Raw genomic sequence first — 72089 nt, forward strand, 5'->3', positions numbered from 1 at the left:
GATAAAGGGGGAAAATAATGCCTTCTCTACATGATTTGTCAAGGAGACTAGACCAAGGAAAGAAAAAAAAAAAAAAAGGTACCCAGGAGGAAACACAATTCCAAGATCAACTTCTTCATGAACAGCTTGAAGAACCACAGTGACCATGAAGGGGTCCTTTGTCTTCCCATGTGACCCGTTGGCCTACATTGTGAAGAGCATGAAGGACCACTGTGGCCATGAAGGGGATCCTTTGTCTCCCCAATTTGACCCACTGACCCACAATGTGAAGAGCTTGAGGAACCACACTGACCATGAAAAGGGTCCTTCGTCTCCCCATGTGACCCACTGACCTAATAGATTCTCTCCATCCTGCAGAGGGAGAAGCTTGCTCCAGCACATGGCCTGCTCTCTGTTTTGTTAACATGAATAAGGAGTTCCAAGGCCATAAACTTGGAGTGATGATTGATCTATATGTTTCCCTAGATTGTTTGAAAAAGTCAGCCCAACATTAAAAACTAGGGCAACTTGTTAAGAATCAGGTTGTAGGATCTTCTTTCTCTTAAGAATGTTAACTAGGCTGGCTGCACTGCATTCACATGTCCCTACTTCCACATATATCAAAGAACTGATTGGGGACAGGCTCCTGGGTTCAGCTATGACAAGAAGTACCCAGTTTATCACAGTTTCTACCATTCCTCAGGGTCTCCCCAGCACGGAATAAAAGTGTCACACTTAGTACAACTTCAGAGTTTTATTTGTTTTAACAACACTATAAATGATTAGCCTCGTACTGGAAACAAGCTCAATGTTCCTGTCAATAGAATAGCCGTCACTGACAGATAAATGCTTTGACGTGTTCCTAGGATGGTTGCTACCCAACTGAGAAAATAAAGGGCTGCTCCGTTCCCAAAACTGCTAGACAATAAAAGTCAGGCTGTAGGATTTCATTTTCATGAGTGCCAAGAACAGGCAGGAAAGATGAACAGAAATACAAATTGTTTCTGATGCAACCTACAGTTGTTGTATACAATTATCTTTAAACTTTATGACTAATCCTTTGCTTGATTTTATTTCTTATTTTCTTTGCTGTCTAGAGTGTTTCTTAGGTTGTCATTTAAAGAATTATAATCGTCAGACATTGGTCGCTCCATGCCTTCCAATGCATGCTCAGAGTGATCAGGGTGCACAGCTGGTTATGGGACATTAGGCAGTTAAGTAGCCATTTATAGTTTATTGGTCTTGTTTCTTTCAGTAGGTGTTAATGGAGTCAGCTGCTCCACATTTTGATCAACCTTTTGTGCATGGTTAAATCCTCAGGGTCAACCAAATTAACCAAGGAAAGACTCCATGGGGGTCATTTTTTATTGTTTGAAAAAAAAGTCAATAGTATACATTTTTATCTTCTGGTCTTTATTGAACAAGATCATTGTTTAAAGATGAGGTATATTTTGACTTTAATATCTGAAAAAGATATCCCCACTGTCCTTAAGAAAAATGGTGTAGGGAGATTAACCATGGTCAATCGTGTCTTGAAAGGGCTCATTATGATGAATGTGGAGGTGTACTAGGCACGGCACCATTATTTCTCAGGGTACTTGTATGTAACTCAGGGACTCATGTGTAATAAGCAGGCACTCTCCACTGAGCTACACTCCCAGTCTAGAGAATACTATTTCTGAAAATGATAAAATAATTTGTATACCATTGTGCAAATTCTTCTTATGCTTAATATATCACAGGAATTACTTGATACAATTAAACATATTTACAATTGATAGCTGGATTCTACCTCAAGTACAAGATAACAGTTATCTAATCATGACTCTATTGATCTTATGGTTGCCTAATTTATAGCAATACATTCCTAAACTAGAGTGATTTTCACCCATCCCTCTCTTGCTAGCTATAAAGAGAAATCTTTAGGTTTAGGCAGGCCTAATTTCCCTTCCTCTTCCTTCAACACAAAACCAAGCCTCTGGTTGCAGGTGATCAATTAGAAGCTGATGCACCTCCCAATTGGGTGCAGGGGCAATAAAAGATTTCATTGGTATCCATCCAGCAGGTCTCCTTTCTTTCTATCACATGCTTTGCAGATGGAGTCCAGCAGGACTTACACATGAGTGACCGTGGAGGAGCACCAAGTGTCATCCATGTTAGAAAGGCAGAACACATGGATGCTGAAGCCCATCTAACCCTCCATCTCTCCCAGGTATGAGACAAAATTTCCATGGTGTGTGTCTCTGTGTGTGTGTGTGTGTGTATGTATACATCCATGCACACATGTGTTTGTACATGTGTGTCTATGGATGTATCCATGCATGGACTCATGCATGTAGAGGCCAGAGACAGCTGTTGGGTGTCTTGTTCTATCACTTTCCACATTATATTTTCCAGACAGGGTCCTTCACTGAACCCAACACTTACTGATTGGCTCAACCAACTGGCCAATGAGATCCAAGGATTCACTTGTCTGTTCTTCCTTGCCTAGTGATTCAGCATTAGATGTGTGTGAGCAAGTCAGGCTTTGTTATGTGAGGATCTGAACTCAGGTCCTCATGCTTTCATTGCAGATGCTTTACCCACTAAGCCATCTCTCCTAATCCCAAATCTCCTTTTTTAAAGCCAGGGTCAAATAGGTTTCTATACCAGTAGCTAAGAGTGCACATTAACACTGAAATTGGGAGCAGTAAAAAGAAATGGAAATGTTTAGTTTGTAGAAGAGGCAATGAGAGGTGGATGAGAACCATTTTCCTACATTAAAACATGTATTTTAGGGAATACTAGTAGTATCTTTGCTCGGAATAGCTTAGCCCGGAATTAGACTTTAATTTACAGGCAGGTAGATTTTACAGACGCTTTCCACACTGTAGGATATAGAAGGCTATGTCCTCAAGGTACCTTATGAGTGGGGCTCAGTCACTAGTACTCAAGTAACTTAAGCATACTGAGGGGAAAGTATTCACATCAGAAAATGAAGGTCCCCCAGCTTGGGGCACAGATTCCCTAATAAGCCTAGTGTATTGATATCTCTAAGAGAAAAAAAGATCTCTAAGAGAGAGACTGGGCTGAAGAGACTGGAGAGTTTCTGATCACTGAAGAAGTGTGTGTGTGTGTGTGTGTGTGTGTGTGTGTGTGTGTGTGTGTGTGTGTATTTTATGAGACTGGGTGTGTTTGGAATGAAAATGGGTGCATAGGCCCACAGGGTGTGGCACTATTAGAAGGTGTGGCCTTCTTGGAGAAGGTGAAGACTTGGAGGGAGTGTATCACTAGGAGTTGGCTTTGAGGTTTTAGATGCTAGAGGCAGTCCCAGTGTCACTCTCTCTTCCTCTGGCTTCCAATCCAGATATAAAACTCTTCCCCAGCACCATGTGTGCCTGCACACTGCCATGCTTCCTGCCATGACAATGAACTAAACATCTAAATGATAAGTCAGCCCCAGTTCAATGCTTTCCTTGTCAGAGTTGCCATGGTCATGGTATCTCTTCACAGCAATAGAAACCCTAACTAAGATATTGGGTTTCAGAATGTAGTCTAACCCAGAACCTGTCATTCTCCTGCCTCAGCATTAAAATTTAACATAAATTGTGAATTATAGATGTTTTCAAAGAAGGGACAGCAGCACTTGGCATTTTTTGACCGTCTGTTGTTGACATTGTTCCGACTTCCTTCTTTTTTCCCCATAGATTCCACACCACTGGTCCATGTGTCGTTCCCTTTTGAACTTCAGGAATTTAGCTTGGAAATTTTTTGTTGGCCTGCCCTTGACTTTCCAAATTCTGTCTTTGACCTCTCGTATACTGTCAATCTTATCTGATGGGTCTTAAGGTTAAATATTATTTCTATTGTACTTACGGAATTTATGTTTTTATGTGAATTCTAATTCCATGTTAAAACTTTTTCTCTCTTATTTATTTTGTTTTTGATTTGTGATGTCATATACATTATATGTTCTTGCCTTTTCCTGTTTAGGCAGCTTGGTCGGAGGGCTTACGACCTGTCTGGTATGTGTTTGTATGTACCTGCCTAAATTTAGTCTACCTCTTTTGTCAGATATCTGAAAGATAGTATGTTTATTACAAAATACTCCCTCTAGTGGCATTTTGAATAAGAGACTAGAAAAAAATCTCATTGTCTTTTTAGACTTCCCTTGTCTCCCATAGACTTGGAATTCGGCAATGCTTTTTGGGAAAAATGAGTCAGGTTTCGAGACTGTCTCAGATAGTTTCCTATCAGCCTCCCATGAGTTAGAGTCATTTAGGAAGTGGGAACCTCAATTGAGAAAATCTTCCTATCATTTTCTTGGTTGGTGATTGATGTGGGAGGGTCCAGCTCACTGTGTGTGGTATCAAACCCTGAGCTGGTAATCCTGGGAGCTATAAGCAAAGCAGGGTGAGCTAGCAAAGGAAACAAGTCAGTAAGCAGCCTTTCCTTCCAGTGCTGCTTTTGGTCATGGTATTCTATGACAGCAATAGATGCCCTAATTAAGACAGGGTCTCTCTAGGGTCATCTGTCCTATCAGCCTACTTTGTCACCAGATGCTATACTCTTATCTCCTGTCCCAGCGGTGTCTCTCTACCTGTTATGCTAGTCCCCAGCTTACATTAGATTTAGCCTGTGTCTTCAGAAAACAAAGTAGCAGTTTCGGTTCACATAGGAAAGACTCTGTGCCTTGTTTCCTTTCATTTGTTTGTTACTGATGTTGCCATTGGACTACTAGATTACTGTTATCTGATAGTGTCCCCTACTTGCACGGAGAGACTATTGTGGTTCAAGTAATTTGTTGTAGTTTTGCTCCGATGAATAGGAATCATGTTGAAATACTGTGAATTCATTCTGATCTGACATGTTTTCAACTTGGTAGGTGACTTCAACAAATGGAGATGCCTGCAACTTTTTGATGGTTTTAACTGCCCCTTAGAACCCTGGAAAAGGTAGATTACAAAAACAAGGGGTAGGGGGTGAGAGGGCTGGCGAGGGATCAGGAGTTAAGAAAGTACACTGCCCTTGTAGAGAACAGAATTTGGTTCCCAACACCCACATCAGCCAACTTTCCAAGACTTCTAACTCCAGGGGATCCGATGCCCTATGTTGGTGACAAAGGGGACTGGTACTGTGTTCACACACCCAGATGTGCACACACATACATATACAAACAAAACTAATAAACAAACAAACCCAAGCCAAAAATAAGCCTTAAAATATCCTAAAAGCACTTTATTTAGCATGTTCTATAATTTAGGCAGTATCCCTCAGTAAACCCAAGATGGAAACAGTATTGTTTTTTACTATGTAGATACAGATGTTTCAAAATATCAAGTACATAGTTTAAGCAATCAGTGACGGAGGTGTAGCCTAATATGTTTACCTGACTTCCAGTGCTCGAAGTCATTGTACTGCAAGCATGTGTCAAAAGGAGACTAGGAGTGGACAGTCAGGCTGTGTAAAGGTGGTTCCTGCCCTGTGCATAACAACCTGTTCCCTCTGAGATTTATATAAATGTTAATGACGATGTAATATCACACAGCCCCTCATTCAAAGATATACAATGGGAGCCATGTGAATACTGTCACAGTTGTTAGGACTTTATGATATTTCTTCTTCCAAGCTATTAGACTTCACAGGGTTGAAACCCAGTGTGTTAACATCAAGATAATTTTCCGTGCTTTCTCACCAACCGATCTGTTTTGGGGGATGATTTTTATTTCTATTGTTGTTGTTTTCATTGTTTTGTTTTGACACGGGGCTTCTCTGTGTTGCCCTGGCTGTCCTGGAACTCTCTCTGTAGACCAGGCTATCCCCAAATTCAGAGATCCACCTGCCTCTGCCTCCCGAGCGCTGGTACTAAAGGTGTGCACCACCACACCTGGCTTTGCTTTTTGAGTTTTACAGGGAAATTTAAGGAGACATTTTAGGTCAGGGCATCCTTAGAGTTAAGCTAACTTTGCTAAATCTTGCATTGTTTTAAAATGATTTCTTCCTGATGTGTGTGTGGCACAGTGATTAGATGAACGGAGATGTTTCTTCTCTTTCTTGCTACGCATTTTCCCTAGGTTCTGCAATGAGGTTTGATTTCACTGCTTATCAGCCACACGTATCTAATTAGGAGGCCCACGATGCTGCTATGAGTTACTGATTATCTATCTGTGTGTTTTCCTTCTTATTTAATTTTAGCTCCAGGAAGGTCTTAACTCCCATGATACTTTCTTCTTCCCAGTGGCCTCTACTTACATCAGAATTAGTCCCAAGAGTTCCCTACACACGAGGCAAAAGAAACTCACAGAAAATGCAGAGATGACAGGAGCTGCTGACCCTTGTACAAGCTTCTGAGGGATGGGGTGGGGTTGGGTGGGGATACATCTTTTAGACCCTGTCAGAAAATTTAAAAAAACAAACAAAAAGACAAACCAAAACCAAACCAAAACAAAAGAACTATAAGGCAGATAAGGAGCCACCATTCCAAAACCTTCAGTTTTCAGTTACAGACCACAGTCCAGAAGAATTAAATGATTTGACCAAGATTATTTCTCTTTTAGTGAGCCTAAGACTGGAATAGCCTGGTGTATAAATCCAGAAATCTTACCTTTTGTTTCAATGTTGTTCCCAAAGCCCTTTCTAAAGTCCATCCTAGAAGCCTTCTCTGTCACCACTCCAAGAGAGGCTAAGGAGAGGAACAACACTGTCCCTTTATGGACAAATACTTCTTCAGGAACCCTCATTTTCACCTCCCTGAAGCAAAGGTGAGACCCCCGAGACCTTATAACCATTATGTGTGACGTTGGAGCCCTGAGTGGCAATGTTTGTACAAGATGCAAATGTTTACAAAGAATTTTATATCATGTGGTAGTGTAAAGGAATTATTTATTCTAGTTAGCCTGTATACAAGACACAAAATCCTGGTATTTTATTTACAAGCTGTAAACCCAGATTGGACAGGTTGTGAACTATTGTAAGTCACATCCCAGATATATGTCACTTGTTACTTTCTGTCTGATTCAAAAGATTATCTCTTCTCCATCAGTCTGTCCTGGGGGTGTTATGGTAAAATAAAAAGAGGTGGAACCAATTCCCTGGAGTACCCTGGAGGTCAAGCTCTCTCCCTAGTTCTGGCTCCAGTGGGCCAATGGAACTAGCGCTAATTTATCTCAGCGGCTCCACACTGCCCCCATCTACTTTCTGACCCACTGTCTGTGATCCATTCCAACACAGCACCCTGTCAGGTCACCCCACCCTCACTCACAGCTCTCTTGGCTGGTTTCTACCCGGTCAGGCATACACACCCCAATTCCATGGTGGGCCTGGTGCATTCAGCCACCATACATGCTCTTGAACTCAATTAAGTCACCACATGAAAGAACACATCACACAATATCCTCTGATCCAATTGATAAAATATAATTTGCCCATCTAGACAACACAGACATCTATACACATTCTATACACATCCATCCCTTAAGAATAGTCATAACAATCTATAATATGTGCAGAGAGGAATTTTAACATCCGCTGCCATGTTCTCTCAGCTCCCTCCTCCTCTCTCCAGCCTCTTCTCCTCTCTAAAATGTTTCTCCTTCCCATCTTTCCTTCTCATCCAATGACAGGCCTCATTCCATCCTGTACCTGCCTTCATCTGCATAATGACATCAACTTACACAGGGGGTGGGGGGGAGCATTTCACTCTGACACCTGCTCCTAGTACTTCATGTCTAATGGAGACATCCTGTTCTCTCCATCTTCCTCTGATTTCTTCTTCCTCTTCTTTCTCTCCTTGCGACCTTCAGCTTGAAACTCCAACTCTCTCTATTTTCCCCAGTAATTGGCTGTAGCCACTTTTATTTAACCAATAGCTTTAAGTTGGGGAGCAAAGTTTATACAACAAAGGCTGGCGTACGTGGGAATTTGCTTGTCTGGGGCAACCAGATCTTGGGATATCGAATTCAGCCTTTGAATACACAGCATCAGACCAACTTTCAACAAGGAAGTTTGAGCAAAAGAGGCCTTTGTAATCTGACCTTGGGACTGCTGTTGTAGTCTCCAGTCTTGAGTGAGTCACTGGTACCTGCTGGGAGACACAGTGAATAAACTACAATCCCAGACAAAGAGGAGTGAATGATTTACAAAGACAACAAGGTACGCTAACAAGAACAGGAATTCTAATTGAACTCTAACAATAGTAAGAAAAAAGAAGTTCAGAGAAAAGTAAAATTACCTCTCTAGAGGTGGCCAGACAGCGTTCTGATAAATATTTCACAGCCAGAAGAGCCCAGATTTCTGTTTATGGGTTTTCATGTTTGTGTGAACATTTCCATAATGGCTGACCTTGACCTGCTGATGTAATGTTACAGAAAACTGATGTGAGCAGAGGGGTGTGTCACTGGCTGTCTGTTGCTTGTGCAAGCTGACTGTAATACTTGCATGAGGGTCAACAGAGAACGTTCTATAGGCAAAATGAGAATTGCATGTGGAATGGAAACACACACACACACGCACAGGCACACATTCATACACCCCAGAAGTTTACCAGGCAGTCTAAATGTAGTAGGACATTCTAGAAGAAAAATCACAGTGGCAGGGAAATAGCTCTTAAATAATAAAATATGAAAGACATGTTCCTATATTTTAAGCTTACCTTCAAGACTACTGAATTTACATAATGTTAATCAAGCATTTAAGTAATAACATTTCATAAAGACCTTTTATATAGTTAAGGTTCTTTTTCTTAATCAACATTCAGTGCAAATGTATGTGGTAGTTAATAAAATGTTGATTACTTCCTGCAGGCACTTATTGAGTATATAAAAGCATCTTCTGGAGGAGGAGAAATTGATAGAATATTTTCAGCCTTATCTGTTGATTGACTAATAACTTTAATTTTTTTGTGTGATGATGTTTTCAATTTTCAATTTCCTCTTATTATGAACAAAAGAAAGTATTTATGTAGCACATACTTTGAAGATTATTATAATAGCAAATTTTGGGAAAAGAATATGAGATGGTTAAGTGAACTCTCTATATACACATTTGAATATATTACATTGCACTAAATGGCCATGTAGTAATATGGAAGATGTTTGTTATATGACATTTAATGGGAAATAATAGGTCATAAGTTTGCTTATACTTTGAATAGTTGGAAAGGAGCAAATTATTTGCTTAATTGTCACCATGCTTCCATTTGAGTAGATGGTTAATAAATTTATGTTATTGAGATCTTAAACTCAGAAGAAATTATTTAAAAGTGAGAAATGACCAAGACCAACTTGAAGATGTGATTTGTGTGTGTGTGTGTGTGTGTGTGTGTGTGTGTGTGTGTGTGTGTGTATCTGGAGAGCATTTTAATGAGCATTTAAAATCAGATCAGATTAGGAAAGCATGTTTCCAGATATGGAAAGATTTGACAGATCTCAACTTTGTCTTATTGAAAATGAGAAATTAATTTTGCACAGCGAGTTTTTCTATGGTCTTAGGATGGAGAAGAGAAATACAGAAGACCATTCATCAGCATAGGAGCAGCTCTCCACCATGGAGAGATGTGTGTGGGCACAACAAATGAGGCCTAAAGAGTACCAGCCCCAGATTTTGCCTCTCCATTTCCTTGAAGAAGTTCTTTATGATGTGACCAGAGAGAATCAAAGGGTAAGAAAGAGGTTCCCTTTGGTTTGCTTCAGGAAATGCCAATGAGACAGATAGCACAACTGTTAAAAAATACTGGAATGTAGAAAGGTCAGCCTATATACATGATAACTTCAGAATGGAAGGAAGGGCATGTTTTGCATTGGGGAGAGGTTTTGTCTTTGTTTCAATGGAAGAAGAAAAACTATGGATTCCAATCAAAATCAGACTGACTGGGTGACACCTCCTGAAGATCTTGATCACGGACATGAAGGAAGAAACCAAGAAGAACAAAACAGATAAAGCATATGGTGACCCCTCTGCATGGGAGCAGGTCTGAGACTGACTGAGATGTGAATGTCTCCAGGACTTGAGCTATGCATAGCCAATAACTCTTGTTAGCTACTGAGGACTCAAGACTGATCATGCCATCCTTTAAAATGACATGGATGAGAATTTATATTACAGTTTGGCTACAGAGTCCAAGCAGTCTTATAAAGTAGATGCCTTTTACCTACTTGAATGTAGATCAAAGAATCAAAGGTCCATTGTGCACACCGCACATTCCATACATGTGACAATGCAAAATGTATATTACCTTGGAAAGTTTATATGTTTTCAGAGCAAAAGGACCAGACACTAAAGAAGAGAAGACAAATAACCCAGCTGATTTGGCATCACAGACTGCCTCGATGCTGTTTCCTCACAAATCTGCATCTAAAATAGCTTCTATACAGCTAGCTAGATTGTCCAGCATCACTAATGGTTCCAGCCAGAACCTCAGTTAAGGTCTGTACCTTCCCATCACCCAGAGACTTGGACAGCAAATATTACAGCTGGCTTTCTTAGGACTTGGCCAATATCCCAATTTTCTTAGGGTCCCAAAAGGGGAACATTGCCCCCAGATATCAGGAAGGTATTTTAAGAGAATGACACACTATTCCTGAAAACATGAGGTGGATAGTTTTGAATGTTTGGTGGGTGAGGGATGTCAGTGTGAAGGTCATCATTTTAGGGGGGTTGCTTATAAGCTGTTGATGGTCTCTATCAGGCAGGAAACAAAATGAAGAGGTTAGATTCAGAGATTTCTTTTTTTCTGCCTTTTTTCTTTCCTCTGTCCTTCTTTTTCTCCTATCTAGTGTTAGAGGAAGAGGAGGAGAAGGTATAAAAGAAAAAGAGGGTAGATATAGGAATGATAGGATAAAAAGGTAGATTATTGAATCTATTTTTAAAATTAAGATCAACAAGCCAAATATATTTACCTAGGTATGAACCTTTGTACATTGATACAAATTTAAGGTTATTTTTGTTATAATATATGCATATGTTTGTTGTGGTTTGTCCTGAAGTTATCTGTATTTTGATGCTAATTCCACTGCCCCAAGGACAGCTGCCTAGTCACTTACTCAGAACTCAGGTGACTTCACCAGAACCACCTCCCCATTGAATTTGTAAAGTACAGGTGAGGGGCAGGTACAGAATAGAAGGAGGCCTGTCATTGGAGGAGAAGGAAGGATGGGCGGGAGAGAAGTCTGAAGGAAGAGGAGGAGATGAGAGAGAAAGGAAGAGACCGGAGGGAGAGAGGGGCTGAGAAGCGGTGGCAGGACAAGATGGCAGGTAATGTTAAGATTCTGCTCTGTGTATTTACACATTGTTATTAATGTTCTCAAGGGATGGATAGTACCGGGCTTTGCATGTTTAAGTGGGCAATTATATCTTATCAATTGGGTCAAAGATTATTGTGTTGTGTGTTCTTTTATGTGAGGGTTTGAGTGTAGGAAAGCATGCAGCTGGGATGTGTTTTCGCCCAGATATCTAGCAGATATCTTGGGCACCGTGGTGCAGGATCTGGCGAGGTAAAAGACAACTACTCTTTTTTATTTTTATGTTTTTACAACAACATATGTTTATATTTCAACTTTATTTAAAGTATTGTATCCATACAAATCCTTTAAAATGCAATGTGAAGTTTAGTTAATTACAGAAATACATTTCCCAGATTGAACAGATAGTAGATAGCTCGAAACAAGCACACACACACACACACACACACACACACACACACACACACACACACAGATAGATAGATAGACAGACAGATAGATAGATAGATAGATAGATAGATAGATAGATAAATGGTCTTCAAAAGCCTCAGAGACCTACAATATATCACATTTAAAGATATTTTATTAGCACAAGGCTTTTCATATCAGTGAGCTATGTCTGTTCCTAGCATCACCTCTATTCTACTTCAAAGAAGATGATGAACATCAAAGAATCTCCCTATGGAGTTTGTTCAAATGTGGTAAAGGTGCTACTAGATAAGAAACTGCCCTTGCATTGACTAGAGAAGTTGACTGCCGAGCTTTGCAAAGACAAGGTAGTCAAGTCCTTCATAATTCCTGCTTCGCAGAAAAGCCTGTCATATCTTGAGCCAGAAAGCTGAAGATCGTTGCTCCAACTATGCAGAGAAACCATCGGTGACTGTCCAGATAGCCAGCTGTCACTGTATTTCTATAGTTTTGGAAGCTGCTTGCTCTATGCTTCCTGTTTATTCAGGTAATATTTATCCTTGACAGGAATTGGAGACTAGAAAGTTATAGTCTCACAATTAAGCTTAAGTTGTTTAGAATTTAAGAAAATATTTTAACAAACAAGAATACGTTTTTCAGGTTGGTAATGCAAATCATGATAAAAATTATTTAGGAAAAGAACTTTGGGCTCATCAAGATAGGATAGATGGTGGAGTACTGTCTTCAAAGTTTCTAAATACAATTGGACTAGACACTTCGAATGTAATTCTTACATGATTTTCATTGTTCTTATTATATATAGTTTATTGACGTTAGAGAAAGAGTCTTTTATGGACTAAAAAGGGGAGATATAGGGATAATCTCTTGTGTATTGTGTGGAAGAATCACTTGTCAATAAAAAGCTAATGGCCAGTAAGCTGAGGCAAGAGTAGAAGGCGGGACATCTGGCAGAGAGAGAGGAACTGTGGAAGATAGAGAAGAGATTCCCTGCCCAAAGAAGTTGGACATATGAAACTGAGGAGAGGTAACTAGCTATGTGGCAGACAGATTAATATAAATGGGTTAATGTATGTTACAAGCTAGTCAGAAAACGATCCTAGCTTATGGCCTAGACTCTTATTCATCAATAATGAGCTTCCAAGTTGTTATTCAGGAACTGGAGTATGGGTGGAAAAGCCCATGATTATAATAGCCCATGGTGTAAAAAACAGAATTGTTTTCTATGTAAACTGGCTAACTTTTACGGAGACCTGATCCTTCATTCACTCTCTGGCCTCATTTCAAGGCAGTGTAGCAGAGTGCTTGAAATTGAGTTGGGTTTAATTGTAAGCTTATTAACTGGGTAACTGACCTCACAAAACATTTTTTTCTAATCTATAAGGTGGGAGTGATCCTTGCGATAGCCTCCTAGGATTGATCTGAATCAGGCTCCATCTGTAACCAACCATGTCAAGGGTTTAGCCTTTCTTGCTTTGGCCATGCTGAAGATGGGCATGACCATGGGGAACACTTTCCTCTTATATTCTTGAGGAAGGAATGTGATCTGCTGCAATCTCATGAAGGGAAAGACAGAGAAGAATCTTTTGTGTTCCCTTTCACTATGCTGGAGTAAAAGAAAGGGCCTCTGTCTTAGTCACTATTCTACTCCATGAAGAGTCACTATGACTGTCCTAGTTATTGTTCTACTGCTATGAAGTGACACCAAGATAAAGGGAACCAAAAAAAGAGTCACTTAATTGGGGTTGACTGACACTTTCACAGGTTTAGTCCATTATCATCACAGCAGGGAACATGGGGGCATGCAGGTAGTTGTGGTGCTAGAGAAGTAGTTGAGAGTTCTACATCTGGATCCATAGGGAGCAGGAGAAGGGAGCTACTGGGCCTGGGCTGGGCTTCTGAATCATCAAAGCTCACTCCTAGGAACACAGTTCCTCTAACAAGGCTGTACCTCCTAATCCTTCAAATGCAGTGCCATTTCCCAATGACTAAGCATTCAAATAAAGGGACCTATAGGGGCCACTATTATTCAACCAATTTACTGATTCATTCAACCAAAGTGACCAAGGCAACTTTTACAGAAGAAAGCATTTAACTGGGGACTTGCTTACAGTTTCAGAGGTTTAGTTTATTACCATCACAGTGGGGAATATGGCAGCAAGCATGGATAGACAGAGAGAGAGAGAGAGAGAGAGAGAGAGAGAGAGAGAGAGAGAGAGAGAGAGAGCGGAAGAAAGAGGAGGAGGAGGAGGGGTGGGGTGGGTGAGAAGTTGACCTAGCATGGGCTTTTGAAAACCTCAGATCCCACCCCCTGTGACACACTTCTTCAAATAAGACCACACATCCTAATCTTTCTAATCTTCAAACAGTTCCATCCCTTAGTGACTTAAGCATTCAAATATCTGAGCTATGGCAACCATTTTTATTCACACCTCTACAGCATCTTTGGCTGTGGTTGAGGTGGGAAGCTGGGCATGCTTAGTTCTTCCATCTGGTTCCACAGAGGAGGTATGTACCCTGCACTAAACTGAAAGTCCCTACCAGCGTCAGAATTTAGGGGTATCAGTTCCTCATGGACAGAAACGTTCAGGAATCTCAATGTGGTCATACTCTCTGATCCAGCTACGATCAATAAAACGGTTTAGACATCTCTCTGCCTGCCTGTTTCATTGCTTTCCTATAGGCAGAAGCACTGTTGTCTCTCCTCTCTAACCCCACAGTTGTCATTGCTCCTGTTCCGGCAGTGGTGCATTTGATGAAGATACAGTTGTGGAAGACATCAGTGTATATGCATTGCACAAGGCTAAATGCTTCTGTGTCTCTGGAGGCTTCTGGCCAGATTTTCAGACTGACTTTTTCAGTGCTATATTTGTCTATTTCCTGTTTGGAGTGTCCAGAATGGGACTCCCTAATCGAGACAGTGTCCCCTCTGGCTTAAGCTGTACCCAACAGAGTTGCTCTCCACTGAAGAAGTGTGAAATATCTGTCCATTGCTGACAGGAATGCCAGTAGGAGGCTGTGCTGGGAAGGTGTTCAGAAGGCATTTCATTGTCCTTCTTATTTTCTGAAACAGAATCTTTCTGTGTAGCACAGGCTTTTCTTAAATACATAATACTCTTGCCTGTTGGGATTACAGGTGTACACCATTGCACCTGGCTTCAAGAAGGATTTTAGTGGGTTGAAGTTATGGTTCACATGGTAGAGTATTTATTTACTCTGTGTACATGAAGCCCTGGGTTTGATTCCCAACATTGGATAAAACTAGGCATACAATCATAATCCCTACATTTGAAATGTGAAGGCAGGAGGATTAGAGAACTCCACTCATCTCATAGTCATCCTTGGCTGTATAGTGAGTTCAAGGCCAGCATGGGCCACATGAAGGCCTGCTTCACCACACACATACACACACACACACACACACACACACACACACACACACATGCACACACACAAACACAAACATGTATACATATGCACACACATGCACATAGGCATACATGTGTGCACAAATACACACACACATATGCACACACACATGCACACACAAACACAAACACGTACACATATGCACACACATGCACATAGGCATACATGTGTGCACAATTACACACACACACACACACACACAAATAAAAAGAGCAAAGGGTGAGATGTTAGTACCTGGAAATTGAATCCTTCAGCTTCCAGTTTGCCAAATAGGAGTCTTTTATGCACTGATTCATTTTCATCCATCATCTCTGGACAAGCCATCATTTTCTCTCATATTTGGGGGGAAATATTTTCTAAAATTAGCCATCCCAGTTGGTTATGCCTACGATTGTAGCATCCACCTAAAAGGCATGCCTGACAGGCATGGAGGATGTCACATTGACCTCCTGATAGCTTTAGACCACCCCTTCCTATCTTTCCAAAGTAAAGTAAAAACAGGAAGAAAAATAAACAGAGCAAAATGAACTAAGAGATTAAGAGTTGCAGTAGACGGCTCCACCACATCTTGCGAAAACAAGATACAATTCATTTTTGCTTCCCCTCCAAGAGATCCATGAAATTCAGAGTGATGTTTAGAGGATACAATGATAGAAAAATCTACACACTGCCTAGACTCCCACTGTGGCTTCCGGTGATGGCCAAGACACTCAACTGGAAGATCTTGTATGTTTGTACTACATGGGAACAGAGACTACATCCCATGCACTGCAAGGAGCAGAGTCTGTTGCTGGTTGTAGGAGAACCTACGGACAGGCCTGTTCTGAAGAAGCGCATATAGGGATCTATTCCATACTCACACACTCCTGGACAGCCAGTCTTAGCTTCTGTCTGAGTGGCGTTCCTCAAAATGGTATCCCAGAGGATGGAATTTGGGGGTCATATAGAGGGGTGGTAGAAGAAAATTCTAAGGCATCCCTTGTCCCATAAAGTTTGAGAAAACCTACATCTGCTCGATTTCATAGAGCCTCTCAGTGCATGTCCAGTATTTATAGTCTGAGGAGACCCATGGGAAAGAAGCTCGTTCGCTTTGTGCAGCCCTAGTTCCCCCAACACCCGAGCACTTACTTCCCATTCACTGCTTTGCTACCAGAAAGACCCACGCAGAGGCTGCCTAGGATCTTCCTATCTATCGGCTCTCAGCGCCTCTCAGGATGAAGTAAAATCCCCACCTAAAGGGCCATCTCCATGTTCAGGCTTATGAGCTACTGCACTCATCTCTGATTTCTGCTCTTCCTTTGATATCCTTGAATGCACCAGGGTCTTCCTCACCTCCGATCTTTGACACCACTCCTCCCTCAGTGAGACTCCATGTCTGATCTCCATTGTGTCCAGCCCTCTCTTCACCCTTGCCTGCTAACCTTGGGCTTGCTCTTGGAGGCTTCACATTCTGTTGGTTTCACTGAGCATGGTCAGCTGTTATCCAAAAATAGTAAGTGGAAAATTCCAGAAATGAGCAATTCAAAAGTTTTAAGTTGAAGTCCTGTTCTGACAGTGTGATAAAAATCTCGCTATTGTATATATACAGGAATGTATATTGTTGAGTGAATTCACTCTGTGGCTCTTACCCAGTCCAAACTGTACCCAGTCATGTGAACATATATAGGGCTTGGTACTATCTGTGTTTCAAGTGTCCAGTTGTGGGGGGTGTGCTATCTATCTCCTGTAGATAAGTGGGACATTACATTCTATAATTTGAGTTCTTTTTTGTTTTATTCATTGTTATGAAAGCAATTTTTCCCAAAGAGTTTAAATATTTACCAACTCCTTTCTTCCTTCTCCCTCAGTCTTTGCAAACCTGTGGGAGGAAATGTGGTGCGATGAATTCAACCTTAAACATTTGCCCACCTTCCATTTCTCCACAGCAGTTGCAGGGTCTGACTGAAGAACAAACTGACAGTCTAGTGAAGGGTCCCTGGTTGTCTTCCTCATGACTTTGTGGTTGAGATTTCCTGCCCAGATTTCCTCAGGCTCTTGGGTCCTAGCCAGTGCTTACAGCAGCAGTGTCCTTGTGAGACTGGTGTTACAAGCTCTCCGGGGCCTTCTTAGGGTTTTGCTTTTGCAGAAGAGTCAGGATCTCACCTGCAGTGATAATTCATCGGGGTAAGAAATTTCTGGCCCAACTGCTCCAAGCTAGAGAGAAGAGTGACGATTCTCAAACTGTGGGTCCCAACCCCTTTGGCAAACCTCTATCTCCAAAAATATTTACATCATGATTTATAACAGTAAGAAAAATTACAGTTATGAAGTAGCAACAAAAATGATTTTACGGCCGAGGGTTACTACAACTTGAAGAACTCTATTTAAAGGGTTGTGTCACTAGGAAGTTTGAGAATCACTAGACCAGACTGTTTCGTGTGTTTCCCAAGACTCTGGGCCTCTGAATCATGGCAGATGTCCCATTACAAAGAGCCCTCAGGAGGAAGGCTCTTCAAGTTCAAAGTCAAAGCTAATTTTGTAAAAGAAATCTATTTCTAGGACTTATTTATTATATTCTAGATTTTAAAATTTTATTACCTTTATTTCCCCCTTTCTACATTTGCATTTCATTAATCTAAGAACTGCAGGGACCATATCGACAAGTCAGAAGATCACAGAGCCTTCAAAGGCTTTAGAGGGCTCTAAACCCACTTCCTCATCCAAAATCTGTCAGCCCTCTGCAAGTAATTTGTTCCACAGAAATGCAAATGAGTTTTCAAATGTCTGCTTGCCCCAATCATTTTGCTTCTTAGCTAAGACTGAGACAAAGACCTGCTCCTTATTTGACAAGGACACTCACAAATCTGTGTTCTCACTCTCTCTGTGGTCAACAGAAATAAAGCGGAAGGGCTCAGCTCCTTCTGTCATTAGAGTTCAGAGTCCTTACTGGGAAAACCCAGATGCTAACTGGAGCAGAGATGGGTTGGTTTGGGAGCTTGGAGGGACAGAAGCCTGTGGCGCCATTGCGACCCTTCTTTTTGCAGCTCTCATCCATCCGCGTGCGCTGTAAACCGTGTTCTGGTTGGGAGGTAATTTCATCCTTGCTGCACTTTCTAAAAGCTATCAATTCTTTTGACAGTTAATAATGTCAGGAGGGGATGACATCCACGGTCCAGGCTCACCGATATCCTAAAATATACTACCGGGGAGGGGGGAATCATTAATAATAATGAAAATAATAATAGAAAAAGGATTAAAATATTCACAAATCTTTAGCCTGGTTTCTTTTAGACTCTTAATATCTTTCATAATTTAAGACCCATTAGTTTATGTTAATCTCAATATAAATTCGAAGCTTATTTCCTTTGCAGGACACTTGGAAGTCAAACCTAAGGATCGAATTCTAATCACAGTATGACTGTAGGTCATGCATTTACTACCATATAAATGACTTCCCTCAGCAATACAAGGCAGTAAGTCATTTTTCATATACATTGCCCAGAGTATTGACGATAAGTGTACTTAGACAGGTGCGAAAAACCACTTACAACATGTCCGCGTGACTGTCATCCTTCCTTGTCTTATCCTGAGAATGCTTTTAATCTAAAACATTCACTGTGATTTCAAACATACAAATCAAATGGGATTTTTTTTCCTTTTTTTAAAATTGCAGGTTGAGCAAGGGGAGCACACGCAATGTGTAGGTCTCTCTTCCCAGTCTGGGAGAAGAGATGATGGACTTGTGGGAGGGGCCTCTGCTGATTGATAATGATGACTGGGGAGCAATCAGAGAGAGAGGCCCCTTGAGTGTAGCCCTTTCTACAACACTTTCTTCATAGCCTCTCCTGTTGCGACATTTAATCTATCTTCGTCCTCCTGCCAGCACATTTGCATGTTTGGTTAAGACATTTTGAGAATGTGTACATGTGGAGATGGGACTTTAGTAAATGGTCCATCCTTCTTCTGTGAACTAGCTCTTCCCTACCTTCCTTACGACGGTCTTATCCCTGCCCTGTCATGTGTACAAGAACAGCGGCTGGCAAATGGACACATAGAAAGAGGCCGTGACTCACTCACAACTCAGGAGGCCTGTACACCCTTGCAACTCAAAAGCTTCCAACAGCTAAGTGGTCCCATGGGCCAGGTCCGTGTGAGGAGGAGGAGGGGGGAGGAGGAGGAGGAGGAGGAGGAGGAGGAGGAGGAGGAGGAAGAACCAGGAATGGGGAGTAGAGGGGACTGGGGTTGAAGATCGAGCTCTAGGAGGAAGAGGTGGAGGGACAGTTGCTCAAGCCTTTCAGCCTCAGGTGGAATCACTTCTGTGGCTAGGGTTGAGGGAGGCAGTGATCTTTGAGAAGGCAAGCCAGAGGGAAGGTTTTATTTTTAGTATCCTCATATTTGATATTTTGGCCAGGTTTAATGAACAAAGAAAAATAATATTCAGAATTTTATAACTGATTACCGAAACCAAAAGCAAATAGCCTGCAAACCACCATTCAAGCCACCAAGTACAGGTGCTCTGCTGGTATTATGAGTGTCTGATTTAAAAAAAAAAATGAGATTTTTTTTCAAACCCCTGTATTGCCCAGTCATGTTATCTTCCCACTATAATTAAGACAACTCGTCTCTGGGCAGAGCATAGTTATGTTGACTTCATTTTCCCCATCCCTATTTTGTATTCTTTAGTGGAAAGACAGTGAATGAACGTTTTCATAACTGTAAAGGATACAACTTTACAAGTTACCACAATACCCTCATTTATAAAACCATGTATATAATCAAGAGAAGTTAGAGGAAACAAGAAGAACTAGATACTGTTGTGCAGATAGTAAGCTTCTAGTTACAAAGATATATCATTACCGTTAGTCTGGGTTCTAACATGTATTTATGTGCTAGGTCACTCAACCAAAGAGCATGAATTGTTTTCTTGATTTCCACATAATTATCTCAATTACACACTGTTAATTTTCAGGACTTTATGGGATATAGTTTAGTTATTTTGGCTCTATTCTTGTGTGCAACACGAATAAGGATGAAAGATATGAAAATTGGTCCATAAAACAAGTAAGCCATTATGTGATTCCCACATCTGAAGAACAAACCCGCATCCAAGCTGACCCCAAATCTCTGCAGACTGGAGTAAAAGGAGAGGCCAGAGGCCACTAAGGGTAGCAGTGAGAGTGACCCCTACTATCTGGATTAGTAACTTCTCCTCTTGTGACAAAGTATCTGACAGCAGACAGCTAAAAAGCAAAGGGTTTGTGTTGGCTCACGTTTTCCATGATACAGTTCACCCTGGTGTTAAAGCATCATAGGGTGGTTGGAACAACTTGTCACATTGTATCTGTGATCAAGAAGCAGGAGGAGTTAGTTGCATGCTGGGGTCCAGGTGGGTCCCAATGACCTCTTCTGTTTTCATTCAGTACCAGATCCCATCTTCTGATGCCAACACCCTTCAGGGTGAATTTCCTCAGTTAAGTGTTTCTGGAGCACCATCACAGTGCCACCAGAGATGCGTTTCCATGGTGATTCTGAACCTAGTGAGGTTGATAATGAAGGTTACCCACCACACTATCTGGGTTGTGCATGCTTGTGGCCAAACCCTCTGCTGGGGGCATTCACGCTTTGCCCTCAGGGCTAATACCAGCTCTGCAGAGTTGCCATTTTTCCCACCTGTCTGAGCCTTAAAGATGGTAAACCCAAGGCTGAAGAGACTCCAAAGTCACTTCCCCACAAGCCAGTAAGACGTTATTCAAAGTCTGGGTACAAACTCTCTTAACCCCAGCCCTAATTATTATTATTATTATTTTTTCTAAATTCAATTGGTCACAGCTGTAAGCTTGAGTGTGTTGATAGCGATCTGGCGTCAGAATTACTTACACGAAGACGAAAGAAATGGAATTCAAAAGTCATCTGATATTATTTATCTCATGACCTGTGCGAGCCTGTCATATTGAGGAAGACAACTGAAATGCTGAGGCCAACGAAAGTGTCAGATCATGGATGAGACATTAATTCCATCTTTTTTTTTTCAACTTGTCTTGACTTTTTTTTAACATTATAAAATATAATAGTAAAGACAACAGACAAAAAAACATATCAACCCTACCCTACTCTTCTATTGAGTTTCCATGTCAGAGGTGAAAAGAGTTAGGTGATAACTAATTAATCCTCGACAGAGGCTTTGCCTTCATCTGTTGATGTTCAAGGGAGATGGACTCTTAATGGAGTGGGGCTGACAGGAGCCACAGGTGAGTACTAGGAAAGGAGCCACAAGGTGGGTACCGGGAACTGAACCCAGATCTCTGCAAAAACAGTCATGTTAACTGCTCAGCCATCACTCCAGCCCTCGCCCCTCAGATTTTGTCTCTTTATTTTACCTTCTTCTCTTTTAAAAGAGTAATTATTTATGAGTACTGTCGATGTCTTCAGACACACCAGAAGAGGGCATCTGATCCCGTTACAGATGGTTGTGAGCCACCATGTGGTTGCTGGGATTTGAACTCAGGACCTCTAGAAGAGCAGTCAGTGCTCTTAACCGCTGAGCCATCTCTCCAGCCCCATTTTCTTAATTCTCTGTTCCTCTATCTTACCTCCCCCTTTTTATTTGATTACTGGGATACTTTTATTTTCCATTTTAAAATGCAATTAAAATGAATTTATTTTAAACCGTTGTCTATAGCCCAGAGTGGCTTTGACTTTTCTATAGCCAGGGATGACCTTGTCCCTCTGATCCTCTTGCCTTTACCTCTCAAGGACTTAACATTTCCTGACTTCAAAAATGGTACTTTGATGGTTGTTTTGACTTCTGTCAACATCCAAAGAGAGCCATGTGTTGTATTTGGCTGATGGATCTTTTGAATTTTCTCTGGTCCACCTGTGACGTCAATTAGGTTCAGCTGCTACCCTAAAGCAAACCCCTCAGTTACTCATATCAACAGCCTGTGGTTCAAGAACCTGTAATGGGCTGGTCGGGGAGTATCAGGTTCTGGGGCAGGGCAAGTCTGGCAGGTATGTAGGTTATTAGGGCAACTCGAGCCATCAAAGATGCTTCATGTTTGCTTGTTGGGCTGATTCTCCAGGATGCCACCATGGGTTTATCCCTTGTGGCTCTGGTTTGTCTGAATCAGCAAGTGGGATGTTCTGAAACATCTCTGGACACCCATGCTTCTATGGAACTACTCTACTCTGACATGTTGCACTGGCCAAAGCAATCACAAGGAAAATGGAGAGGAAGGGAGATGAACCCCACCTTTTGCTGTGAGAAATTTCAGAGCCCAACTGTACAGGATACAACTGGGCAAGGAGAACAATCTGTGATGTTAGGAGCGGTGTTGTGCCAGCTTAGGAGAGCCAACGCTCATGAGAGCTTCTAATTCCAAGTTTGGTAAAGTCCCATCAAGAGCTTGCTATCAGCCAGGGTGGGAGTATTCTTACCATGGCAATTGGCAAACATTATACGCCAGTCAATTGTTAACCATTTGCATCATAGTACTGGCTGGCCAGTGAATACCACTACTTGGGAAGAGCTGAAGATTTCTTTCACGATGGAAAATAAATACTGAAGAGGAGGGGAGAGGTTCTCTTGGCATCCCTTCCATCATTTGGTGTCTCCAGACTGCTGATAGCTCGAGCTGGATAGGAGAAGAGATAAAGGAGAGGAAGAGAAAGTACTCCTCTGGCTTCTGGCTTCTGACTTCCGTTAGGCTCAGACATGACCTGTTCTCCATCATGCATCCAAGTGTTTCATCATCTTTGGTGGCTTTCGCAAGATGTTAGGAACAGAAGAAACCCTACGCTCTGAAATGCTCCCGCTCGCCTTTCCATCCTGACTCATTATTTGCCACTGTGCCAGTGCCAGCGAGACCTGCTCCCTCCCCCCATCGTGCTTGGTGACAGCTAAAGCCACATTACTTCTCTGTGAGCCTAGCTTTTCGGGGCTGAGCCATCTCTCCAGGGTCACACTGTTTCTCAGTGGGGAGTAGGAGATGCAACAGAAGGAGGTGATTCTGAAGAATGTTTCTGAAGAGGGCACTCTGTGGAGGAGAATGAAGACAACATGCAGAAGCCAGCAGAGACGCTCTTACCGAGGCGGTTTATGTAACACAGTACTGGAGGCTCTTGGGACAAGCGTCCAACATGCAAAATCCCAGGCCCTACCAAGACCTTAATTCCAATCTACATGTAAACAAGATTCTGGGTAGTTTTTGTGCATGTTAGAGTTTGGGAGTGAGCTGTATGGTGGTTTGTTGATGGAGCAAAGAATGATTGTGTGTTTTCTTATAGAGTAGGCATGACAGTCTATGTTTGCTCTATGTGTGTACGGTGTGCATGCATGTGTGCATGCATGTGGACCCGTGTGAAAGTGAAGGCATGAGGCTGATATGGGGTGTCTTCCTCTCTCTCCACCTAAATATGGAGACAAGGTCTCTTACTTTTTTTTTTTTCCCTAGCTGGGGACCGAACCCAGGGCCTTGCGCTTGCTAGGCAAGCGCTCTACCACTGAGCTAAATCCCCAACCCCACAAGGTCTCTTACTTGAACTAGGAGATGGTCAATCCTGCCAGCCACCTTGCTTTGGGGGTTCCTTCACTGCCTCCCAAGTACTGAGATTGTAGGTGGTTTGCCGCACTGGCCCAGCACTTCCGTGGGTGCCACGGGGTCAAACTTCCGCCCTCACTCTGCATGGCAAATGCTTCACCAGCTCTACCGTCTTCCCAGTCCCACATAATACTCTCGTTTGCGCTCTATCTTAACTCCTAGTCTGTTTTCCCACTTGTAGGTTTCCATGCTTGGTGAATAGTCAGCCTTCTCCGGATGTTCATTTTCATGGCCATCATTTTAGAAAACTTCATATTAATATATCTAAAATAGTAATATTCCTACATTGGGAACAGAATGTGGTGAGAGCTAGCACCTCCTCTACAGTGCCACAATCATACAGATATAAAATGTGGAGAAATCCAGGTTTAGCAGCATTAACATGCTCTTGGGTACTGTGATACTTTGAATGGGAATTTTCCCCCCATAGGCTCAGATATTTGAATGCTTAGTCACTAGGGAGTGGAACTGTTTGAACATGAGAAGGATTAGGAGGTGTGGCCTCCTTGGAATAAGTGTGGCCTTATTGGAGGAAGTGTGTCACTAGGGGCGGGGTTTGAGGTTTAAAAGCTTAAGCCAGGCCCAGTCTCTTTCTTTCTGCCTGTAGATTAGGATGTAGCCCTCAGTTTCTGATCCAGCACCATGCATACCACCTTGCTTGCCACCACGAGGATAATGGACTACGTCTCTAAACCGTGAGCAAGCCCCCAGTGAAACGCTGTCATGCATGAGTTACCCTGTCATGGTGTCTCTCCATAGTATAGAACAGTGACCAAGACAGGTATATAAAGATCAATTATCAAGATTTAAAAAAAAAATTGGGCCAGATCTCAGTAGGTGCAAGTGCTTGTCCCTAACCTCCAAGACCAACGACCTGAATTTGATCCCCAGAATCCAGAGGGTGGAAGGAGAGAACTGACTCCCATAGGCTTTCCTGTGACCCACACATGGTACTGTGGCATACACTCCCCCTTTCCCAGTATACTATAAATAAATATATTAACAAAATTTTAAAGAAGGTAAGCCAATTTATGTCTGCACATAGCCCTGACTGTTCTGGAACTCACTATTTAGACCAAGCCAGCCTCAGACTCACAGAGATCCACCTGCCTCTGTCAGGGATGCACCGCCATTCCTAGCTCGTTAAAGCAGCTGCTTCTTTGGGTTGCCTTTAGAAGCAGGTCTCCCTTCCCACCGGTATTTCAATATAGTTTTAAAGATACTTTGCAATCTTGCATTTCATCCTTTTCTATAAAGCTATGTGGGATCCTTTCTGAGGATACTGTGCAGTCTAAACAAGCACAGACTCTTTCCCAGGGAGAAAAATATCCTCTTGGTAGTGTCTACAATGGGAAATAGGATGATTCACTCAGAGAAAAACAGGCAAGGCTCATGAGCTCGAGAGGAAGAAGAGCAAACTCAGCAGTAACCTCTTCTTGGCCACATTATATATGATGAAAGAGTGAGAAAGACTGGATGCTTCTGGGGATAAGAGTAGAGATAGCATAGTTCTATTAGGGTTGTGGCTTAGGGTGCTAGTCACGGAGAAGGACAAATCCTCAAAGAGAAACTTTCATCAGAGAGATATCTGTTAGGGATTTACGGGTGAGGAGACTAGGTGTGGTGAGACCTTCTAAGCCCGGTGGTGGAATTAAGCAAGGAGACTGAAGTTGGACTCCGCCAAAGTTCACTTGAAGGAGCCAGAGAGCTTATATGTTAGACCTACTTCCAGAACAATGGGTGAGGGATTATGGGGTGGGGAGCATGGGTGAGCTTAAAGCACCCACAGTGGAAGATCTGCATCCAGTATGAATGTGGACTCCCCAGTAGCTGCATCATCCTTCCTCACCCATACACCATAACCCCTTCCATAGCTCCTGAAGCCAGTGCAATTAGCTCAGAATTGCATGCTGCTGGTTGTGTGTGTGTGTTGGGGTGGGCGCTACATACTGACTATAGATCCCATGTCTCTCCCTGCCCCCTTCTTGAACCAGAGAACATCAGCTGTCAAGAAACCCAGCTGGTGTTATCTTTGGCAAGCAGGCCTACCATAACTCCTGAAGATGGTGGTAGTCGACCAGGAGGACAATCTTATCTAACACGGGGGTAAACTCTAAAAGGAAGACACTATGATTGGAGACTTGAGGGCCAGGGTACTAAACCACGACCTTCTCTTTCGCCTTTCAAACATCCCGAGCTTTTCAGGAGGTACACTGTGTGGCAGCTCATGGACATTCCGCTTTCTGATGGATAGGGACACTGAGGCGACCAATATGAGTCTAGTCTTGCTTGACCTTTGACCCTTAGTCCAGTGTTCTTTCCAATTTGCCGCGTGGTATCTTGGAGGAGAGGCTGGCTATGTCGTCCATAAAGTCCATGAGGACCAACATTGGGTTAAGCTCTTCCGTGCTGTGTGGTGCTTGGCATGCAATCGGCCCTCCATACATACTTGTTGGCTGAGTGAAATATACACTGTCATAAGCTGGCTGAACTTCTCGGTGCTTTTAGGGAGTGAGATGGGGTTAGGAGATGTGGAGGGTGGTTAATTTATGGTCCCAGATTCTCTTCTCCAGGAAGAGAGCTCAGTCCCTTGAAGATAAATGCTTTGCTATTTTTATCGCCTCAAGGTTTACAGGATCCTCACGCTCTCTCCAGCTTGCTGTTCCCTTCTCAGGGAAGTTTTTACTTTTTTTAGGGTTAAGAGCTGTCGAATTTCCTCAATCTGGATATCCCAGAATGGGCAACTTAAGAAAAAAAAAAAAAGATGAGCTTGTGTGTGTGTGTGTGTGTGTGTGTGTGTGTGTGTGTGTGATTGTATGTATGTATGTTTTGGCTGTGCAGATATATAAATTGAATCTTCTTGCCGGACCCGCAAGTTGAGTTGATGATCTCCCAGCAGTGGCATCTGTTGGAAAAATCTCGACTCAGTTCAAACCAATTGTGCAGCTTTTATTTTGCCCCGAAGAGATAGCCGAGGCTGTAATAGCTCAGCTGTGATCATTCCTGGTAATGGTCTTTGAATGGCTTGTCTGCAAGTTCTGTGTGTTGGTGTCAGACTCGACTTAGGTCAGGCAAGGACAGCTAACGACCATCTGATGGCTTCCATCTGGGCCGTAAGGATGCCTGCTCCCAGGTGTTTGGGCAATTATCACTGACAGGCACCCCAGGAGAAGGGCACGGGGAGGAGAGACTAGAGAACAAGCCCTCGGCTCATAGAGACATGGCAGAGGCCGCAGTTTGGCTGCTAGGACATTCTCAAAGCCTTTCTGTTGTCCCAATTCACTTTGTTTTTCTCTGGTAGACTTAGAAAAAGGTGTTTGTTGGCCGGCTTGCCAGCTGAGCTCTGTGGGAAAACAGCCTGCTAGGGTGGAGTGAAGTGGTTAGTCATTTCTCCACCTTTACGAGTTATTCCTCTGCACTGAAGTTACCTTTCCTACTGGCAGATACAAAGATCACGTTATGCATGGTGCCAAGGGGTGGACCCGAGAAGGTGCTGGCAAGAGGTGGAGTGGCTGGTGATGACTGGCTGGTTTTTATGTAGACAAATTGACCAGAAGGATTTTTTTTTAATTTGGCATAAGGACTTACTTCTTTCTTTTTCTTTTTTTTTTCTTCTCACAATAATGAATGAGCTTGTTTGCAATTATACAACAAGTCCCCATTCATTAGCAACCAGAGCGGGATCCCAGCGCTGGGACTTTGAATGTGCAGTTTCTTATTTGGTCCAAGGTCGAGCAATTTCAGCAGTCAGCTGTGGTGCTGCCAGCTCAGGTGTCCTGGGAGCGCTTTGATGTTTGCTCGTGCAGGAGGGCTGGATCTCCCTCTCTTGAATATATGAGGCTCAGGGCCTGTCATTTGTTTCGGGGATATGGAGTAACTGTAGACAGAAGTTTCAGCTTTGTCTGAAACTTATGTCACAAGGGAAGAGAATTATCATATAGCTGCTGGACTTTGGATGACCCAACATTGTTTCCTCTTAGGAGTTGCCCCAAAGGACACTTCTTCACTGAAGCAAACAGGAGTCCTCCATCCACTTCATTCCTCTGACTGTGATCTCCCTTGAAAATAAAGAGTGGCAGTTCTGATTTTTGAATTTTTTTCTCTCAAAAGCAAAAGTTAATTTATTGTGTTTACTTGATTACTTATTCTTGTTATTACTGTTGCTTTTGTGAGAGAGGGCACCAGTATGGAGCTTAAGTAAGCCTTGAACTTGTGATCCTTCTGCTTCGGCCCCCAAGGACTGGAATTATAGATGCTGCCATGCTTGGCTCAAAAGGAAAATTGACCCCTGCCTTGAAATTGGACATGATTGTTGTTTGTGTAATTGTGTTTGTGTGTTGTGAGGAGTGATGTGGTATAGTGGGGGACAGTGTGATGGTGTGCAATAGGGACAGTATGATAGGATGCAGTGGGAACAGTGTGATGGGTGCAGTGGGGACAGTGTGATGGGTACAGTGGGGGAACAGTGTGATGGGTGCAGTGGGGACATTGTGATGGGTGCAGTGGGGACACTGTGATGGGTGCAGTGGGGGACAGTATGATGGGATGCAGTGGGGACAGTGTGATGGGTGCAGTGGGGACAGTGTGATGGGTGCAGTCGGGACAGTGTGATGGGTGCAGTGGGGACAGTGTGATGGGTACAGTGGGGGACAGTGTGATGGGTACAGTGGGGGGACAGTGTGATGGGTACAGTGGGGACAGTGTGATGGGTGCAGTGGGGGACAGTGTGATGGGTGCAGTGGGGGACAGTGTGATGGGTGTTGTGATGGGTGCAGGGGGACAGTGTGATGGGTGCAGTGGGGAGACAGTGTGATGGGTGCAGTGGGGGACAGTGTGATGGGTGCAGTGAGGACAGTGTGATGGGTGCAGTGGAGACAGTGTGATGGGTGCAGTGGGGGACAGTGTGATGGGTGCAGTGGGTGCAGTGTGATAGGTACAGTGGGGGGACAGTGATGGGTGCAGTGGGGACAGTGTGATGGGTGCAGTGGGGACAGTGTGATGGGTGCAGTGGAGACAGTGTGATGGGTGCAGTGGGGGACAGTGTGATGGGTGCAGTAGGGACAGTGTGATGGGTGCAGTGGGGGGGACAGTGTGATGGGTGCAGGGGGACAGTGTGATGGGTGCAGTGGGGACAGTGTGATGGGTGCAGTGGGGACAGTGTGATGGGTACAGTGGGGGGACAGTGTGATGGGTGCAGTGGGTGTGTGATGGGTACAGTGGGGACAGTGTGATGGGTACAGTGGGGGACAGTGTGATGGGTGCAGTGGGGGACAGTGTGATGGGTGGGGGACAGTGTGATGGGTGCAGTGGGGACAGTGTGATGGGGTGCAGTGGGGACAGTGTGATGGGTACAGGGGGGACAGTGTGATGGGTGCAGTGGGGACAGTGTGATGGGTGCAGTGGGGACAGTGTGACAGTGTGATGGGTACAGTGGGGGGACAGTGTGATGGGTACAGTGGGGGACAGTGTGATGGGTACAGTGGGGACAGTGTGATGGGTACAGTGGGGACATTGTGATGGGTGCAGTGGGGACAGTGTGATGGGTGCAGTGGGCGACAGTGTGATGGGTGCAGTGGGGACAGTGTGATGGGTACAGTGGGGGACAGTGTGATGGGTGCAGTGGGGACAGTGTGATGGGTACAGTGGGGGGACAGTGTGATGGGTGCAGTGAGGACAGTGTGATGGGTGCAGTGGGGACAGTGTGATGGGTGCAGTGGGGACAGTGTGATGGGTACAGTGGGGAGACAGTGTGATGGGTACAGTGGGGACAGTGTGATGGGTACAGTGGGGAGACAGTGTGATGGGTGCAGTGGGGACAGTGTGATGGGTGCAGTGAGGACAGTGTGATGGGTGCAGTGGGTACAGTGTGATAGGTACAGTGGGGGGACAGTGTGATGGGTGCAGTGGGGGGACAGTGTGATGGGTACAGTGGGGACAGTGTGATGGGTGCAGTGGGGGACAGTGTGATGGGTGCAGTGGGGACAGTGTGATGGGTACAGTGGGGGACAGTGTGATGGGTACAGTGGGGGACATTGTGATGGGTGCAGTGGGGACAGTGTGATGGGTGCAGTGGGGATGGGTGATGGGTGCAGTGGGGACAGTGTGATGGGTACAGTGGGGACAGTGTGATGGGTGCAGTGGGGGACAGTGTGATGGGTGCAGTGAGGACAGTGTGATGGGTGCAGTGGGGACAGTGTGATGGGTGCAGTGGGGACAGTGTGATGGGTGCAGTGGGGACAGTGTGATGGGTACAGTGGGGAGACAGTGTGATGGGTACAGTGGGGACAGTGTGATGGGTACAGTGGGGAGACAGTGTGATGGGTGCAGTGGGGGACAGTGTGATGGGTGCAGTGAGGACAGTGTGATGGGTGCAGTGGGGACACTGTGATGGGTACAGGGGGGACAGTGTGATGGGTGCAGTGGGGGGACAGTGTGATGGGTACAGTGGGGGGACAGTGTGATGGGTACAGTGGGGGACAGTGTGATGGGTACAGTGGGGGACAGTGTGATGGGTATGGTGATTGTGAGGAGGCTGACAGTGACAATTTTTTGTAGCTATCAGTCAAAGCAGAATCATGTTCTTAGATCCTCTGACATGCCCTTTGACCCAGATGACAAAGGTGTACAGGAGCCCACAGGATACCACGCAGAATCAAGGCAGAGCCAGCAAGCAGCACTGTACTGTTCCATGAGCTTTTACAACTGTCTACCATACAGTGCCTGAATTTCCTACAAAAGAAAGTAAAACGAGGATTTCTTTCAGACCTTCATTGTAATGGTTAAATGCATTAAGGACTGCAGCACATGAATTTATTTATAGAATATAATTTCATTATACTTAATGGAAACTATATTCCATAATATAATGAAAACTAAATTGCATATATATTACACGCATACATATATGAGTTTGAAATGAATGTGGGCCTTTTATTGAATAATATTTTTCATAAACATCTGGAATCCTATTTAAGAAATTGCAACTATGAACCTTGTTCCACTTAGAGGTAGTCTTGGTTCTCCACAGCCATCTTCACAGAAGGGAGAGACCTCAGCACATCACCATCTCATTTGTTTTCGTGTTTCTTCACAAATGGGGAAAATACTGAAGCACAGACAAGGAATATCCACAACGTGGCCAACATTATCAATATGAAATCAGACATTTAAACCATTTCCTGATTAAATAAACCTGGTTGTCAGTGCAGCTCTGTAGGCTTGTCTAGTCGGGCTGGTCTCTATGTTCCTGATAGTGCTTGAATCCATCTGCTTTCCTATTTTCTACATCTGCCTTTTCCTCCCTTCTGTCTCATCAAAGGTCCAGGAGGGGCCCCAAGAGCACCTCATCTTCCTCCACCAAAGCTACCCTTGTCCATGCAATGGTCACTCTGGAACTATCCCTGCCTTCACTCTTGCCACCTCTGAACATCCTTCCAGGACTATTTTGGTCCGTAAGTCCACATCTCTCTCCCTGAAAGTTCCCAGCGGATGCTTTGGCCTCTATCACTACCTGGAGGTGGGGAAAGTGATGGGAAGAAGCTCTCGAGCTCAGGGGTGCACACTGATTGCATTCTGTGCTCCAGGTGAAGTTTTGGTTTCTTCAGCCTGGGTTGGGACCTTGTCAGTCTCTAACCAGGACCTCCACAGAGCGGTGGTGGCTTCTCTCTGTTCTTGCAAGGTGACATGCCACCCCAGGCTGCTCTGGGAGGGAGAGAGCAAAAGAAATCTTAGGTTTGCTTCCTCGAACAATCTTTCCCATCGCCAGTGGGATCTTCAGAGGACATTGTGGAGGCTTTCCCGTCTCCTTATCCAGGTAGATGTGGATCATGGGTTGTCAAGTTCTTTTGTTCATCTCCACAACCCCACAGCCTGCCCTATCGTCCAGTCACATTGTCATTTAATCCTTGCCCACAAGTTTCACAGTTGTCAGAGTCTTCATTCGGATCTACGAGAACGTCTAGATTAAGATCTGGTCCTTCACCCAGTGGTCCTATTGAAGCCACGCGGGATCTCTACCACCCATTCCATTGTGTCCTCCTGCTGGCCAACCCTAGTCATGTGTCCATGACCAAATCCCTCTCCTCCCCTGCCCCAGTTATCAGGGCCACTCATGCTCCTATTCTTCTTTGTCTGGAAAATCCTCCCTACTCCTGCCCATAAAGACCCACGATGCTGTGGCTGTCCTGTCAGGATTAACTCTGCTGTGCTCTGATCTCTATATTGATTTGAAGCTACGTTTTAGGGTCTAATCTGGAGAGAGTAAATTAGCGAGAGGCTGCCACCCACAGGTGCATTGTTGACCCCAGCTACTCTGCTATCCACAGCTTCTGGGTTGCTCATGGGTGTTCTACTGAGAATATCTGAACATGAAGAGGAGTAGTTAGCGTGAGGATAGGATGGGGGTGCTGTGAGTGGCTGCTGCATGGGGTAGCTCCCAGGTACCTGGGGATAACTGTAGTCACTCTGCTCATGTCTCAGGCTGTGCTGTACTATCTCTCCCTGTGCTAGATTGGAGTTGACTACTCTCAGGGTCTTGTTATCATCCTGAGGTCTTGCATGGATAGTGGCTGTTGTCTGCAGTCCATAGGCTAGGTAAGCAGACTGCGTGGCATACAAGACTAAGCTGCCTAGGAGCCTGGGTTGTGGTGACTGGAGCAGTGGTGTCATAAACACCAGCAGCAAACTGGGCCAGGTTGGCTGTATGCCTCTGGGCGGTTGAGCAGGATCAGCACGGGGGACTGTCCATACGAAGTCACGCATGTAGTCTGCCCATTGGTGACAGTGGTCTGAGCTGAGTACCGTTGACATCAGTAGCCATAGGTTCCACATTTTGTTGCCCATCTGTCTGGGTGGTCTGGGTATCCACGGATTGGATGAGTGGTGTAAGGACCATAGCCATACTGGGTGACAGCTTAGCTGTAGGTACTGGAACCTGTGGACTACATTTTCTCTCCTAAATGTACTAAAAATCAGCCACTCAAGGAAATCCTATGAGATAGATTTTTGGAATAAAGAGATGTTTTTTTCTTTAATATATATTATATAAAGATAAAGAGTATATATTTATACATTTTATAAATATATAAAATATAAACAATATATAATAGAGTATATACTATATTATTACATAGTTATCTCATACATAAATATTACACACTATATAATTCATTGTATTTTATATAATATATCATGTATAATTAATATATTACAAGTATAGATATTATATAATATATTTTATAAAGGATAATATATATAAAGAATATAATATGTTTAATAATAAAGATAATATATAAGAATATAAGAATAAAATTTAGTAACATATTTAATAATAAAGATAATATTTTTAAATATATATTTAAAGATATAAATACATTATATATATGACATACATCTTATACATGTACATAAAGATATATGTGAAGACATGTAAAATAAAATATATCTTAGATATAATATATCTTTATTATACATGTATTTGCATACGTATTTTTATAGCTTATAGTTGCTAAACCTAACCAGGACTCCAATGCTCTAAATGCTCTCAGGGGCTTTGAGATTTTTATAATTTAGGGGAAGCAGGAATGAGGAAATTTGCTGAGAAGAGGGATATTTAAAGAGAGAGGCAGGGAAAGGGGGAAGTTGTGGGGAATGCCCATGGTCCCTCTGGTCACAGGGCTGCCTGTAGCCTGGGGAAAGTGCAGCAGATTGTGTCAGTCCAGGAAGGTAGTTATGAGGCTATCACTTAAGTGTAGAGGTGGGGATCAGAGATGGATGAAGCTTACGGTCCCCCAAAGAAGGCTTTTGAAACATTTTGGGGCTCCCTCCCTGAATAGCTGGAGATGTTAAAGCTTAGAGCTAAGATCACTGTGGTTCTGAGTATGCGTTACTCTGGTTAGGACCACTCAGATGTCACAGTAAATCTAGACTTGAGAGTTTGTGGTGATCGCTAGTATTGAGTTTTTTCTTCATTGAATATAAATCTGTTCATTAGTTCTGAGATTTTGCTTGATTTGAAAGGACTGGATTTTTGGGTCTCGGAAAATGAAGACACAAAATAAAATAACAATATAGGAATATTAATTGTTTTGTCTTGTTTTCTGTTTGTTTTTCAATACAGGGTTTCTCTGTGTAACCCTGGCTGTCCTGGAACTCTCTATGTAGACCAGGCTGGCCTCCAACTCAGAGATCCATCTGCCTCTGCTTCCTGAGCACTGGTATTAAAGGTGTGCATCGCCACCACTCGGCAGTATTAACCTTGACTATAAAATACACTTTCATATTAGAAACACTGAGGCGTGAATTATTGACAGCTGCATTTTTAGACTCGAGAAGATCAACTTACTACAAAATCACAGAAACTCAACTTTTGAGTTGTGTAGGTAATCAGACTACAGAGTTGCATCCTGTCTGCCTGCTTACGCGGTAGGTCTTTGATGTTAAGGTGAGCTTAAAGCTTTTGTTACTTGGAAGAAGGACAAGGTGAGCACTGGGGGACTGTCCTGCCCTGTAGTGTAGTCATGACTGTAACAGTGACTGCTGAAGACTGATGACCATTGGAGACACTGCCTCTGGGTATGTCAGCGCGAGTATGTGAGCTCTGCATCCCTCTGTAACCAGGAGACGGGGTGGGGGTGGGGGTGGGGGGGTTCGTAATCCCATTTTACAGACAAGGAAACCACATCTTAGGATTTTGTTGTTACCTATTTTTATTTTCTCCCAGCAGGGTCTCGTGAGCCCATGCTGGCGTCTAACAGACTCCCGGGCGGAGAACACCCTTGAACATTACCCTCTTGCTTCCGTGCCCCAGATGCTGGAATTATGGGCCTGCATCACCACACAGCTTTCCAGCTCAGAAGGTTTAAATATCCCACGGCCACAAAGCTTCAAGACAATGGAGACACGATTTGAAACACACAGGTTGACTGATCCGGAGCTCACACGTCAAGGGCAGGGAAAGCTGAAATGGTTAAGTCTCAAACCAAGGTATAGACAAGGCCAAAATGGCAAGAGTCCTTGCAAGGGATGGGGGCTTGGCATAAGGCTGTGTGGCTCCTTTCTTTGCTGCGTAATAATAACCAGACACGGCAGGCAGGGAGCACTTTGTGTGCACTGCCTTTTGATGCTAGCAGCGGCCTAGAGGAACTACTATGGATTCCGTTACACAGACAAGGCAACTGAGGCTGGAAAAACAATCCGTTTGGTAAGTTTCAACGAGCGTCTGTTTGGCTCCGTGTTGAGCTCATGAATGTAGATTATCTTTTGACCAGTGTGACTTCTGTTTTCCCTGACAAACCAAGGCATCTTTTCAAAAAACTGGCTTTCTCTTTCTGTCCCTGCGCCCCAAGTCCCCTAGGGTGTGTGTGATCTCTCAGCTTCATTCTCTCCAAGTTCACACTGGAGGAGCCACACGGTGGCAGTGTAACCTCACAGAGTTCAAACATGAGGGAGGAAAAAAAAAACAAACCCAAAACCAAAAACCAAAAAACCCATTTGTTTCCACTACACTAGGCAGGCCAGACTCAAGTCTCACAAACAGACATGGATGGGCAGACTGGCTTTAATTAGACTGACCTTAGCATTTTACACTTCCTGGGTACAGACACACAGGATGCATGCTCCACAAGCCAGGTACTCCCAGGAGTGAAGATTCCAGAGACCCCAATGGCAGGGTGGTGATCCATAACATCTGAGAGCACGCCATCAGGACCTCCCCAAACCCAGGAAATGCCAGGCCGACTATTTCAAAAATATTTTGTATCTGATTCTCACAAGCTCCTCCCTCTTTTGACTTTCTGCACGAGGTGGGGGATTGTCTGAAAGAACCAAAGGAGGGAAAGAAAAACAAATTGGGGGAAAGAAAGAGGGTCAGCCTTGACTTCATAAGAGCCCAGAAACTCCAAGAACTCTCTGGATACTTGACACTAACCACAGTACCCATATCCCCCACACACTTCCTTAAGCATGAGAAGACTTAGCCAATGCCTATGTTACCGTCTGTGAGATACTTTGTTACAAATTTATGATGTATCTTTAGGTGCTGGGTGATGGAAGCTATTTCTCCAGCACTTTGCTTTCTTTCCTCCAAACTAAGAAAAAAAGGCTGAGATCCTTCCATGCCACAAGAGGGAGGAAGACTTGACCACTAGGAGAGAAACCAGCAAGTGATCTGTAGAAAAAGATCTTTACCAATCTAGGAAGGCAAAAACAAGGTTCACAAGGCTGATGGAACACAAATATTTTTATTTGTATCTTTCTAAGTCATTTTGGAGTAGATGGTAACCAGGGAGAAAAATGCTTTTCAAGACAAGTGGCAAGATTCACACTCCTGACTGCTTGTTTTAGGAAGAGTCTTCAGGGCCAGTTGTGTTTTAGAGATTTGTGAAATCCCTCTTCCTAGGTGCCCGAGTCGTCTGCACTTAGGCCAGCATAAGGAGCCTGTGTGCTTTTGTTTGAAACCCGGCCAGCTAGTCTCTGGCTTCATGACTTTGGTTCCTGCAGCTGTCTCTAACTCACCCATGGGACGCATCCCAGGATAACTTAATGTGGCTTAGCACAAAATTATGCACTTACTTAAAACATGAGAGTGGTTTTTTTTTTAAATAGTAATTATGTAGTTCTCAAGAATGAACTTTGTAGGTGAGAAGGTCATGTTGCAATGCCAAGAGTTTGGACCCATCTCACAAGGCCTGTTCCTCAACCCAAGTTCTCTCATCTGAAAAATGGGGATGATTACAGTAGCTTCTCTATTTTACAGGTTATTGGAAGAATATGTAAAAGACTAGCATCCAGTAGGCCCTTAATAAACACTGACTGTTCTTAACAAATGTGCCCCGTTATGATAGCAAGAGTCCAGATCATGTTAGATACTACTCAACGAACAATGAAGAGAGAGCTGATCTGGTTTGGAGCTCCACAAAACCATGCTCAGGTCTTTTCGGGGCTCTAGCTCTGTGCTTGGATCTCTCGGAGATGAAGGTGATTTCCTTTATACTTATATAGCATACTTGGTGACCAACAGGCCAGCTACAGACAGTAAGAAGGAGGCATTAGCAGGTCCCTGAGGTCAGAGGTCTCTAGTCTTGATGGGTTCCTGAAGAGATGTTTCAACAAATGGCGGCATTCCTTGACAATGATTTTGACCTCTGGTTTCCTGTTTCTTCCTGTGTAGAGTGATGCTCATGTCTAAAACGAAGCAACCTACTGCTGTCTTCCTGTCCTTCCCGCACAGAGCTGAGAATGATTACAGAAATCCCTGTGGTGTCTAGATGGTGGCTTTCAGACTGGGTTACATTGGGACTTGTTAGAAAGGCAGGTCTCGGTGCCCTACTCCTGTCACCTGCTGAGTCTGGGATGCTGAGGGAGTAGCTCCTAGTGGTTTGTGCTTAATACAGTTTGGGATGATGATTCTCAAACCTGACACTTCTTCCTCTAACCTCAAAATACAGTCTCATGGGAGCAGGGGAAAGCTCTGAGCATGTTTCCAGGAACCCAGCAGAGCGGACCAGGATGCCTTTTCATTTTTTATTTGTATGGTCTTATCGGTATTTGTAACGTTATCTCCTATTTTGTCTGTAAAGAAGCCAATGGGGTTTGGAATCTTTCGAGCCTTTGCCTGTGTGTTGTACAAATGTTTGACTTGTGTCTGTTGCTTGTTGTTACAAACTACAGGGAGAAGCACTAACTGAGATCCCCCCTCAAAAACCACCAGCACCGACAACACAACAAACGAACAAACAAACACAACACAACACAACACAACAACTCAGCAAAAAAGGCAGCCCCCAAATAACACATAGCTCTGTGTGTGTGTGTGTGTGTGTGTGTGTGTGTGTGTGTGTGTACATGAGCACATATGGAAAAAGCTGCAGTTTGTCTTCATGAGGCTGACAATAGTCAGTGCTGTTTGGAACAGTGCAGCACTAATAAAATCAGTTGCAGGACATGCATCACTAAATAAAGCACCATGGGTAATTTACAAACTGCCAACATATATTTTTTTTTCATTCTTTCCCCTACTGCATTCTTCTTTCTTGTAAGTAAAGAAACTGAGGTTTGGAAGTTTATGCTTTTGTCATTGGCCCTATGAATTTGGGGAAGCATCCTAGAATTCAAACAATCCCTTCTCTTGAGTAGCCATAGTGGCCGGGGCAAGCGGCTTCTATGTGGCAGGCACCACACCAGGCGTGTTCTGTGTCTCGCTCAATCCACCGAATAACTCTAAAAGGTGGGAATTGAAACGCTGTTGTCTGAGCTGGGCGGCCTAGCCAACTGTCTCACAAAGGGCAGGTAGCTCGCCCATGCCCACACCGTCTCAGGATGCAGTGAGCTAGGACTGAGAGGTTGGTGTTTTATAAAGATTGAAATGATGGTATATAGCAGGATGTTTAGGTGTGTGTACGTATACACTGTGGGCTGCGTAAGTCAGTACTTAACACACACGCTGTCTCACATGTTTATATTTTTATGTGATGTAAATACTTAAATTACATTCTTGGCAATTTTTAAGCTTATATTTTGTTATTAACTGTAACTACCATGATGATCATCAATAGCTCTCTTGAAATTAATCCTCTTGTCAAAGTAGACTGGGTCTTCCAATCACCATCTTCCCAATCCTACCAGCCCTATCCTCTAGAAAATACTGATTTATTTTATTTATTTATTTTTTCTTTTCTTTTTTTCGGAGCTGGGGACCGAACCCAGGGCCTTGCGCTTCCTAGGCAAGCGCTCTACCACTGAGCTAAATCCCCAACCCCGAAAATACCGATTTATTTTGGATGCGGTAAATGTCACTTTTTACCCTCATGTATGTACCTTGTCTCTGCTCCTGGCTTGTTTCATTTAACGCAATATCCTCCAGGTCCTCCAGGTCATTTGCAATGACAGATCCATCATTTTTGTTAAGGTTGAATGTGATTCTGGCATGTGCACTCTCATATTTCTTCGTCTATTCCTCAGTTCACGGGGACTCCGATTAGTTTCATATCTTGGCTATCATTAATGATGCTACAGTGAAATGAAAATGCGGATGTGCTTTGACATGCTGGCCTCATTTCTTTTGCATCTACAGCCTGTTGTGGGATGACTGGGTCTTATGGTAGCTCTATATTTAATTTCTTGAGGAGCGGCCATACTGTTTTCCAGAATGTCTATAATAATTTACACTGTCACTTGCAGTATGCAGGGCTCTCTTTTCTGTTCATCCCTACCAATGTTACCTTCTGTCATTTTGATAATAGCCTTCCCACAAGCACAGGCACTGCCATTGATTGCTGGTACCCAGGAGTGTTCATCCTCCAATGGCTGTTTGCTCATCTTTTGGAAAACTGTCAATTTAATTCTGATTTTAGATCACGTTTTTTCTTTTTTTCTTTTTTTTTTTTTTACTATTGCATTATCTGACTTCCTTATCTAATTTGAGTATTAACTCTTTACATCCTGGGATGGAAACGCAACATTTTCCTAGCTCATTGCATCCTGAGATGGTGTGGAAGCAGGCTAGACAGCATCAAGAACGAGACAAGTGTAAAGTTCCCAAAGGGATACAGTGGCAGAGCTGCGTGACAGAAAGGTGTCATGTGACCATTTAACTAGTAAAAAAACAAACCTGGCCAGAACCACCTGGACGGAGGGCTGAACAAAAACTGTCTTCAGCTTCATTGTCATGACCTTTCTAGCTTGTAGGATTGGCTGTTCCTATCCTGGGTCTGATGCCACAACATGTCTGAAAACCCTACACAACAAGGAGGAAAAAGGGCAAGACATCACCTTCAGGAAAATGTGGGACCCATTCCAGAAAGTCCCACCTTTACTCCTCTAATTAGCCTGACCATAGATGGACTTCCGCTGGGTGTGACCTACTCTGCGGATCCCCCCACTCAGTCTCTGAGTATGCACTTGTGCTTTGTAATGAAATCTCTCTCGATATCTCACCCTTACATGTCTCCAAATTCTTTCCTGGTGACGATAAGAATGTGGGAACACTACTTCAAGTCCTCCCTCCCCAACCCCCTCCAAGGCTTCCTGGTCCTTACTCTTGGCAGCACCTTCAAATGTATGATGTGCACACATGTTCTCCCATTCTATAGGTTTTCTGTTCTATAGGCTGTCTTTATTGCTTGTTTCCTTGGCTTTTCAGAGCCCTTTAATTGTTCAATGTATATTTGTGCATGATTCCTTTTGTTCCCTGTGAGTTGGGGCAATATTCCCAAATTACTACACAAGCCAGCACCATGGAGCCCTTCTCCGTTATGTTCCAGTATTTGTACAATTTTATCCCTCTTTTCATTCATTTTCGGTTGGTTTTTAGATGTTCTATGAGAATAGAGTCTAAGTCGGGCTGCCCCTGCTCTTTGCCCTCAGGGATCATAAGAAAGATCAAACAGGACTCAATCAAAACTTGGTTTCAAGACACAAGACTATTTGGGGATGAGTCCCCACCCTTTCTATCATACCAGTTCCTACTGGTGGTTTTACCAATAGCATATCTCATTTCAGAAAAAAAAAATGTAAACTGCTATATAGGTCTAGAAAAGTCTTCACATAATTCACACCAGCAAGGGCAGGCTTTGTCTGGGAAAGGTTCCAAGAATCTATACTCTAGCCCAGTGGTTCTCAACCTTCCTAATGCTGTGACCCTTCAATCCAGTTCCTCATGTTGTGGTGACCCTGTAAAATTTTTCTGGTGCTACTTCCTAACTGTAATTTTGCTACTGTTACATATCAAAATGTAGATATCTTGTTTGCAGAATATCTGATATATGACCCCCTCCCCTGCAAAGGGATCATGACCCACAGGTTGAGAACCACTGCTCAAAGTGATTATTTTAGTTTAGTTCTAGTGAGTTTTGTCTTTCTTATCCTACAAAGCATCAAGGTTCAGTTCCTGCTTGTCATCTCCCTAACTATCCACTAGGAAAGTACTTTGAATGAGAAGAATAGAGAGGCCCTTGCAAATTGCATTGCCAGTATTTGAATGGTGCAGAACGTTAATGGTCTTCTAGAATCAAATGTCAACATTTTTGGGCTCTCCAACATTGAGCATTGACCAGGAGGAGAGGACAAAGTTCCCTCTTCTCCTCTAAGCTTCCTTGTTCTTTTCTTTGCTATTTGGTTCATTTTCCTCCCGAGCCTGCACTAGCCCTAGGTCTTCAAGAGGCTGAGTATTCCACATGTGGCTGACTTTCTTGGCAAACAGTGCATCCTCTACCCTCTAATTGGGTTTGCTGGTCTCAAGCCTCAGCCAAATGCAGGCTAGGGCTTTAATGAGCAGCCACCCAGCCCTCACTGTTATCTGTGGTGCCAGGAAGATTATTCCTTATTCCTGAGGAGTTATGTGTGCATAAAATAAAGTTATCACCACAGTACTATTCGGAAGCTAAAGTTTTGAGCTTGGGTTTCATTGGTTAATTTTGAGGCCCTTTAGGAATAACTTCATTGAAATATAGTTCACACAGCATATCATTTACATACTGTACAATTCACCCACTTCAAGTGTATAATTCAATGGTTTTTAGTTGCAGGCAGCATGGTAATCAATTTTAGGATACTTTTTAATTATTCCGAGAACAGACCCTGTACTTTGAAGTTTGAGCACCTCTGCTCCAGGCTCCCACCTCTAGCCAGTCACCCATTTGACTTCTGTAGATCTGAATGTCTTGAACATTTCAAATGAGGGACTAAGTCACTGGGCAGGCAGTGTGCTGTGGAGCCTGAACAGAGCCAGTCTCTATGTCTAGCCTTCCCACATTTTACCCGTGCAACCTCTGGGAGAGCATGAGCTCATCTATAGATCCTTCCCCTGCCAAATGAGGATATTTTTTCTACTTCCCTTTTAAAAGCTTCTTAAACCTCTACAGCCATTTACAGCTACGTTGAAAGAACAGGACAAAGACCCACCCCATGTGCTTGCCCATGTGTGTTCCAATTGTGAGAATTTATTCTTTCCCTCTCTTTCTCCCTTCCTCCACCTCCCTCAGTCCCCACTCCTGCCCTGACTCCCTCTGTCTCTCTCCTTCTGCTTGTATTTCTTCCCACCATCTGAAAATGACTTGCAGATGTGTCTTTATGTGTGGTGGTGTGCATTTCCTTAAAGCATGTTTGTTGTCCATAACACAGAGAAGTGCTTGAAAGCAGGCTATGGGTACTGATGGATCCTAACCCACAGACCACATTCAAAGCTGCCCGTGGCCCCAGTAACGATGGGGGTCACTTCTGTCTTTAGTCCACTTTATTCTGTGGTCTCTCAGGAGCTCTTGGCTTTTCTGACTATGGCATTACCTGATGGCCCAGCCCTCAGTTTGACAGACTCTGAGGTGTTCTTGCGACTGGATTATTGCATTTTGGGACTGTTTTCTTTCTGCACACGACAGTTTGTCCCATTTCCAGTGCTAGATTTCATCCTGCATCTAGGCCAGGGGGTTCTGCACAAAAATTGCCATTTTTTTCCCCTTTCTGCAAGGGAGTGTCTTCTGATGAGCTATTACCTAAATATTTTATTTTTCATCAAAGCTCACTCACTCATTTTAGGGTCCTTTGATGATGGGTAGTAATCAATTATCATTAGGAAGATTGTCACATGATGATATTCTAATTTCTCTTAGTGCTCTCCAGGTTCACTGTTCTGTTCTTCTGCTGGATAGAACTTTCCCATGTTGACTATGCCTTACCATTCTCCTATGCCGTTATGTTTGCTCAAATGATTCCAGATTTGGCCGGTGGCCTCGTTGTCAGCCTGCTCCTGTGTTATTTTGGCATGTGCCTCCTCCCGGTGTTAAACGTTTCCTTACTTCCAGGTGCAAAAAAGCTGTTGAAGCTCATTCTGCATTCATGATTCTCCAGCTCTGGGGACCAGACATTTCTCCGAGGATCTTGGATTCCTTTTAATGAAGAAAGAGAATAGAAAGCAATATGTGAGTACCAGGGATGCTTGTGGCCGAGGACTCATTACTTCTAGACCCTTCTAGAATAGACAGCTAGGAGATTCACACCTTCAGTCTGCTTGTCATTTTCTTTTCTATCTGTCTATAGAATGAAGCCTGAGCGCTCTAATTATAATACATGTCCTTAGGTTCAGACAGTCCTTTCCCCTTCACATGCTTAGATGGTTAGCTGGCTCCTCTTATCTGTATATTGTTAGTTAATATAATTCATTATGCTTATTTTTTTATTTTTCCTTTCTTATTCCCCAGAAGCTATGGCCTTTGAGCATTGCCACCTAGAATTGTACATCCCACTCTGTCCCCTCTTGGTCACTCTCTGATGTCCTAAGTGGTATCTTTCTGGAAACTTGGCTAGACCAGGCTGCATCTCACCCTTAGCGCTTCTCTCCTCCCCTCTGCAGCTCTCTGCCATCAGATTTTGCACCCAGCGGAGGCTGGGAGTCTGAGACACCCCTGAGACTTGATGCTGACCTTTCAACTTAGAGGTAATTTGAAGTTTGGGTGTATCTTGCTCTCTGTTTCTGCTAAAAGTGTGGGTTTCAATGGACTTCATTTGTTCTTGTTCCTTGCTGTGAAATCCAAGAGCTAAGTGAAGGCCTTTGTGCTTTCACCTAGCAAAGGGGGAAAAGGGAAAAGGGGTAGAGTGGAGGAGGGGTGGACAGCAAGAGCCCAACAGACAGGGAGTGTAGACACATGCGCAATATGAGCACAGGATGACATGTGTTATATGGGAAACCTATTCCCAAGTTAACAGTATTGATCTAGGCATAAAAGCAGCATACGATCGGCTCTTAAAGTATCACTTCCCAACTCCTGCTCTAGAGATAAAGATTTCAAAACATAAAATTGGCTCACACAGCCAAATCATAGCTTCATGGGAAAATATTGACATTTTTTTTCCTTTCTTGTCACTTTGTCCTGAGGTAGTCCAGACTGGCATCAAACTGGTGGCTGTGCCTGGGTAGGTATTGTGTTTTAGTAGTAAAAGGGTGAGGATACAAGGCCAGATGAGCAACAGGGAAAGGCATACATGCAATATATATGATATATTACATATATAGCATATGTACAATGCTAGACCAAAACCATGTTTGGAACAAGCCATATTGTTGGTACAGTTTAGGCACAGTACATCACTCAGAACATACCATGTAAGCCAACATGCCAGCCAAGAGCTGAAGGGTAAACTCTGTAAGCAGAACAGTTGGCTTGTTATGCTAATGTTTTTCTGCACAATAGTTTTGGTTTAAAAAAATGTTCCTACTTGAGCCAAGCAATATTCCTATGATTAATTCCAAGAAGTATGAATAGGTCTCCCTTCTTAGACAATTTTCCCCTGAAGTCAACAATTGTTTTGTTTAGGTTATTATTACTGTCCAATTGCTTAATTTTTTCATGGTGACTCTTACTAATTATGCTCTAACCCCTCTAAGAGAATTGTTAAGAGAGTGATGAGTGCTATGGTTGAGAGGTAATTTTAGGCCCTATTATAAGAAGTCTTGTGCACCATGTGCTGTGAACAGAGTGTTGAATTCATACATGCAGCTCTAATCATCAATAAGTTGTTATGAGGAAGGGGGCACACTTGGTGGGGTAATTGAGCCACTCTGAAGAAGAAAGAAGCATGAGGAGCCCCATTCTTAACAAGTACTTGACATGTTGAATAGTCCTGCCATAATTGGAAAGCTTGATGCTTTGTTTAGAGCAGCAATGGCCCTTTAAACTTAGGGCTTATACCCTTTGTTAGGAGAACTTATACTAATGTCATTGTATATATAAAATATGGATATATAGGTGATATGTAAGCAGGAAGATATAAGCAGGATCTCATATAGCCTACACTGACCTCAAACTTATTAATTAGATGAAGCTGACCTTGAACACCTAATCCTCCTGTCTCCCAAGAGCTGGGATCATAGGAATGTACCACCATACCCAGGAGATGCAGAGCCGAGATAGAATCCAGAGAGTGCTAGGCAAGCCCTCTACCAACTGATTCACACTCCCTGATCCCTTTATATGATTCAAATCTCCACTGAGACTTAAGATCAACTCCTAGCCGTGAGCCCCTGCAAAAGGGAAAAATCACATACTTCCAAATCCATATAAAATGGTACAGAGTAAACACTCTCCGTCTGAAAAGAAGACAAACAAGCATAGGAAGAAGAATTGGACACAAAAGGAAGACGAAAGAGTAGGGAAAACATTAAATGATTTTCCTTTGTATTGCTATCCAGGACACATGATGTTGCAATGAGAGCCACAATTTGCTTAGACAGCTCCTCTATCCACAGCCATAAAATTTACCAGTAGCCCCTTGGCAGACCTGGCTCCTCTCCCTGCCCATGGCTTCTCAGTGCATGTCCCATGTTCTTGCTATTTCTAATATCCTAGGGTTTCCACTGCAGCTTCAACTTTACAGTTTCACACACTGTCCTCTCAGGGGAAGCCTGCAGAGAAGGCCTGCTCCACATTTGTTGACCCGTCTCCTAAGTTTTCCTCTGACACCTGAAAAGAAATCTTGAGGATCTCTAGAATTCTCCTGAATTTTACATTCTGAAAAACCAGCATCACATGGGTCTGCCACTAGCCATCCCCACTTGGACCCTGGCTGAAAGGGAGACTGTAACTCCTTAAGAAGTTGAGCACAGTGAAATAAATTACAAGGAAACAACTTGCTGGAAGTCTTATGCCAGCAGGGTGCCCAATGGAGCTCTCTTCTCAAGGGAGGCATTTAAATGGGTTTATCCTTTTATACCTTTGAGACTATCATGGGCTATCTTGTTTATTACTGACATGTCAATTCATCTTTCTTGTTATCCCAAAGAATGAGGCTTTGGGTGTGTGTGTTTGTGTGTGTGTGTGTGTGTGAATGATGCTAATCTCTTCAGAAACCACATTGTCCTTTAGACCCAACTTAATTCTGACTTTTTTTGTCTAAAACACAATATTTTGAAATCTTTCTGCTCTATGTTGGTTCCCATTATCATGTAAACCTGACTAAAAGCAGCTCACAATGACCATGCAATGTCCCAATACTGGTCTGCCTTGAAATTTCTGCCTTGAATTTTTATATTATCTAGTTTGTCACCTTTAACTTAGCCTTGGGAGAATGAGCAGCATGTAGACAGGTTCTTTGCCAGAGTGCAGCATGCAACATGTCCTCTGGTCCAGTTCTCAACAATCTGTTCTCACCAGAACCCTTAGGGCCGCCATCTTTATTGACTACATCCTAACAGCACTTTTGCCTTCTGAGTTCTGTCAGAATTGTCTATTAAGCTAAGATTACAACATTCCAGGGATTTTGCCCAAATTTCCTCAAATTCCTATTTTGTTTTCTTGAGACAGGGTTTCTCTGTATAGCCCTGGCTGTCCTGGAACTAGTACTGTAGACCAGGCTAGCCTCGAACTCACAGAGATCTTCCTGTCTCTGCCTCATGAGTACTGGGACTAAAGGTGTGCACCATTACTACCTGACTCAAGTTCATATTTAAAACTAATTCCAAGGTGTTTGGATCACATTGCTGGAAATAACCACAGCATTGACCCTGGTTCTCTGCTCCCAGCTTTCCATGTTTGCACCTTCATTGTTGTGATGAAAGGCTGGTGAGCATCAGCTTGAGAGAAGAGGGAGGATTATCTTGTCTATCAGTTCCATCCCTGTTCTTCTGGATCCACTGCTTCGAACCCGACACATCATAGTGATAAAAGTTGCTGCCAGAGGCTGCCTGTGGCATGGTAGCCAGGAGGCAGAAAGAATTACAGGAAAAGGATAGGATGGGGGACAAGATATGCTATTCGAAGGTACATCGCAGCAACCTTCCCACTGTCTATCACCACTCAATAATCTACCCAAAATTTGAATCTGTAGATAAGTAGACTATTGATCAGGTCAGGGCCCTTAATATCTAATCACCTCTGGAAGTGCCCTCAAAGAGACACCCCCAAGGTGAGCTTATCACACCTCTTGGGGGATCTCCCATTCTAATCAGTTGATAAGCAATATTAACCATGAAACCAGAACAAATCAGTGAGAAAGGATGCTATAAATGCTGTCCTTTCACAAAGGAAATGTCAAGGAATTTATTCTTAACTCCCTAGGCTGGCAAGTAGCAGAGCTGGTATTCAAACCCAGATGGCCATATCACAGAGCCACATTGAGTCTCCATGAGACTTCTTTCATCTACACCTTATTAGGAGAGCACTGACTGCTTGAACTATGGGTAGCAAAACCATAGCTTTGACAACAGTCAATGAAATGGTAAAATAGTTGTGCCAAACCAGGATAGGCTACCAGAGATTGTTAGGAAGGCTTACAAAAACAATAGTAGAACTCAGATAAGAGCGAACACCCAAGCTGGAGAGATGGCTCAGAGGTGAAGAGCACTGACTGCTCTTCCAGAGGTCCTGAGTTCAATTCCCAGGAACCACATGGTGGCTCACAACCATCTGTAATGAGATCTGATGTCATCTTCTGGTGTGTCTGAGGACAGATACAGTGACCTTATATATAATAAAATGAATAAATCTTTAAAAAAAAGAGAGGACACCCAAAGTCATATGGCAGGAAGTTGGGTAGACTGAGGCCATAAAGGCATGGGGGTTTAAACCTGGTTATGAATGAGAGAAATCGATAGTCAACCAAGTGTGTCAATTGATGTGTACAGCAAAAGACACAGAGTATGTAACAAATATAAGAGTTAGTCATGGAGAAGGCTGTGAGGAGACAGAACTCATGAATTCTAGGGACCATCTGGTTTTATGGCCTTAATCTCTGAGTCACTGCATGAATGCTAGGGTGTTTTGAATAGGACAATATCCCACAGCAGGGTGGCTGGGCTCTGTTCATGGCTACCCATCTGAGGGTATTTCTAGAACTCTTTCAGGAGATTCCCTTTCTCTGTGAATCCTCCCCAAACCCCATCAGATTTCCTTCTCATTTACTATTAAGAAAATATTATTTCAATAAAAGGTACTGGGGGGGGGGTGCAGAGGAAAATAGCAAAGTTCAGTGGTTATGTGAACAGTTTGTTTTGGGAAAAAAACCAAACAACCATTTTTGTATGTGTTTGCATGTGCGTTTGCCTGTGTATCACAGGATATCTGTGTGTCAGATATCAAGGAACAACTGCTAAAAGTTCTTTCTTTCCATCATTTAAGTCCTAGGGATTGAACTCAGGTCATTGGGTTTGGCCATAAGCTGTTTTACTCACTGACTTATCTTGTTGACCCAAGAAAAATTATTGACCCAAAATTATTCTCTTCCCTTTTTCTTTCTTCCACTAAAGATAGAAATGAGACCATTCATTCTACCTGGAAATGATATCTTCTTAAAATTAAAACTTGTAAATGGAAGGGTCACATACATCTTAAATGTTACACCTAGATCTTAAGTGTTACAAATTCCAAGTGGCCATTCAGTGGTGAAAGGCGATTTGTTTTCTTGCCCTTGTAAACATCCAAGGTTAGCCACGCATGTGCATGGATAATCTAGGCAATGGACTTCTGCTTATTAGAATAATTTATAAAGCCTGTCTTATGTATTCTCCTCCACTGTCAATTCCATGCCTCAAGGATGGAGCTCAAGGACAATTTTACCGAGAGATTGTCTATCTGCTGATTTCCAGTATCCAGCCCATGAAATGATCCCTGAGCAGCAACTGGGTGCACTTTATGAAGGTAACTCAAGACTCCCATTGGATAGACAACTTCTCTCCCCAGTTCCAGCACATTTCTGTCAACTCAGGAGTTTGATGGTAAGCTTAGAAGGAACTATTGAACAGGACTTTTACATTTTGATGGCAACCTCTGTGTGAAAGCATTGAAGTAATGACTATTTCAGATTTTCCTTTAGCATAGAGTTTGGGGTACATGCTGTTTCACTTTGGATTTTATTAGTATCCCCCACACCTATCTTTATCATGGAGATGACTTTGAATAAGCCACTGAGTATCTCTAGCAGTGTTCCTAAGACTTGGACCTTATCCTGGCTTACCTCTCTGCCTCAAGGTGGGTCCCTTCTTTTGTTCTCAGAGTTCCAGGCACATCAACCTTTTCCCAAGTTTCGAAGGAAGCTACTTCCATTAAGGTCTTGTTCTCTGCTCATGCAGGCCCTTGTTACAGACTTTTGTCACCTTGCCCTTGGCCCTTCTGGGTAGGACATGACAATTGCTTTGTCTTCCTGAAAACAGATGCAATGTGTGTGCTGCTTCTTTTGGAAGTCCCACCTATACCCTGGCACATGGATAGACACTTGGTAAAGTTTTGTTGATTGCATAAAGGAAAAAAATAAGACAACCCCCCCAAAATACCCCAAAATATCCCCCAAAATAATGTGAATCCAGTGAATCAGACCCACAGAGCAAAGAAAGCATATTGTGTAGTTATAACGATTAAGATATACCAACAACTATATCAGGTGCTAAAGAGGGTCCCCAGTAAATGAAACAATTATTTGCTTTACCTATGGATGACATAGGCATCTGGTTCATTAGAGCACATGCATAATTTACAAGCTAATATAAAAGCGTTGAAAATGGTACTTGAGGATATATGAATATATAAAGGGAGGTCAGCTGAAGAGCTAGAATAAATATTTAGACCAGAGGGTACTTTAAGGTTAATGAAAACAAGCTGCAAATGTGATTCCGTGTTTGCCAGAGGCCTGAGTAAAAATGACAATTTGATCAGCTCCATGATGGTCATTGCCTGAGGGAAAATCATTCGAGTCCCCTGGAGGCCAGCAGTGGGAGAACACAATTTTTTACAGCCTCTTTTTTCCCCCCCAGTGAAAGAAATTTCTTTGAAGGGACTGTACTTATTTTCTCCATGCCTCCCTGAGCAGCTTGGCAGTCTGCCCAAACCCGCAGCATTAGAAGGTCAGAGATTTGGTTTCCAGATTCGTCTCCCTTTCTGAACATCTTGTCTCCCTGCAATTAAAAGATGAGTTATAACCATGGCGTTTCTGAGGGTTGGGGTGGTGGTGGGAAGCCCTAAATCTGACAGGTAGTAACTCAACGGTTCTGTCCACACCAGTATTCTCTGGTCCAGAGTGAGCCCCTTGGTCTGTCTCAAACTCAGCTTTTCACTGCCGAGGGATCCTGACGCCTACTTCAAAGGGTATTTGAGAAGCAGTTACAGTTGAGCTTTGCCCAGCAGAGCCCATGTTCCATAAAAGATTCCCTCTGATGCCATTCTCCCTTTTCCCAGAATTGACTTGAGAATCACTAAAGATTATAAACATTTGAAAAATTCTTGTGTATGTGTAGGCGTGGGAATATCCCAGAGGCCCAGGAGCAATGACCCAGTCTGCTAGTTAAAGAAAACAGAGAGAAGAGCTGAACTCTCTTACTAATAATTTATCCCCTCCAGTTTTAAGCTTTAGATGTTTCTAGATTTATTTTCGTCTTATCAACATACTGAGGATGGCTTCATAACCTCTAATTTTCCATCCTACATAGATAGGTGTATAAAAGTTAAAAGTGTATATGCATATAATTTCCAAGTGGGTAGGGCCTTGCCATGCTCACGCAAGTTAAAGAGGAACATGAAATCACAGAATTCATTGTCAAGAGTTAAGAATGAGCTATGCTGTATTTCTCACCCTGAGATTTTGGGACCACCATTTAATTGACCTTAGCTACTCGCAGAAATTTCTCCCTGCAGATTCTCCCCTGGTGTATTTTGATTCTTCTGCCAAATTTCTCAGTTAAGAAAAATAATAACTCAGATTATAAGTTCTGTAGTCCCTGAGAAATTTCTCTCTGCCTCTCTAAGTCATTCAAAGCAGGTTCGTGTGCTTGAGAAGGTCACGGGAAAAGCACAGCGTCTTCATAAGCCACGTCAAGCAGGGCGACTTCTGAGACGAAGTCACAGGCATACTGAAATGTCTTCATTGTCCTGGGCTCTCCAACACTGTCACCAGAGGGCTGAGATGATTTGGATAGCGATTTCTCTGTTTATTTTTTTTTTCCTTTCTGAAAGAAAATATGCTGGTAGTACAACTAATCTAAAATTAGAAATTCTGTATGTGTCTCATTATGGTTTGGGGGACAAAGAGGCTAAAACGATGGACGTTTAAAAATAAAATTGCTTTGTTTGCTCAGGCAGTTTCAGAAATATAGCCTCTCCGGGCAATAAAAGGGGGGTTATAATTATAGGATTGTAGTGTACTAGCCTGTTGGGATAACCCACACACATTGTATCAACTGGCTATGAAAACGTGTCCCTGTGTTATCAACTGTTAATTTCTGTGTCTGGGGTGCCAAGCCAGCAGGGTATGGAAATGTTTGTCCTTCTTCACTTGCCCAAAATGGAAGGCAAGCATCATGGTGAAGGTCCTGTAGCCCCCAACACTAACTAGATGAATAAGAAGTACTGTGCTTTGCATAATAAAGTGCTGGCAGCTGGGGCTGGGGTAGAAGGATGAAGAGAAAGGGAGAGGAAGCAGTGAGAGCTGTTGGTGGAATGGAGGGGAAGTCGGTCAGCTTGTTAGCTGAGCTAACTAAGAGACTGTCCCAGCAAACAGCCAACACCCTTCTACTATACAGATGTCTCCATGTCTTTATTATTAAAACCTCAAAGCCCCTCAATTCTAGCAAAAGTATAATCTAGCCTTGGGTGCCTTAACTGTTGAGAGGTGAGCCGATTTCCCCAGAGAAATCGTGGGTGTTTGCTTGCGTTTCAAACATTTCGATTTACTAATCCATGAATATTAACTTAGATATTCATCTCGAGGTGGCATTAGCTCGACGGGTAGGACATTCTGCTGTGAACATCTGTTTTATATCGTCTCCAACACATTTTTGTCTTGAAAGATTTGAAACTTGGGGTAGTAGTAACCCCAAGGGCAGCCCCTCAAGGGGCTGTTTGTGCTCCGTGAAATACTATTGCACACCCTCCCCTGGGACTAGTGAAGGGACATTTATGGCAGTGTGACACCAACATACCATGGCTTACATGATCTACATTGCTCTGCATTGAGCGGTAACATGAAGGCGAATCTACCCTTTTCCTTTCCTGGGGTGTGTGGTGAGTGAGAGGAGCCCCAGTACATGTGTAAGCAGTGGATTAAGTCCCTGAGTGAGTGTGCACTGTTGACAGGGGCACAGCATGTCAGGAACTCCAAGACCTCAGATCCATGAGAGTGCCAAAGCCTGCCTAGGGTGAGGCTCAGAGATCTAGCAAACCCATCCTCTGGTGCGAGTACAAATGTTTGCTGATGACTACTTGGTTCAGGAACTATTAACCACAGCTTCCTCCTCTGGGATGTCTGCAGCCTGAGAGGGGTTCTCTGCAGAGACCTCCTACAAGATTAGCTAAACACGCCTCCTTATTCATCTCTATCCCATACACCGCCTTCTTGTCCAACTGTATATAATCACCACCCCTCCTCCATTCAGATGCTAATGTTGCTTGCTATTGGTTGCTGTTGGTGTCCCCCACCAGAGCAAGAGCAGCTCACCTGATCTCTGTGCATCTGTATGAGTGTCTCTGTCCTTTCTTCATTTGGTTCTCACCTTAGTTAGGTCAATCCCCAATCCCATGCAGAGCATGACAGGAAGACTTACTTAGGGAAGACTCAAAGCACTTCCACTGTATTATGGCTTTAATGCCTAGAGTTGGTCTTTTTACTCGGCTTTTAAGAGAAGCAACCTAGGTTCAGGAAGTCTACAACACACAACTGGTATGTATATGTGATGGGACACACAGCTTTATCCAGATGGCTGTTGTGGATTTTCCTTCTCAGTGGCTGCTTGTGGACACAGTATAACAGACGTGAAAGTCCTCGAAGGGCTGCCCGTCACAATGTGAATGAAGACGGATACCATGACTCATGATCAGGTGTTCAGTCTCCTTGGCTCTGCTCTTGAGATCTTCCTCCAGAGGGTCTAGAGCTGATGGTGGTCAAGGACTCTAGACATATCTAGGTTTTTTCCATGCCCTGGGTTTGACTTGCCTGTAGGTGTGTGAGCAGAGCACGGGGCTTGGGGTGCTCATTTCATATTGCTGTGACTAGTCCTGTGCCGGTGAAGAAAGTCAGCACTGGATGAGTAGTCTGGTGGACTGTGATCCATCTATGTCTATGTTACAATTAGAGTATCCTCAGCAGCAGAAATCAAAGATGGCAGAAAACCAACAAGGGGGATGAAGGCTACTTTTCAACAAGAGTGAGGAACTCAGCTAATGGACCGGCATTATTTGCTTGCAAACGAGTTGCACACATAGATTTGACCTTCCTAATTGTCTTTTTCCAGGCTGGATTTAAGACTCTTAGATGTGCTATCACAAATGAATGTTCTCAATCTGGTTGTGCCGCTCAGCTGGGAGTCCAGTTTTGGCAGAAACCTCTATTTTAATCTTTATAGAGATGGGCTTTTTCTTTTTTTTTAAATCATTTGAGTTTTTATTGCATTTCTGTACTTATTTGATAAAATTCATGGAATGGAAAATGAAAGCACAAGAGTGCTGATTTTAATGATAAGTGATTTGGGCTCATAAACTTAATTCAATTTAGAGAAAGATGGAAATAATCAGGATGCCAAAAATGAGGACATTTTAGCCTTAATTGGACATATTGACTTTAAGCCAGTCAACTGTGATTTCATCGTTGAACCAAAGAACACAATTTCAGAACATGTGTAAAATTTTAGAGAAAGGTTATTTTCTAAATGGAATATAAATCTTATCATTCTTATGGTATGCTCAGTATGGAGATCTGCTTAGGGATATGTAGTAATAATGTACAATCTTTAAAATTTGATTTTTTTGTGTAATGCTTTTTATGTATAGCATTGTAGAACTTTATGTATTTTTTTATTGGTTATTTTTTATTTACATTTCAAATGTTATCCCCTTTCCCAGTTTCCTGTCCATAAACCCCCATTCCACTCCCCCCTGTTTCTATGAGGGTGTTCCCCCACCCAATCACCCATCCCTTTGTGCCTTCCCATTCTGATATTCCCCTACACTGGGGCATCAAGCCTTGGTAGGATCAAGGCTCCTCCTCCCATTGATTCCCAACAAGCCCATCATCAAATATATATATATATATATATATATATATATATATATATATATATATATATCTGGAGCCATAGGTCTGTCATGTGTACTCTTTGGATGGTGGTTTAGTTCCTGGGAGCTCTGATTGATTGGTAGTGTTGTTCCTATGGGGATGCAAATTCCTTCAGCTCCTTCAATCTTTCTCTAACTCCTCCATTGGGGACCCTGTTCTCAGTTCAATGGTTGGCTGTGAGCATTCACCTCTGTATTTGTCAGACTCTGGCAGAGCCTCTCAGGAGACAGCTATATCAGGCTCCTGTCAGCATGCACTTCTTGGCATCAGCAATTGTCTGGGTTTGGTGGCTGTGTGTATATGGGCTGGATCCCCAGGTGGGGCAATCTCTGGATGGCCTTTCCTTCAGTCTCTGCTCCAAAGTTTGTGTCTGAAGACAGCTACAGTGTACTTATATATAATAAATAAATAAATCTTTAAAACAAACAAACAAACAAAAAACCAACTGGGAGCAGGGTCCCTCAGCATCTTATGTGGGGATGTGTGGATTCCCATGCAATTTGGGGAACAAAATTAACATAAGTAGCATCAGACTAAACCCACAACACGAGAGACAGCTCAAAGTGATGTTGTTGTTGTTGTTGTTGATGATGATGATGATGATGATGATGATATTAAGAATATGGTCAGTTCTAATATTAAAGTCAGAAAAGAAAAAATAAAAAAGGAAGTTTTTTTTTCATATTTTCTTAATTCTCCAGTGATTCTTCAATGTAGGCAGAGTCCTTCACAGGGAAGCCACATACTTACGAAGTGGCAAAGCTCTATGTTCTAGCTGGCTAGGATCGTTAGACCAAAGAACTGCAGCTGAGATGCTTAAGCAACAGAATTAATTTTCCCACAAGTACAGAGGCTGCAAGTCCAAGATCAAGTCGTTGGCAAATTTTCCAAGGCCTTTTCCCTTGGCCTGTAGACGGTGGCCTTCACCCTGGGCCCATAGCCTCGGTCCTGTGGGCCCATATCTGTGGTATGATGTCTTCATCTGAAAACACTGGTTCTATGGGGTTAAATAATATCAGATGACTTCATTTTGTCTCGGTTACTTTTGTTTTTATTTCCCTTTCTTCATGCTTATATGTGGAGACGGCACACACATCACAGTAAACACATGGAGGTCAGAGGACAATGTGGTTGGTTTTCCTTCCACTGGGTGCATCCATGGGAATTGATGTAGGTCATCAGGCTTGTCTAGAAGATTCCTTATCCACTGGGACATCTCTCAGGGTCCTGATGTGTTGCCTTTAAAGGTTCCTCTTCTCAAAGCAGTCATTGCCTCGGGCTCTACAGGTTAAGATTTCAAATTATAAAGTTTAGGGGCATAAAATTCAAGGCAGGATACAAACTTAGTTATTTAGACTATTTTGAAGAAGTGACAGGACATCATGCAGATGCTAAAGGAGAAAGTCATAGTTGGGAGACTGAGGTTGGGGCAGGTGGCTCAGAGCACCAGAAAGAGAAGCGGTCCAGGGAGACGAGAATGCCTCTTTCTTTGAAGCGATGCTTTTCCTTCTGCACCAAGGATAGAAAATAACAGAACAAAATAAAAATCTTGCAGCACTAAGCAATAGGACTCTAGTCTGAAGTTAGCAAACTAGGCCAGGCACAAGTAACTGTCCTGGGAAATTGTATAGTGACTGCTTTGAGGCAAAATGGCGAAGGCGTCTGGAGAGCTTTAATCACTCTAATCAGGACATCCCTGGGACCAAAGGGGTCTGGTTACACATCTTCAAAGGCTCTGAGCTACTTTCTGCATCTGTAGGCTGAAAGGGTTATGAAATCAGTTGCACAGAGAGACGGAATTAATACGACTTGATTGAGCTAAGATCATCGTATTCTAAAAAGCAATTAAAATCATTCTGACCTTTGAAAAGTAAATCGCCAAATTTTCCCGTTACATTTGAATCAGAGGGAAGGCAAATAGTGAGTTTAATAAGTATGAATGAGTTATATCATTAAAGAACCTTTGGGAGATTTTAATATATTATTTTCTTTCAAAGGAAATTTTACAGTCGCAGAAATCCAGATTCTTACGTTCCCTTTAATGTTGAAGAAGATTGGCATTTCATGTATGAAATATATCACAAGGCATATATTCATGTGTCTTAGCCTGGATTTGGTTAATAGCATTTCTCCCATGTGTTCGTGCGGCCGTTTGTCTTGTCACTTCAGTTGTCTGTATTGCAAACCACAGCAATAAGTGGAGTGACTTCTGAGCAGCAAAGGTTGTGGCTAGATTTGTTGGGGGCTCCCCTGTTAGGATGAAACCCTAGCAGAACTTCTCAGTTGTCCATCAGTGTCAGTAGATTATGAGGTTAAGAAACCTGGCACTGGTCATCCAAGTTGGAAGAGAGCTTGACAAAAACAGGTACAAAGGAAGCAGAGGAGAGAGGGGAGATGTAAGGCAACAGGAAGGGGATAAAGAAAACACTGAATTTCTATCAGCTTTGACAGGCTCTAGCAGCATCATTGGGTAACCAGTCAGGTGAGATAGACCTCAGGTGCAGAGTCAGAAAGAAGAGTCAGGCTTCTAGTTGAGAGCTGCATTAGTGTGACAAGTCTGTGACATTTCTGGAGAACTAACACACACACACACACACACACAGACACACACACATAGACACACACACAGAGACACATGCACACACAGACACACATGCACAGACACACACATACATACACACACAGACATACAGACACACAGACAAACACACAGACACACAGACCCACACACAGACACACACACACACAGATACATACACACACAGACACACCACACACAGAGACACGCATGTACACAGACACACACACAGACACACAGACACACACACACAGACACACAGACACACACACATCCTCTTCATTTGCACTTTAGATGAGTGCCAAGCACTAGCTGTTTATTTGTTATCCTGTGACTATTTATTGAGTTCTTTCACTATCAGTCTTGACTCTCAGGATGTGGGCGGATGCAGACCATTGCCCTTTGTACCACATGCATTTTAGTTGGAGCCGACAACAATGTGGAGTTGACCGCCATGGAGAAAAATAAATCGGGGCATAACGAGGAAGAATGTAGTTCTAAAACCTTCTCTAGGGAAGGGCTTGACAGCTAATGCAGCAGAATAGAAGATAAAGGTGGACCCCAAGATACTGACTTTGTTACCCAAGTGTGTTGAGGGTACCAGAGTGTTTCACTAAAGCTGCCCCACTTGAAGAAGGGAGTTCGGGATTTTGGTGCATAAACTGTAATCATTTTACAGTCAGAAGAATTATGGACATCAGCTCACTCAAAATGTGCATTGGACAGCTCTGACAGGCACTGTTCCATACGTGTCACAGAATACCAAAAATGTAGAACCCTCTCTATTTAGGTACTGGTACCAACGCCCTGGGCACAGAAAGAACCTGGCACAAGCATAGGTATTTTAATATGTTTAAAGGAATATATGAAGTCCTGATGTTTAGCAGTTCACCATACATTAATAATATCTTTAACTTAGGATATTGTGATGGTTTGTATATGCTCGGCCCAGGGAGTGACACTTTTAGACTGTGGCCCTGTTGGAGTAGGTGTGTCACTGTGAGTGTGAGCTATAAGACACTCATCCTAGCTGCCTGGAAGTCAGTATTCTGCTAGCAGCCTTCAGATGAAGATGTAGATCTTGTAAGCCAGCCTCAATTAAATGTTGTCCTTCTAAGAGTTGTCTTGGTCATGGTGTCCGTTCATAGCATTAAAACCCTAACTAAGCCAGATATATTCTACCCATTCCATCACCCTAGACAAAGTGTCTCCGTTAGGGTTTCTTCAGTAACTCTTATAAAGGAAAATATTTAATTAAGGCTGGCTTCTAGTTTCACAGGCCCAGCCCATTATCATCATGGCAGGAAACATGGTGGTGTTCAGGAAGACCTGCCTGGTGCCGGAAAAGAGGCTGAGTGTTCGTCAGACAGATTGGCAGGCAGCAAGAAGAGAGAATGCTGTACTGGGCCTAGTTTGAGCATCTGAGCCCTCAAAGCCCTCCACAAGTGACACACTTCCTTCAACAAAGTCACACCTACTCTGACAAGGCTACATTTCCTAGTTGGCACATATCGTGACAGTGTTGTCCCCAGTGACCAACTATTCACACATGAGTCTATGGGGGCCATTCCTAGTCAAACTACCACACCAAGGCACATCTTATGTGGATCCCCTGGGGAATTCCCTGTGGATTCTCAGGGGCGGTGTGTCACTGATACAGAAGCTGGAATAGTCTCATGGAGATTTCTTGAGTGGTTAGAGACCTGCAATCACAGCTGGAATAAGATCAAGGCTGTAGGAATTGCTTGGAAGCCTTTCCACGCAGAAGCATCCCAACAAATGGTGCATATTGACACATCCACTTAACCATTGTGCTAGGTACACTTTTGCCAACTTGACAGAAAGTAGGGTCCTCTGGGAAAAGGGAGCCTCAACTGAGCAATTGTCACCATCCAATGTCCTGTAGGTAAGTATGTAGGGCATTTTATCGAGTAGTGATTGGTGTGGGTGGGGCTTGCCCACTCTGGGCAGTATCACCCCAGGGCTGGAGATCCACTAGGTGCTATAGGAAAAGCAAGCTGAGCAAGCCATGAAGAGCAAGCCAGGAAGCAGGAAGACCATCCCTTCATGGTCTCTGTTTGAGTTCTTGTCTCTGGTTCCTGTTGAATTTCTGCCCTGACTTTCCTCGGTAATGGACTAAGACTCCGAAATGTAAATGGAATAACACCCCCCCACCCTAACACACACACACAATTTGGTCAGCAACAGAAAGTGAGCTAGGACACCCACCAGTTCTGACTTTTGTTAGTTCGAAGTTGTATATTATAATAAAGTTCAGTAGGTATTTAGTGCATACTGCTTTTCGTTTCAACCAGAGAGCTGTACTTTGAAATGTTGTCAGCCAGTGATTTGAAATAATTCTTTAAATAATATTTTATCTTAGCATCCCGTTTCACGCATGTGCTTATGCACGGGTACGTATGCGTATGTGCATGTATTCCCTTTGCAGATGCAGTAATACACAAGAATAAAACCAAAACAGAATCGGTTGCATGTTTCCATGAGCTGGTGCTTGGGAGAATGATTGGCAGACTAAATTACAGTGGTATTATTAAAATTCATGAACCAGAGAATTACCGGTGTGTAATATTCAAAAATGTGGTGGGTGCTAAGTATCTCTGACATATTCTCTAACGCTTTAAGCTTCTTGGGGAAAAAATGTTAGAAGTCTGTCAGGAACATATTGGATTTTCCTAAAGCATATGGTGATGAAGTAGAATATCATTTTATGAGGAAATGCCACCACAGTGGCTTCCTGGCCCAACATATCATAATCATTTTTATATTTCTCTTTCGTAGTTGTCTTCCTTTTCTGCACCCCACCCCCTTGTTTTATTAGAATGAATTTCTGTTTTGGAAGAAAGTCACAGTTTCACCCCCCTTCTCTTTCTCTTGGCCAATTCTTTGCTTTTAGCCCTTCGAATGGGGCCTTTTATTTTACGCAATGAAGGTTCTCTACCGAGTCTCAAGATTGAGGGAGTGTGCTTTGATCAAGGTTTTGTCGTGACTACGCTCAGAGTTTTCTTTCGGCCCTGCATGGTTTATGTGTGGCCGTTTCATCCTGGCTCTGAAGTAGTGGCTTTCATCTCAGACCTGGCTAGGTTGCAGAAATGGCAGTGGTTATTCTCCAGCTTCCACTGGCAAAAAAAAAAAAAAAAAAAAAAAAAAAAAAGTCCATTTTCATTTCAAGAAGATGATAATTAGAAAAACAATATATGCTGCTGGGTCCTCTTACCACATTCTCTGTTTGGTCCCCTTGAGCTCCTTTTTTTTTTTTTTTTTAAACACTGGCCATATTCCCAGAGCTGGCTGAACCTACTTCACCCAGTTGTAGGCTGTTGTGGGCTGGCACCCTCCAAGGATGTCTGGTTGGTAAGCTCAATTTACAAATTCTTGGAACTGTCATATTAAACTGTTTCCTAAGGCTACTAAAGAGTAACACCCCATTACCCAAGGGCTTTTATTGTCTTCAACTTCTAGAAGTCTTGTAGGTGTTTCTGGTTGGCTGTGAATTTCAAATTCTCTGCTATACTCGCTCAATGATTAAAACCTTGTGAGCTCGAATAAGCTGTTCAGGTCCTCAACACAACTCCCCGTTTGTAACATCTGCAAGGCAACAAACAATTTCCTCTTCTCCCCCTCCCCCTGTGAAGATGACGAAATTCTCTCCCTAAAGGCGCTTTCGATTCAGTTGTTTAAGCTTCATACTGGAAAATGTACTGAGAAAATATGGCTGAAACCATACCGAGACTTCATGCTTCCCCAGGGTAGTGAAAAGAGTTAGCGTGGTCTTGGCTTAATGTAGGGGCTGGAAGTCATAGCCTTTCAGGCAATTAGGAACGGTTTACATATAAACCCTGAAAAATACAGTTGAAAGCATCTATAAACAGTATTTTCATAGTTATCATTATGAGGTTAGACTTTAGAGGAGACATTTGGAAATAGAAGAAAATGTTTGTCTTCACTTAAATCTACTAAGGATTCTGGTTGCAAATGCTTTTGGCCTTTTCCTGATTTTTTTATGAGGTTTTTTATACAGGACAAACATGTCAAAACCTTCCTCTCATCATAAGAGAAGTCAGCAGAAACTAAGATACCTTCCTGCTACATGTCAGTCCAGTTTTTTTCTAAAGCTATGGTTCTCAACCTGTGGGCCATGACCCCAAACAGGGGTCACATATCAGGATACCTGCCTATCAGATATTTACATTACAATTCATAACAGTAGCAAAATTACAGTTATGGATTAGTAGCGAAATAATTTTATGGTTGGGGGGCGTCACCACAATGTGAGCACTGTATTAGAGGGTCACAGGATTAGGAAGGTTGAGAACCACTGGTCTAAAATGTTACTGCCAAGGATAGAAATCGGTCATCACAGCCAATGATACCTTGACACTATGGTAGACATTGTCTTAGAAATATATACGTGAAGTAATAAGACATCACCCAAGATGGTGACAATGACCTTGGCACTCTTTCTTCCCCACTTTTCCCATTCCTTTTCTTTCTCAGTTTCTATGATTTCTTTTTAATATCCAACCTGCTTTCAGAAATAATGATAAATAACATTGTATCTTTTCCTTTATAGTTTCTATATCTGGAACTTGAATCCCTGTAAAAGTGCTTAGATTAACCCAGGCATGTCATTGAAATATCTAATGTGCAACACAGTTGGTACAAGCATTATTTTCTTGTGAAGCATACTAGTACATACTTATAATCCCAGCACTCAGGAGGCAGAGATAGAAGCAGCCGATCTCCCCCACCTCCTGGCTACATAGTGATACTCTGTGTCAAAAGATAGTTTTCATCATAAACTTAAGCAATTAAAGTCCACCAGAGTTTACTTTGTCTTCTTGTATTCACTTTGTTACCCAGTTATTGTTACAAAATATAAAGCAGCAAATGGGGAACCTTTGGCAGGCCAAGCCAAGGTGTACCCCCTGAGAAATTACAGCATATAACATCATGTGTAAAGAGGTTTATTGGGGGAGGGGAGAGGAGTGAGGGCCTGGGGGAGGGGAGACAAGTGGACATGTAGACATGCAGACAGACTGGAAACAGAGTCAGAGGAGAGAGGAAGAAAGGGAGAGAGAGAGAAGGAGACAGAGGGTAGAGACAGAAGAAGAGGGAGAGGGAGAGGGAGAGGGTGGGAGAGGGAGAGGGAGAGGGAGAGGAGGAGGGAGGGGAGAGGGAGAGGGAGAGGGAGAGGGAGGAGGGAGGGGCGGCTCATACTGGGATAACAGGTGGGTCCTTTAGCCTCTGCCCACCCCACACTTGACAGAGGTCATGACTTAAGCAGCTGCTAGGTGCTAGGTCCCTGAGACCAGGCCAGTGGAATTGCTTGTACGCTTAACAGTTACACTATGCTTAGAAACCTCCATTCCTTTTGTAGAGCTGGTTCCTCTCTCTGGAATTTTTTTTCTTAATTCTCACTTACTGGAACTTTCCTTATTGGTTAGAGCCCAACTCAAAAATAAGTTCTTCTGAGTAAGCCACCTTTCAACAATCTTCCCAGCCCTAGTTATGAAACTTTTAAAGAAAATTGACACCTAAAGTCCACCAACCCCACCCCACCCCAGCCTTAGGGGCTCCAGGACTGGGAAGGTCGGGTTAGAGGTGGGGCTTTCCCCTCACTGGGTCCACACTGGTGCTTTTTGTGTGTAGCTGCTAATCACTTTCAAAAGGCATGATTTTGTAAGAGAATAAGGAACTTGGATCTTTCTACGCCAACCTGGACCAGCTAGATACTGGAGCTTGACTGACCTTTAACCTTTTTCAACGGCCACCTTCTTGTTTTCACATAGAAGGATGTGAATTAGGTTATTTTCTCTTCTGGAAACAAATAAGAAAGAAAAAGATAAATAAACAGATAGGTGAGATACAGATAGATAGATAGATATCAGCAGGCTTTTCTTCCTTCTTTTCTTTAGGAAGTCAGTCATTACTTTTTTCTCCTTAACGTCAGTCTGAAGTGGGTCCAGAGAAGCACACACAGCCTTTCGTCTGGCTTTTTATGTCATTGCATTCTACAGTCGCTCATGGAAGTTGCCAGAACACCTCTTAGGAATACCTCAAGCATGGAATGAAGTATTGATTCTTCAGCAACCCCTTTTCTCCTCTTGACTCAGATGTCCTCTTGCTTCCACAGAAGGGAAGAGAGAAAAAAGTGAACCATCAGAGCAGAATACTGGGATGATGTAGACAGGCGAGGATATCTCAGGGCTAGAGAGATGGCTCAGTGGTTGAGAGCACCCACTGTTCCATAGGACCGGGGTTTGATTCCCAGCACCCTCCTGGGGATTCATAACCATCCGAAACTTCAATTCCAGTGCATCCCATGCCTTCTCACCTCCTCAGGCTGCAGGCACAATTGTGCACAGACATATGTGCAGGTATAACGCTCATACACATGAAGTTCTAATAAGAGAAAAATTAAGAACATTTCTCTTCCAAAAAAAATCTGAACTATGCTAACTGGCTTTAAATTGTGTCTGATTATTACAGTAGGATGATTTTTCTAAAAACAAGTTTTTCTTTGTTCTAAAAAGAATGCTATATATACTGGTTTTATGTCATTAGTAGCAAACATGATTTTTTTTTTTTTTTTTTTTAAGAAAAGAGGATGATTCCTGGACCATCGGTAGACAGGGTCATGAACTCACTGCTCTCGTGTTTGCCCAGTGATCTGAGAAAGTGAAGCGGGTTGGACATTAGGGATAATGGTACTTTTCCTCAAGTGTGGGAATCCCAGAGCTCATATCCCGCTTAAAGGTAGGCTGTGCTGTTCCCCCTCAGGGCTTCTAAGGGAGAATTTATGCTTCAGGCAATGTTCAGAATCCTCCAATTAAAAGTTGGCATTCACCTCAACATTTGGTGTCTGGCCACCATCCACCCCCGGCAGGAGCTGAATTTGACCTTGGATAGTACATGTCACTGACCTTTTTTTAATTTTTAATTTTTCACTCCCAAATCAGAAATCACAGTGAAACTCTGAGAACATGGGGTTATCCTATGAGACCTAATTCCCTCACTGAAGTCTTTTCTCACAGGACACAGTGTGGGGTGGCGGTCACGGCAAGCCATGTTATAGCCAGCTGCACTGAGACAGTTCGAGACAGGTCAGAGGCAGTGGCATATTTGAGATATGAAGGGTTTCTCCTAAGGCTTGTGAATTGAAGACGCGATGCTTCGTTGGTGGATCCAGTCTTTGAGAAGCAGCTGAATCCCGAGGGCTTTGACTTGATCAGTGGATTCATTCACTGGAGGATTCTCAGTTTGATGGCGCCTTTGGAAAGTAGTGGGTGGTTCCTTGTTGGAGGAAGTGGGAGAACATGTCTTTGCTGGGTATGCTTTGTTTTCCATTTATCAACTTGCTTCTGGGCCTTTAAGAGAATAGCTGTATTCTACCACACCCTCCTGCTATTATGATGTTTCTATCTTCCCACAGACATCGAAGCAAAGGATCCAGGCGACCACAGACTGAACTCCCAGAGGCTTTCTTCACTTCAACCGCTTTTCTCGGGCATTGGTCATTATGTCATAAAACTAACACAGGAGTAAGGGACACAAACATGCAAGAGTGTGTCAAACACTGCTAATCATCCACCTGCTTCTTCTTTGACTCGGGCCTTTTGAAAACAATTGGAACAGCTACACTGGCCAACACAGCTTCACTGGGTACCTTTAGAAAGATACTCAAGGACAACTTAGCCGGAGGCTCATCATGAATAACCGACGACCAGCACAGCTACAGTCATTTAGAAAACCGCAGAGGCGCTAAGTAAAGGCCCTGGTTAGAGCGTGCTTTAAATATTCCGGAACTTGAAGGGTGGACTTCAAAAACAACAGCATCGGCATCTCCTGGGGTCTTCTTAGAACCACAGTATCTCATCAACACCCTAGACAGATTGGGTCCAACTGTATATTTTTATTGATGGGAACTGTATATTTTATTGACAATTCATGGGAACAGTACAATTAAACAAGCACTGTCTTGGGAAACTGTATCTTCCTTTAACCCCTACCATATCTTGCATTAGAAACCACTTAAAGGATATTTTCTCACTGCTTACTAGACTTTATTAAGAGTAAAAACTATACTAGGGGAAAAAATCCTACTTCTCTGCTTAGAGATTTTACTTCTTGGTCATAGTAAAGAATTGGTATTGAATAGAAGTAAAAATGTGATAATAAATTATAATAATGATAATCAGGGTAGCCTACAGTGATTGGGTATCTTTTGTGTGCCTGCGGTGGGGTCATTCTACAAATCCCATTTTATTTTGTCCTCAGCACAGAAGGAGAACTTGATCCTATATTTATGCCGTACATGGAAAGGGTGAGGAGGCAAGGGTTAAGTAACTTATGCCAGACACAAGGAAGGCAGGGGAGAGACCAGGTTTTAATAACTGCAGCCCCCTGTTATTTTTAGATGTAGACCGCTCAGTGTGAATAAAGAGAATGAGAGAGAAACTGGAGGAAGGTTGTCGTATTCCTGATGGTTTGGAGGGCTTGCCTGTCTTTGTCTTCAGCATCTTGTCCTGGAGATAAAGTACTTCCTTAGACAATGGCAGCTACCTTCTGCTCAAGGCTCACCCCTGGACCAGAAGGCTCAGCTGCTTTGTCTTGCTTGTTTATCGATTCATCTGCCCGGAGATGAAAGCGCAAGAAGAAACTTTTTTTTCTTCCTTTTGCATCTGACAGCCGTTTTGCCTTTTCTTCTAAAGCAAAAGGCATTAAAATCTCAGCCGAAGAGAGGGAAGATGATTGAGAGTCGGGATGGGAAAAACAGGAGAGGAAAATACCACTCCACTTGTCAGATCTCTCTGGCGATAGGCAAAGAGTTGAGTGGATCCTGAGGCACAGGAAGACCTAGTAAACAATTCAATGGGACCACCAGACAGCGCTATTATGAGGGTGATAGACAATATATAATTATTTCTAATGCAAGTGTATAGTTAGGACTTAAAATGAATCATAGTGCTGTCTGACACTAGAGAAGCAGGGGGAATTAACCATCCTCCTTGGGTAGGGAGATAGGCACTGGGCTAAGGATCCCTCCAGGGGATACAAACTTGAGATGAAGAGCTCAATGGGAACTAAGTCAGTGCACAAGACAGTGGGCGTGTCTCTTAATAAGCAAACTTTCAGATGTTTTAATTGCTCTTCAGAGGAGATAAATAAGATTATTCATGAGTTATATAGGAAGAAATGTCTCAGGCTATATTTTTATCCTGTCTCAAGACCTGGTGGTGAGTGCTATAAAGATTTGTTTTGACCAATACCTAAATTAGCTTCAAGAGATACTGATTAAATATCTTACAAGCAGAGGGGACTTAGCAGACAAATCCACTAAGCGTGAAAACCAGGGGCTCTCAGCCCATGGGTCACGACCCCTTTGAGGGTTGAACCAGCCTTTCACAGGGGTCACCTAAGACCATCAGAATACACAGACTTACATTATGATTTCTAACAGTGGCAAAATTATGAGGTAGCAATGAAAATACTTTTATGGTTGGGGGTCACCACAACGTGAGGAACTGTATTAAAGGGTCACGGCACCAGGAAGGTTGAAAATCATTGAGATAGATGCTTGGTTTATGGTCATATAGAGAGCATTGTCCACATAATTTAAAAGACCCTTCTGGAAAGACGGTTGCAGTGGATCTGGGGCAGAGGGGAGTCGGGAATTGGGAGGAGGAGAGTGAGGGAAGATTGCAGCCAGGGTGTATTGTATATGAGTAGAATAAGTAAGAAAGTAAGTAGTAAGTAAATAAATAACCCTTCCACTAACATCCTTGAAGATTATAACTGGCAGAAGCTGAGACTCTGGTAGCATCAGGTTAATTGCAAACATCAGAACCTTATACGCACATCGTAGAAAGCAGATGAACATGTCTCATGGGTCACTTCTTAGATTTGAGAACTAATTAATGTCTTATAATAATTTATTTAGAAGTCTGCATGGAGTCATGCATTTAAACTTCCACAACTATTCAGTTTACAGTCCTTCCTCTGGTTGAGTAAACACTGACATCTTCTTATTTGAATACATAGATGGCATAGATGGCCACCTCACATGCAAAAATAGCATACGTTAAATTATGTCTTGGTATGTAACATAAAAATACATAATTCATATTTAAAATCATTAAAGTCATATATATATAGTCATCTTTGGTTTTATTTTAGTATATATAATTTATAACATTGGTGTATATTTTAACTCTCAAAGTGTTATGTATATGAAATGCTAGTGGCTATTGAATACCTTCTGTCTCTACAAACGAAGTTCTAAAATGTCTTTATAGTCAATTTTCCACTTAGGACATGAACTGAGATAAAAGCCATGAGTGTCCAGCCTTGAGTAGAGACCTATAGAGGGAATACCCTCTTGTCTTCAAATCTAGACAACTTCTCTGGAGGCTCCTGCTTCCAGACAGAGTCAGGCCCAGCAGTGGGAGAGAGCCTTGGTGGTTAGCCGTTCAGCCCTGGAGATTGGCTTGAGATGAGTGCAGTTATATGACCCAGGGCAAATTACGTGAACTTTCTGTGCTCCACTTTCATGATCTATAAAGGGAGGATAAAAAATCACATCACCATGATAAGAAAATTGGGCGGATTAAATGAGGTATGTGACTTGATACAGTGTTCCATCAAATAAATGCTCTAAAACACTTAGCTATTTTTACTATTAATAGCAGGAAAATAGTACTTGCTGTCTTCGTTTTGTCATTAAATCAATTTAATTATTAACATTTAACTTTATCTTAAGATAATCTCTTCTTTATTATATGAGCAAAACATAGTCGCTATAGGAATATGTTATCAGTACACACAGCGAGAGGCAGAGAAGGCCCCATCTCATTATTAGTCTTCGCAATACAAACCCCTCTCTATATATAAAGGAAATGTTTTCCCCTTGTAAATATGTATCTATGATGTGTAATCTTATTTAAACTGCAGCATGTTTCTTTATTTAAGTTTTGACTTCGCCATTCAGAAATCTACAAATCTTCATACAGGTTCCATTAATTTCTTTGTCTGCAAACGGAGACGAACAACTTCATGATTTCTACCGAGTGCTGTGAGGATTGAATTCAAATTCACATGAAGTACAGACACTCTTTATTAGAAATGACTGTGTCCTGCACAGCTTAGGTTCCAGAACCGTGGCTCAGGCAGGGAAAGAATGAAGAAAGGGACAGACATACGTACGTGCATATGATAAAGCTGGATGAGGTGTGGTTCTCTGTTTCTTTAACATCACTTCCCCTACGACCCGAAATCCCCTGTTTATTAGGTACAGCACAGTGGTGGGGTCGGGCCAGTTATTCCCTAGGTGAGAGCCTCGGGCTGTCACCACTGTAGAGGAGGAAGCTGCAGCTCCTGGCCTTCACACATACTGGTCAGTCCTTTGTGAACCACTCATGCTCCGGCTCTAGAGAGCAGCTTTATCACCAGCCTTGAGCCTGGCCCATTCAACCAATGGCTTTGCCAATTTCTGGGGGCCAATTGGTTTCCAAGGTCATGTATGTGTCAAAAGTTCATTCAGGGCTTCCTCCTCTCTGCGATAGATATTACTGTGCAGGAATCATCTTCCAAGGATGTCATGTTAAGAACCCCTGTATGTGTGTTTGTGTGTCTGTGTGTGTGGTGTGTTTGTGTGTGTGTTGTGGTGTGTGTGTGTTGTGGTGTGTGTGATGTGTTTATGTGTGTGTGTTTGTGTGTGTGTTGTGGTGTGTGTGTTTGTGTGTGTGTGGTGTGTGTGTGTGTGGTGTGTGTGTGTGTGTGTGTATGTGTGTGTGTGTGTGTGTGTTGTGGTGTGTGTGTGTTGTGGTGTGTGTGTCATGATGTGTGTGTGTGTGTGTGTATATGTGTGTGTGTATGTTTGTGTGTGTGTGTGTGTATGTGTGTGTGTATTTGTGTGTGTGGTGTGTTGTGTGTGTGTGTGTGTGTGTGTGCATGGTATGGTGTGTATGTGCGTGTGTGAGTGTGTGTATGTGGTGTATATAGTTCAGGTACAGATGCCTGGGAGTGTGCTTGGAGGCCAGGGATTGACTCTGGATGTCACTCTTCCTTATTAGTGGAGACACAACCTCTCATTAAACTCAAGGCTCATCATTATAGCTTGAGTGGACTGGCCACCAGGCCCCTGGGCTCCACTTGTCTCCACCCTGAAATGCTGGAATTCTAGGCACATGCTGCCATGTCTGATTTTTACCTGGGTTGGGGGGTGGGTCTCTAACTTGCTTGCTCAGCTTTACCCTCTGAGCCAACACCGCAACCCTTGATGGACCTTATAAATGGCAGGATATCAGGAGGAATGCAGATCTATTCCCATTCCTAATTTTTCTCTGCTACCCTGACTCCTGCTTTTAAGTCTTCTCCTGACTAGTTCCGGCATTTCTGGAGTGCACATGGTTTACTAAACTGTGCTGAGACAAAACTTAGCAAAAGACCATTTTCCTGGGAAGAATCTGATCACACGGGGAGCAAGAACTCTACCCTGCAGTTGCTCACGCTCCCCATCCATCCACATACTTCGCTTTGAGCTTTGAAATGGGATGAAATGAAAAGATTCTAGAAGATTCCATAAAGTAACATCCATAACCCAGGGAAAGTTAACTTGGTGCCCTAAGTGAATTCATCATTCTCTTTTACTTAGAAGAGGCAATTGATAATTTTTTAATGTGTTATAGCCTGAAGTATATTAGAAAGAGAAATCTTGTCTTTGCTTTTATGCTTTTATGGGATTAAGCAGTTTTCATCTCCTTGGCATGAGCTGTCTTGTTGGTGTCAGGACGAAGTGTGTTAGAGCAGAGGATGAAAGAAACCCTTTAAACCCAGAGAGCTCTCCAGCGAAGGCTCCAAAGCAATCTGAGACGTGTAATTAAAGCCTCGATGAGACACACACATGAAATAAAAATTTTTTGGAGAAAGCTTCCTTTCCTCTTTCTCTCTTTTGGAAGAATAATTCATTTAACTGAAATTGACAGAGGGAAGAAAATGTACCCGGGCCCGAAACTTTGTTTGGAAACAATTAAGTTCTGCCTTTTCCTCAAGTATAAATTGCACAATTAATGGGGAACTTGTCTAGAGCAAGGACTGCTGACAAAATGTAGCAAGAGATTTTGAACTATTTTCAGTCATATTTTGCTGTTTGTATTTAACGGCATTTAACATGAGCATCGACATATGTGGACGCTATTCTCTTCAGCCTTTATGACAAAACATCAAGTTTTTAGAAAACAAACAAATAACACACACACACACACACACACACACACAATCACACACACAATGCTGAAAAGCAGAAGAAAATAACCTCCCTGACTTAAGATAGGAGGCAGCTGTTTTAGGTAGGAGAGCACTTTGACTTTTTAAATTCTTCACATGCAAAACTTAGTCTAATGAAGGAAAACTTCTTATCTAAGAAACACTTGATCACTCCTTTTTTTTCCTTCAAGTGTGTCTATGTGACTGACCATGTCCTATGCAATTTTTATCTGGCAGAGAACCTTCGAGGCATGGCTCTAATAAACAAGAGTGGCTTTTAATTGAATGGATTCTCCCTAAAGTCCTCGAAAATGCTTGAAAGCAACGTCCCCTCTTCGGTCGATTGCTTCCATTACAACCCTTCTCTCAGCGTTTCGTCTGGCTGGGTAGTGAGAGGCCGTTCTCGAGTAGGGTCCTTGTGAAGTACTGCACAGCGCATGCCTCCCAGGAGTGGGTGTGTGGTAATGGGTCCTGAGGCTCCTAAAGCCTTTAATGCTAACAGTCCAGTGTCTGTGATCAGGCTGTTTCCCATTGGCAAATGCTTCAGTCAGATCAAAGAGCAGTCTCCACATCATCCCTGCTATTGGAACTTAAGCTTCCCTCTTCTTTTGGACTCCCTTGAAAAACCTCAATTTCCCAGCGGAGCTGCTTCCCCTGGCTCTGGTACGTGCTCCGGTTCTCAACTCCTCAGTACTAGGGAGGCTGCTTAGCAGTCCAACTTACGACTCCTCCAAGAGCTCAGACACCACTCTTTCCTGGCTAGAAATAAAGGCAGATGTGGGCAGATGAATGCTACCCATCAGCTCCTCCATTTGTGGAAAGGGACTTCAAGATCCCCTCTCTTTATTGCTTTCTGTCTACCTAACACAAGACTTCAAGTGTGTGTGTGTGTGTGTGTGTGTGTGTGTGTGTGTGTGTAAGTTCATTCCAAACCATACCCTTATGGCTTATAACAATACAAATAACAAAGTAAGTCACATATAAGGATTTGTGAAGGAAAAACAATACCCAACCCTTCCTAGGCCCACCCACTCTCTCTATTTCTTTGTTTCTAAAGCTTATGCTTCCAAGTCTTTCAAACCATCACCTTCTTCATTCTAGATAATGTCTAGATATATCTAGGCTTTAAATTTTAAATGTTTCTTGACTGCTTAGTAATCTTTCAAATCTATATGTATAGCCTATTTAGTTAAACTCTTATTTTTTGCCAAGCCACATATTACGTCAGTGACTCTTCTAAAAGTTTTCTTCCCCTGGTGCTGTATTCTTCCCCTGGTACCTGGGTTATTTTTTATAGTTTGTATTTTGTGATGAGGTCCTGGAGAAGAATAGCAATGATCTGAGTGTGTTCCCGGGCGTATAGCAGTGATTCAGGCTCAGAAAATGCTATGCAAGGTGAATGAGTTACTCCCTCTCAGTCTCTCCCTTTCTCCCTTTGCCTAAAGTGTGCCTTACTGTGGCTATAAAAGAAAGAGGCAATGCGGCCTCGTAGATTGGCAACCTGAGTGTAAGAGCACAATTCTCTGTCAGAGTTTTGCCTATGATTCCGGGTAGCTTTGAAGGAGCCCATGGAGACTTTAGCAAGTTAGCATGGGGGTTCCTGGTTTTTGTTTGTTTGTTTGTTCTTTAGCTCTCTGTCTGGGGGGCTGGAGAGATGTCTTAGTGGTTAAAGGCACTGGTTGCTCCTGCAGAGGACCAGGATTCAATTCACAGATCCTACATGGCAACTCAAAACCATTCATATCTCCAGTTCTAGGGGATCAAATGTTCTCTTCTGATCTCTGAGGGCATCAGACATGCATGAGGTGTACAAACATGCATGCAAGCAAAACACTCACTTGCACACACACACAAAAATAAATCTAAAAAAAGTCAAAACAGCTCTCTATCTACCGTTGATTTCTTAAGGGGTGTACTGTGCTACAATCGATGGTTTCCTGAGCAGCAAAGTTGGAGAAACCAGGAAGGACCTCGTTTTCACAGAGCCTCCAGTCTTGTAATGAAAACAGAGCATCATCAGGTGAACACATGCATCATCACTATGTATCTGCGGACGGAAACCCTGGTGTTAAATTGGAGAACAAGTCATGGTAGGGAATAAAGAGGGGGTATCACATGAATGTTCAGGGAAGAAGGGTCTGACACAGACAAAATCATTTATAAAGTCAGGGACAGGTTGTGCCCAGGGAGAGGAGGCCAACGTCTTTAGGACATGTGGAGGTGAAATGAAGGTGGTTGTCTTTACCTCAGTCTGGGATCCTGAAGAGATTTGCTACGTTTTAGATGCGATGCTTAGGTTTATGTGTTTTAACAGTTGGTCAACAGTTGGTGGTGCTGTTTTGAGGGTCTGAAGGATCATTGGAAGTCACAGCCTCCTGCTTCACTTGAGGGAATGGGTCATTAGGGGTAGGCTTTACAGATTATTGAACCTGGTTCCTATGCTGTCAAACTCTCTGTTTCCTGGTTCCCATGGGCATTGTTGTGCCTTTTGGCTGGCAAGACTGGAACTTAACCAAACCCTTCTTCTCTTGGTTGCATCTTTCAGGCATTTTATTCTAATAGAAAGCAAAATGAGAGTCCTTT

The sequence above is a fragment of the Rattus rattus genome, chromosome 1, assembly GCF_011064425.1.
Source record: "Rattus rattus isolate New Zealand chromosome 1, Rrattus_CSIRO_v1, whole genome shotgun sequence".
In the NCBI taxonomy this organism is placed as follows: domain Eukaryota; kingdom Metazoa; phylum Chordata; class Mammalia; order Rodentia; family Muridae; genus Rattus; species Rattus rattus.